The following is a 72,089-nucleotide window of genomic DNA, read 5'->3' as shown; positions in this document are numbered from 1 at the left end:
GTCACAAAGGGCGGGGGAGGTGGTGCCCAAGGTCCCCACGGGTGATGTTATTTGTTGGAGGTGCCACAAGCCAGGACATATAGCTGCCCGTTGTTCCCAAGCCACTGAGCAGATGGACTGCAGGATGGGACGCCGTTGTTCATACTATGCGTATCCAGTCTGTAGTGTGAACTCTCCATCCAACGAGGGACCTCAAGCGTGTCCCGTAAAGGTGAACGGTCGAGCAGTAACGGCACTGTTAGACTCGGGGAGCCTAGTGACCCTGGTGAGGGCCACTTTTCCTCTCCACCTGCTCCCAGGAAAGAAGGTCGGAGTGCGGTGCATACATGGTGATGCAAAGGACTACCCTATGGCCAGGGTGGACATTGAAACGGCATGTGGCACTGAATCCCACATAGTCGGCGTAGTTCAGGACTTGTTGCACCCTATAATTATTGGCCGGGATTTCTGTTTGTTTTGGGATTTGTGGGGAAAGGGTTCTGAGCTCCCTGGCAGGGAACCAGTGAACCCTGGAACGGTATCGCCACACCCAGAGGCAGACAGCTTTCCTTTTTGTGTTCTGGTTGGGGATGAGGAGGAAGTATCCCCTACATCTGACATTCTGGAGTTAGAGGTTACCGGTGAAAATTTTGGGACTGCCCAACATAGGGACCCCACTCTGAGGGAAGCCTTTAATAATGTCACAGTTATTGACGGGGTGGTACAGGAGCCGGGGGCAGACACAAGATTTCCCCATTTTCTGTTGAGGGGGGAATTGTTGTACCGGGTCACGAAAATAAGGGAGGAGTTGGTAGAGCAGTTGATAGTGCCGGGTCCGTATAGACGGAAAGTGTTGGACATGGCCCATTCACACATCTTGGGTGGACACCTAGGGGTGGAAAAAACGCAGGAACGGGTTGTGCAGAGGTTCTATTGGCCTGGGTGTCACCGGGAAATAGTGAACTATTGCAGGTCCTGCCCTACATGTCAGCTAACTGCTCCTACTCCTCATTTCCGGAACCCCCTTGTGCCACTGCCCATTATTGAGGTACCGTTCGAGAGAATTGCCATGGACTTGGTCGGTCCCTTAGTTAAATCAGCTCGGGGCCATCAGTATATATTAGTCATCCTGGACTATGCCACACGCTATCCTGAGGCAATTCCCTTGAGGAATTCTTCCTCAAAGAGCATAGCCCGCGAGTTGGTCCATGTCTTTTCCCGGACAGGTCTGCCAAAGGAGATCCTGACTGACCAGGGTACACCTTTCATGAGCAAGGTGATGAGGGAGTTATGCAAAGCCCTGAAGATCTCCCAGTTGAGGACCTCGGTGTACCATCCCCAGTCAGATGGTCTTGTTGAGAGGTTTAACAAGACTCTAAAGAGCATGCTGAGAAAAGCTATAGAGAAAGACGGTAGAGACTGGGATTGTCTCTTACCCTATCTGATGTTTTCCATTCGTGAACTTCCACAGGCCTCCACAGGGTTCTCACCGTTTGAGCTTCTATATGGCCGACATCCACGAGGACTCCTGGATATAGCCAAGGAAACCTGGGAAGCCGAAGTCACGCCCCACAGAAGCGTCATTGAGCATGTGGCCCTGATGCAGCAGAGGATTGCAAAGGTGATGCCTATCGTGAAAGAACACCTTCTCCAAGCACAAGAAGCTCAAGCCAGGGTCTACAACCGGTCTGCAAGAGTGAGGCAGTTCAATTCGGGAGACCGAGTTCTGGTGTTAGTTCCAACGGTGGAAAGCAAGTTCTTGGCCAAATGGCAAGGGCCATATGAGGTTGTCGAGAAACTTGGTGAGGTAAATTATAAAATTCACCAACCAGGAAGACGGAAACCATTCCAAGTTTACCATGTCAACCTCATCAAGCCATGGCAAGATAGAGAGCCGACAGTTACTCCGTCATTGTTAAGCAACCCAGAAGGTGAGGTTGGAGCGGTTACTATAGCAGAGACGCTATCGAAAACCCAGAAACAGCAGTGCCGGGAGTTACTCCAGAAAAACAGGGACCTGTTTTCAGAATTGCCAGGATACACGAAGGTCATAGAGCACGAGGTCCTAACAGAGCCCCATGTGCGGGTGAATGTGAAACCTTATCGTATTCCTGAGGCTCGTCGAGAAGTTATCTCCAAGGAAGTGGAGCGTATGTTGAGGCTTGGAGTCATTGAGGAATCCAAGAGCGGTTGGTCAAGCCCAATTGTCCTGGTCCCAAAACCTGATGGAGAGTGGAGGTTTTGCAACGACTATCGGAAGTTGAATGAGGTCTCCAAGTTCGACGCTTATCCCATGCCCCGTATTGATGAGCTCATCGAAAGGCTTGGGCACGCCAGATATATATCCACCTTGGATCTGACAAAGGGGTATTGGCAGATCCCCATGGCGCAGGAAGCCAAGGAGAAGACAGCCTTTTCGACACCTGATGGATGCTTCCAGTATGCCCGGATGCCGTTTGGCCTACAGGGAGCTCCGGCGACCTTCCAGAGGGCTATGGATAGAGTTCTTGCACCCCATAAGGCCTACGCTGCTGCGTACCTAGATGATATCGTCATCTTTAGCCCGGACTGGGAGAGTCATCTGGAGAAAGTCCAAGCGGTGTTGGATGCTATAAGAGAGGCCGGATTTACTATAAACCCAAAGAAGTGTGCCTTGGGTAAAGAAGAAGCTAAGTACCTTGGATACATAGTGGGTCACGGAGAAATAAAACCCCAAATCAGTAAAGTGGAGGCAATTCAAACGTGGCCAAAACCAGTTTCCAAGAAGCAAGTTAAAGCCTTCCTGGGAATCGTGGGATATTACAGGAGGTTCATCCCAAACTTCGCCACGATGGCTGCGCCTCTGACTGACCTGCTAAAAGGGACAAAACCAGTAATGGTTAAGTGGTCCGAAGAAACAGAGTCAGCCTTCCAAGAAATTAAAAACGCTTTGTGTAAGCAACCCGTTCTGATGGCCCCAAACTTCAAGAAAGAGTTTATTCTTCAGACAGATGCCTCAGATGTTGGGGTGGGAGCAGTCCTTTCCCAAGAACTACATGGGGAGGAGCATCCTGTTCTCTATCTGAGTAGGAAGCTGTCCTCATCTGAAAAGAACTACTCAGTCGTTGAGAAGGAGTGCTTGGCCATAAAATGGGCAGTGGACACATTACGGTACTATCTGCTGGGACGTAAATTTAGACTGATATCCGACCATGCCCCACTTAGGTGGATGAGGGAAACGAAGGGTAGAAATGCTAGAGTCACCCGTTGGTTCTTATCCCTGCAGGACTTCAGTTTCCATGTGGAACATCGGGCCGGAAAGCTGCACGGTAATGCGGATGCCCTATCAAGAATCCCTTGTTTAGTGGGAGAAAGTGCCAAGCCCCACGGCTTTAGGCAGAGGGGGGAGGTATGTAGCATGGCTAAAGGGTGTGTAGTCGATGGGAGGTATGTGCCACATAAGTGCCTTGTTGCTGTAATGTAGCCCGGAATATTGCGTTGTTTTATATAACCATATGTTTGTGTTTCAGGACCTGTGGTGATGTCAGACCACATGGCTAATCATGTGATAGATTACTGGGTGTGGTTAGTCCTATATAAGACTGGCTAATCCTTTACACAGCAGATATGTGTGGAGGTGAAACCCTCCTGGGTGTGTTCGGTTTCAGGACTGAGCCGGATGAACTGGACACTTGTTTTCCTTTGCCTGAACCAAAGGCTATTTTGCTTTCTGTTGTTTTGCCACATGGTTTATGGAGCAATAAACCCAGTGAACTTTAAAGGAACACGTCTCCTGAGTGTCAGCCGTCGCAGCTGAGTGAGTGAAATTGCTACAGCACTTAGACCCCTTCACAAACAAAGCGTTATCACGAAGGATCTGGAACACCATCCTGACCTGCTTCACATGAGACTCCCAATCATCGGAAAAAAATCAAAATATCATCCAAATATACGACCATGAATTTATCAAGATAATTGCGGAAAATATCATGCATGAAAGACTGGAACACAGATGGAGCATTAGAGAGCCCAAATGGCATCACAAGATATTCAAAATGGCCTTCGGGCGTATTAAATGCAGTTTTCCATTCGTCACCCTGTTTAATACGAACAAGATTATATGCCCCTCGGAGGTCAATCTTAGTAAACCAACTAGCCCCCTTAATCTGAGCAAACAAATCAGTAAGCAAAGGCAAGGGGTATTGGAATTTGACCGTGATCTTATTAAGAAGACGACAATCAATACAGGGTCTCAAGGAGCCATCCTTCTTAGCAACAAAAAAGAAACCCGCTCCCAATGGTGACGAAGAGGGCCGAATATGCCCCTTCTCCAAAGACTCCTTAACATAACTCCGCATGGCGGCATGCTCTGGCACAGACAGATTGAAAAGTCGGCCCTTAGGGAACTTGCAACCAGGAATCAAGTTAATAGCACAATCACAGTCCCTGTGCGGAGGAAGGGAACTGGACTTGGGCTCATCAAATACATCCTGGAAATCCGACAAAAACTCAGGGACCTCAGAAGAGGGGGAAGAGGAAATTGACATCAAAGTAACGTCACTATGTACCCCTTGACAACCCCAACTAGTCACCGACATAGTTTTCCAATCCAGCACCGGATTATGTTCCTGTAACCATGGAAAACCCAGTACAACAACATCATGCAGGTTATGCAACACCAGAAAACGGCAATCTTCCTGATGTGCAGGAGCCATGTACATAGTCATCTGTGTCCAGTACTGAGGTTTATCCTTGGCCAATGGTGTAGCATCAATACCCCTCAAAGGAATAGGGCTCTGCAAAGGCTGCAAGGAAAAACCACAGAGCCTGGCGAATTCTAAGTCCATTAAGTTCAGGGCAGCGCCTGAATCCACAAATGCCATGACAGAAAAGGACGACAATGAGCAAATCAGGGTCACAGATAAGAGAAATTTAGGCTGTATATTACTAATGGTAACAGACCTAGCGACTCTCTTAGTACGCTTAGGGCAATCAGAGATAACATGAGCAGAATCACCACAGTAAAAACAGAGCCTATTCTGACGTCTGAATTCCTGCCGTTCTGTTCTAGTCAAAATCCTATCACATTGCATAGGTTCTGGACTCTGCTCAGAGGATACTGCCATATGGTGCACAGCTTTGCGCTCGCGCAGACGCCGATCAATCTGAATGGCTAGAGACATAGATTCGCTCAAACCGGCAGGTGTAGGAAAGCCCACCATAACATCTTTAAGGGCTTCAGAAAGACCTTTTCTGAAAATAGCAGCCAGAGCCTCTTCATTCCATTTAGTGAGCACAGACCATTTTCTAAATTTCTGGCAGTATAACTCTGCCGCTTCCTGACCTTGACACAAGGCCAACAGGGTTTTTTCTGCATGATCCACAGAATTAGGTTCGTCATACAATAATCCGAGCGTTTGAAAAAATGCATCAACATTCAATAATGCCGGATCCCCTGTTTCAAGAGAAAAAGCCCAGTCTTGAGGGTCACTACGCAGCAAGGATATGATGATTTTTACTTGCTGAATGGGATCACCAGAAGAATGGGGTTTCAAAGCCAAAAACATTCTGCAGTTATTTTTAAAGTTCAAAAACTTGGATCTGTCCCCAAAAAACAAATCAGGAGTAGGAATTCTAGGCTCTAAAGCCGGAGTCTGGACAACATAGTCCTGGATACTCTGTACTCTTGCAGCAAGTTGATCCACACGAGAAAACAAACCCTGAACATCCATGCCAAAGCATATATCCTGAACCACCCAGATATCAAGAGGAAAAAAAGACACACCAGAGCACAGAAAAAAAAAGGTTCAGAACTTTCTTTTCCTTCTTTTGAGATGCATTTAATTCATTTTTGGCCACTTGTACTGTTATGATGCGGTGGTCTAGGAGCAACATGGAACGAGCTCTGAAGGAAGTGGTAACTGTACTGACCGCAGTCCCTAAGCTAAACACAACATTAGAAGTAGCCGTGGAATGCTCCTAACTCTCCCTAGGCATCTCGTCACAGCCTAAGAGCTAACTACCCCTAAAGACAGAAGCAGGAAAACTATCTTGCCTCAGAGAAAATCCCCAAAGGATAGATTAGCCCCCCACAAATAATGACTGTGAGTGGAGAGGAAAAAGACATACACAGAATGAAACCAGGATGAGCACAGGAGGCCAGTCTAGCTTGATAGATAGGACAGGATGGAATACTGTGCGGTCAGTATAAAACACTACAAAAATCCACGCAGAGTTTTACAAAACAATCTCCACACCTGACTAAAGGTGTGGAGGGTAAATCTGCTTCCCAGAGCTTCCAGCAAGACAGAATTAATTCATACTGATAACGATGGACAAACATAGAAAGCACTGAACGGATAAGTCCACAATCTGTGAACAGAAAAGCGCAAGCAAAAACTTAGCTTTGCTGAACTGGTCAGGATAAGAGGGAAATCCAAAGAGATGTGAATCCAACCAGGAACCATTTACAAGTGGCACTGGCTGAAGGAACAGCCAGGCCTAAATAGCCGAGCAGAAGAGACGATAAGTGGAGGCAGCTGATGACAGCTAACTCCAAGGAGCAGCCATACCACTTGAAACCACAAGAGGGAGCCCAAGAGCAGAACTCACAAAAGTGCCACTTACAACCACCGGAGGGAGCCCAAGAGCGGAATTTACAACAGTGGTGTAAAGCTGTGCGCCACTAGAGAACTTGATGGATCAGCATTGGGCTGAAAAAATAGGATTATTGGAAAAGAGTTAATTGAATCAGAAGACGAATACTTAACCCAATGGTTAATAAATAATAAGAATGAATGTCATCTTGGGGTGTTACATGGTGAGAAATGGAAGTGCTGACAAAACAAGAATGTGATTGAATCTTGTATGTGACGGCTGTCTATTCGAAGAGCGCGTGTTGGTTACTGATCGCGGCTGTTCTGGTAACAGGAGACATAAACCTAGTGAGCATGTATCAGGGTCAAGATACTATGGTGGAAAGTGATAGAAGGTGTAGTGAATGGGAGTGAGGGAAAATGAGGGAGGTAGATAAGGTGAATAAGGCGATACAAGGAGCGTCGGCTGATCACTCAGGCTACAGAACGGAGGATCCATTGGAACGAACTACACAGACAGGAATTGGTGACAGCTGTGTAGTATATAATATAGTATATATTGGGATATGAAAAGAATAATTACCCAATCTCGTATTAACAAACTGTGGTATTATAGTACAAATATCAACATATCAACCAACATACACGGTTATTAAACCGTGCGCTGGAAAAAAGTGTTAATGCTCTTTTTTGTAAAAAGTTATAACTTTATTGAAAACACATAAATACACATATATTTAAAATCCAACAATACCTCTGAACCGAATAACTGACAGGTAAGCGTTATAAACAACAATTGTTCAAGCGGGATAACCAATACACAAATTTTTAGATATATTGTAATAGTTCTGGAGAAACGTGTTCTCTCAGACAAGGCACTATATCATAAACAAATACAGTTCCTATACGGCAAAAAGTAAGCAGAATACAAACAGATGTGAATTAAACTACACCAAAAATTGGTCCAGATCAATATCAAACCCGCTTATATACCCTCCTACAATGAATCAGTGTTGCTGTTACCGAGAATACCATTTGTAAGGCAATGCAAAGATCCTTGCTAGCAGCCGCGTGGCACGCTATTCCTTGTCAGAACCCCGACGCGCGTTTCGCGACAGCTTCCTCCTGGGGGCTGCTAGCAAGGATCACCAATCTTTAGGGTAATATGCATTTGACTGAGATAGTTTTTGACTCTATGTGCACTCTCTATTATGGTTAGCAATATGTGCCTTTAGTGAGGATTAGGTGTTAGAGGATATGGCATGCATTTGTTGGTGAGTACGTACACATTGGATTATTTGTTTAATTGATTCGTACGGCTCAGTGTCCGGCTCACCATTCATAGTTACATTTGGTCTTTGCATTGCCTTACAAATGGTATTCTCGGTAACAGCAACACTGATTCATTGTAGGAGGGTATATAAGCGGGTTTGATATTGATCTGGACCAATTTTTGGTCTAGTTTAATTCACATCTGTTTGTATTCTGCTTACTTTTTGCCGTATAGGAACTGTATTTGTTTATGATATAGTGCCTTGTCTGAGAGAACACGTTTCTCCAGAACTATTACAATATATCTAAAAATTTGTGTATTGGTTATCCCGCTTGAACAATTGTTGTTTATAACGCTTACCTGTCAGTTATTCGGTTCAGAGGTATTGTTGGATTTTAAATATATGTGTATTTATGTGTTTTCAATAAAGTTATAACTTTTTACAAAAAAGAGCATTAACACTTTTTTCCAGCGCACGGTTTAATAACCGTGTATGTTGGTTGATATGTTGATATGTTTAGAAGAGTGTTGCCCCCCCCCGAGTTTGAGGGTATGGGTTCGGGTAATATGTTTACATATTATAGTACAAATGTATTAAAACTGTATTATAAATAAAGGTGATAAAAAATGACAAATGTTTGAATGTATTAGAAGTATGTTAAAAATATTAAAATAATTAAGATCCCCAATGAATAAATCAATAAAATATATGATGAATATGACAATAAAATGTTATAATAAATAATAAAATTTATGAAGTAAAATAGGTGGTGACAAAACTACGTCTGTGATTTTGCTGAGTCCATTTGGAGTAAGGGTGTTTAGTTTATAAATCCAAAAGATTTCTTTCCGATTTAGTTGTCCAATGCGATTCTGACCCTGTGGGGGAATCTCCTCTATGGGGAATATTTTCAGTTGTTAGTAATCTTTATTGTGTTTGATGGTGCAGTGGAGTGAAGGCCCATGTTTGAGAAAACCCTATTGAATATTGGAACGGTGTGAGTTCTGCCTTTTGTGGAGGGGTTGGGTCGTCCTTCCCACCTGTAAATTCTGAGATGAGCATATAATCACATATATAACATAACTGGTGGAACATGACATGGGACTTTTGATAGGGAAAATTTCACCTGTACAGTAGAATTAAGACCATGGCAGATCGTGTGACAACATAGACAATTTTTCAGATTGCATGTAATGATTTGATTTGGAAGACAGGCCACTTTTGGCGAATCTTCCATCTTCTTTTTTATCTTTCTTGGTGCTAGAACATTTTTTAATGATGGAGCTCTATTTGAAATGTCAAAAAGAAGGATTGCTGGGTAATGTTTTTCCCACTCCAGCTGTCTGACATGCTCATGATGCTCCTGCAGAGTACGTGAGTAACTCTATATATCATCCAGGTAAATTACCGCAAATCTACCAACCAGTGAGAAAAACATATAATTTATGAAAAGTTCAAAGACTGATGGAGCATTGCTTAATCTGAATGGCATCAGCAAATGTTCAATCTGCCCCTCAGGTGTATTGAAGGCGGTCTTCCATTCGTCACCATGGCGTATACGTATAAGGTTATATGCCTCTCTCACGTTGAGTTTATAAAATCATTTATCTCCAGATAATTGGTTAAACAGCTCAGGTATAAGGGGTAAAGGATAGGGATTGGGCACCGTGATTTTACTAATCTCTCTAAAATCCAAGCATGGGCGTAGCCCTCCATCCTTTTAACAAAAAATACCTACAGTGACTGGAGAGGTGCATGGCCGTATATGAGCCTTAGCCCGCCGGACTCAGGAAGGGTTAAATAAGGGAGATTTCGGCCTTTTAGCTCCTGGTGTGGAGGCGATAGCACAATCATATAGTAGATGTCCGGTAACTGGTGATAATTCCCTCATGTGTGGGGTCTATTTGTCTCCAGAGAAATCACACGTTACATTCCACACATAACACTGTGTAGAAAAGGCGGCGCGGGGTAATTGTGCCAGTAGTGAGGGGAAATAATGGCGGAAATGTCACTGACTGAGAAGTTTCCATGTAGCGTCTGCACTCAAGACATCATTCACTGATCCCCTTGAGGAAGCGGCACTGTGCTGTCACATAACACGCGTTGGGTCCATCATCCGGCTGTCCCCCATCACGCCCCTTTACCGGCAAGCCTTGCTCATTCACAGCAGACTTCTTGCACTTGCTATGATATTTAGTGACACTTTACTTTTTTCGGAAGTCTGTGGCCATGATACTTTGCTGAGCTGCCTCATCTGGTATAGACCATGAGTTATTTTGACACACACTGGACCATGGGGGTCCCTTTTTGGGGTGTTTTGGGTGGTCTCTCTGCATTTTGACCGGCGTCGTCTTGTTATTGTGTTATTTTGTGGTACAGTATTTTTAACTTTTATATGGATTATTAAAAATAAAATGTGTTATCTAATTTTCATTGGCGCTCCGCATTCTCCTCCTTATTCATATCATTCACTGAGGCCCCTGATCATGTGACCCCTGACTCCTCCCCTCCTGTGACCTCATCACAGGTCCTGTGCACACAGAACAGCCATATATGTGAAGTGGAGGTAAGTGGTGGAGATTCCCCATTACTGAGCGCGGGGGGGGGGGAAGGGGGACATTAACCCCTTCTGCACTGAGACTCTTTGGGGGTTTTGTTGCCACTTTATAAGAATCATTGTGTTTTGGTTCTGTTTCCTGTAATAGATACATACGACCCAACTATGGAAGACAGGAAGTGAGGTAGCGGATTGTTCTCACAGTACAGGGCCCCTTTCTTGGCCCCACACAGTGTAATGCCCCCAATATGCCCCTTATGCAGTTTATATGATGCCCCCCCATCATGCCCCTGTAATCAGGTGACCGGATACAACACACCGACAAACACAATGTGGAAGTAACCAATATAATTATTTATTTCCTGATAATGGGAATTGTGATCACTATGGCAACTGTGAATAATGCAAAACAGGGTGATTACGAGGTGAAATATACAATATCAGATATACAAGGAATTCTCCGCCTCACTCTCACTGTAATAGCAGCCTCTAACCAAATGTTATTTTAGCTACTGACAAGGATGATTTTCCTGACACATATAGTCAACAACACTCTGCGAACACAGGCCATAGCGGGGTCTCCGCCTTCTCCTGTTAGGCCATAAGACGCGTAATGGCAGCGTCTTTTCAATGACATGGTCATACTGGCCCCATGGTATACCCTGATGAGCACAACGAAACACGTCAGGAGAAAGAAGGAAAGTATCCACCGCTGAACCTGGATAAAGGGTCGAGTGATTGACTCCATACACGCTGGTGAGATCTTTCTGAGTTACAAAGTATGCCAGTTATTCATGTCGCAGAAATCCCCTCCTGATAAGGAGAGAGGTGAGGTTCACCCTTGAGAATATGCACTGACTGAGTACGATGCTGTATCAATAGGTGACACCACCCCGGGACTGTTTTCTGCTGGTATAGTTGACCCCGATATCCTGCAAATTGTCAGCCTGTTTGGATACATGGCTATACGAGAGGGTCTTCTTCGTGGCAAGTAGACGGCCCCGATGATCTTTCACAGGGGCCCGTCTGATATATTAGTCATACTCACTGATATTGGTACAGGAGCTCCAGGTGAATTATATATTTATTCATGGACTATATAGCCTGCCAACTGAGTTTTCTTTTTTAGACTAATTATATCATGTGGAGGTCGCAATATGTGGGCGAGACTACACGTGTAAGACTGTCGGCCTAAGTCCGATCCTTCAAGGATAGAGTCTAAAAATCTGTATATGTTTTCTGACTCTAATATAAAGAACGGATCGTTAGACAAAAATAGGGGCTTCTTGGATGGAAAACTACCATATTCTTTGATTTGCACTCCACAACGATTTAGTGTTGTTTGTGGCAGGCATAGTCTGGACTCCGGGTCTTGACCAGCGCAGGTCTGGTTCTCGGGCCTTTGCTGGCATAGAATGGAGTCTGGGACTCGTCTGGTGCCGCCTGGGTTCTGCGCCACAACCAGCTGCCTCGGGCACTTTACCGTGGCCTGGTACCTCAGATTCTTCCCTGGCACCCCATTGTTTTGTTTGGCGTCAAATCTGTTCTGACTTTGGGGCTATGGTCTTCATAGTAACAGGAAACTACATCATCAAGGTCACCTGACCTTGTGTACCTTCTAGATTCTTTCTTCCTGAAACTCTCCCTCTTCCCATTGATTCCGCAGGGTCCCTTCCTGATGACAGATGGCAGTCTTTTTGTACAAATGCCACACAGCCCTGAGGAATTGTTCTTATGACACACCTTTTTACACCCCTTATGCAGTATATATTATGCCCCTTACACAGTATAAATTTTCCACAGTACTAACATCTCTCACACAAAAGATATTTCCACAGTTCCGCCATACCCCCATACATAGTATAATCTTCTCATAGTACCACCATCCCACCACACACAGTATAATCTCACAGTCCCACCATTCTCTCCACACAGTATGATGTTCCATAGTACCATCATCCCACCACACACAGTATAATGTTCCCACAGTACCGCCATCCCCCTACACAGTAAAATGTTCCCACAATATCGGGTTGCCATACACAGAGGATAATGTTTCCCCAGGACTGGTATCCCCCTCACACACAGTATAATGTTCCCACAGTACCGCCATCCCCCTACATAGCAAAATGTTCCCACAATAGCGGGTTCCCATACACAGAGGATAATGTTTCCTCAGGACTGGTATCCCCCTCACACACAGATAATCAGCCACAGCTTAGAATAACCAACTGTTGCACAACTCTCAGGGTAAACAGTATATAGCAGCTAGAAGAGTTTTTCCCATTTGTTAAAACATAACCTTTACTAGTTACATTTAAAATGGACAAACTAAACACATACAATTAAAAAAAAGTGCTCATGACAAAAACTGTGCTCTAATAAAAAACTGGCTTGATCTCACCAATTATGGACGAAAGGGTCCCCACACTGGTTATGTGGCGTCCAGGGAGGGTCCACTGTGGCAGGATGGGGTAGAGGAGATGGGGACCTTCTCCCTAAACCCCTGTCATGCCCCAGCAGTAACTCCTGTCCTCACAAGGACAGGCCCCGAGTGAGCCCCACTATGGACACCCCCAACAGGAATAGAAAATACAGACGCCTCCCTAGCACAGTTTTCGTCATGAGCACTTTTTTTTGGTATTGTATGTGTTTAGTTTGTCCATGTTAAATTTAACTAGTAAAGGTTATGTTTTAACAATTGGGAAAAACTCTTCTAGCTGCTATATACCCCCTCACACAAAGTATAATGTTCTCACAGTACTGCCTCCCCCACTTTCTAACATTCCCACACTACTGCCCCGTACATGCACAATATGGTACCATCCACCCCACCAACAGCCTCACAGCTAATTAAGAAATACTCACTTAAGGTACCTTCACACTCAGCAACTTTACAACGAGAACAACAACGATCCGTGACGTTGCAGCGTCCTGGATAGCGATCTCGTTGTGTTTGACACGCAGCAGCGATCTGGATCCCGCTGTGACATCGCTGGTCGGAACTAGAAGTCCAGAACTTTATTTGGTCGTCAGGTCGGCGTGTATCGTCGTGTTTGACAGCAAAAGCAACGATGCCTGCAATGTTTTACATGGAGCTAACAACCAGCGAGAACGATAAGTGAGTCGCCGTTACGTCACTGGATCGCTCCTGCATCGTTCTGGTGTTGCTGTGTTTGACGTCTCTACAGCGACCTAAATAGTGACGCTACAGTGATTGGCTCGTTGTCTATATCGCTGCAGCGTCGCTGAGTGTGACGATACCTTTAGCCTCTTTCATGGTGCAGATACTAATGAACCCAGGATCTATGAGATGTTTACCATATAATAGTTGGATAGGCAGGAGTGTCTCATCCATAACGGTAGCCCACTCGATCGCTATTACAGTGGGTACGGAAAGCATTCAAACCCCATTAAATTTTTCACTCTTTGTTTCATTGCAGCCATTCCGTAAATTTAAAAATGTTCATTTTTTTCTCATTAATGTACACTCTGCACCCCATCTTGACTGATAACAAAACAGAAATGTAGAAACTTTTGAAAATGTATTAAAAAAGAAAAACTGAAATATCACATGGTCATAAGTATTCAGACCCTTTGCTCAGTATTGAGTAGAAGCACCCTTTTGAGATAGTACAAACCATGATTCTTCTTGGGAATGATGCAATAAGTTTTTCACACCTGGATTTGGGGATCCTCGGCCATTCTTCCTTGCAGATCCTCTCCAGTTCCGTCAGGTTGGATGGTGAATGTTGGTGGACAGCCATTTTCAGGTCTCTCCAGATATGCTCAATTGGGTTTAGGTCAGGGCTCTGGCTGGGCCAGTCAAGAATTGTCAGAGTTGTTCTGAAGCCACTCCTTTGTTATTTTAGCTGTGTACTTGGGGTCATTGTCTTGTTGGAAGGTGAACCATCGGCCAAGTCTTAGGTTGTTAGTTTCATTCAACTTTAGTCTACTGTGTATGGGGGTGTAAGATGGCCACTGGATGAGTCCTTGAGGAGAGATATCTGTCATTGCGGCTATTAGATGTGGTGATGTGAGCTCGGAAGCACGCTCCAACACATATAGTGCTGAGAGAGTTATTAAGCCATTCCATGGCCGGGTTTTACGAGCAGTCATAAGAGATGGGTGGCAATGACTGATCACATGTCCCAGCTCCAGGGGCGCAGTTTGGCAGATAAAATGGAGGCCGAGCCTCTCATTCAGTGTCTGGAGCTGAATGTGTGGATCTCCTGTGTGTTGGTCTGTGCTAAAGAATCGGACACTATCCTGAGCGGGCGGACCCGCTGTATGTTGTATGGACTTTTTACTTTACGTTTTCACTTTGTGCCAGAAAAGGCTGTTCTTTTGTTTTGCTATCCTGAGCGGTTTACGAAGTTTAAATAAACTTGCCTGGACATTGCAGCAATGCCACTGTCTGTACCGACCTCAACCGCAGCCGAGTGAGTACAAACCTCTACAATTGGTGCTAGAAGAACGGGCACGAATACCGAGGGGCAGATACCGCATGTCCTGGGTGAAACCAACGGCAGGAGCAAAAGCCGACAACATGGAGGAGTCAATAAATTAACTGGTGCAGGCTAATCTTCAGTAGCAACAGATGCGGCAGCAGCCTCCGGAGCAGGGGGCGGAGGTCCTGGCACCATATTTAACTTGGGAACCACAGAAGGTTTATTATGACTTGGTGTTGTAGGATGAAAAGAGTACAACAGGTTAAAAGCTGAGATCTTGGCACGCTTAGGAGTGACTCTGACTGTCAGGGCGCAACGGGTGGATCAGTGGGCCTATCGCAGTGACAAACCTACCCGGTCCCAAACGTTTGACCACCTATACCTGGTCCAAAAATGGTTGCAACCTGAATCCTTCTTCATCAGCACAGATGGTGGAAAAGGTTGTCATGGACAGGTAAATACACTCCCTACCAAGACCGCTGCAATCCTGCGTTGCCCAGGGAGATCCCCGTAATGCCGATGACCTAGTGAGTCTGGTGCAGAGATACCAGGCAGTCAAGAGTTACTTGGGGATGGTTATGACACTATTGAGCTGCCTGATCATACACACTGTTGTTACCCGTGATGTTAGCTCCAAACAGGATGTATTCATCATACTAGTAATATGTACTTGTCATTTTGGCTCAAACTGCTTGAATTTTTACATCATTTTAACAATACAAATTAAAATGTATTTGTTTTAAAATATACTTTCTGCAATGTAGCCACTTTTCCCTACAAAATGCTATATGTAGGGCTGTGATATTGCAGTATCACCTACCTATTTAACATATATACAGCAATATCTCATATATATTGTAGTTATAGCAGTCACAATATCACTTATATCATGTATAGAGACTGGTGTATCTATATACATGTTATAGGGGATACTGTGACTGCTATAACTACAATATATATGTGATACAGCTGTATATATGTTACATAGGTGATACTGCGAATATACACACCAGTCACAGTATCACCTATATTATATATATACATTATATAGGTGGTACTGCGAGTGCTGTATATACAGTAACAATACATAAAACAAAGTTTCCATATTGGAACTCACCCAGGTCCCTGAGATGGGGGAGGATGTAATGTTGAAGTGGGGCATGCAGAGGAGCGGATCCCTGGCTGGGATTGGTGGTGAGTACAGCAGTAACCAAAAAAGATGCTCTGACGCTGGTACTGGCCAGCGTCAGAAGAGCCCTGCGCGCGCTGAGGCGGCCCTTTCAAACTTGTACTGAAGGCCCTGTGTGCACACTCTGACAGAGGCGGCCGCCATGCGTGCATGTGCTGACAAGCGCCGCCGCAACCCTTGTCAGCGAGTGCAAGCGACAGAGCACGTGCACACAGGGCCTTTATTAAGGCATTTTAAAGGGCCGGCAGCTCACTTTGTATTACAGATCTGCCTGCAAATCGGGCATCTACTTGGCTAGGCAGATTAGCAATCCAGGCCTGGGCCCGATGCCCTTATGGCGGCCCTGTCTACAGTGCATGTTGGGAAGGGGTTAACTTTTTTAATTCTATTAAATAATTAATTTTAAAAAGTGACAAGGGGTCCCCGCTATTTTTAAATGCCAGCCAAGGTAAAGAAGACAGCTGGGGCTGATATTATCAGGCTTGGAAGGTCGATTAATATTAGCCCCTTTCCAGCCTGTTATGATTTGGTGGCCTTGGAGCAGCATGAGACGTACTCTGGAGAAGGTGGTCCCTGTACTGACCGCAAACCCTGAACCTAGCAGCGCAACTAAAAGTAGCCGTGGGGGGTACCTAACCCCCTAGACCCCTCGGCACATCCTAAGATCTAACTACCCCTAAAGACAGAAACAGGAAACCTGTTGTGAATTCTGTGGCTGAATTCACTCCCATGGTCACAAGTGGTACTGCAGCTTCTGAGCTTCCTCCCTCAGGTGTTCTGGTGAGCTCGTTAGCTGCTTTGTTATTTAACTCCACCTGATTCTGTTTTCCTTGCTCCTTGTCAATGTTCCAGTGTTGGATCTGAGCTTCTGGATCTTTCCTGTGGCCTGCTGCTCTGCTTAGATAAGTGCTTCTTTGCTTTTTGTTGCTATATTTTCTGTCCAGCTTGTCTATTGTTTTTGCTGGAAGCTCTGAGACGCAAAGGGTGTACCGCCGTGCCGTTAGTTCGGCACGGTGGGTCTTTTTGCCCCCTTTGCGTGGTTTTTGCTTTAGGGTTTTTTGTAGACTGCAAAGTTCTCTTTGCTATCCTCGCTCTATCTAGAATATCGGGCCTCACTTTGCTGAATCTATTTCATCCCTACGTTTTGTCTTTTCATCTTACTCACCGTCATTATATGTGGGGGGCTGCCTTTTCCTTTGGGGTATTTCTCTGAGGCAAGCCAGGCTTGTTTTTCTATCTTCAGGCTAGTCAGTTTCTCAGGCTGTGCCGAGTTGCATAGGTAGCGTCAGGCGCAATCCACAGCCACCTTTAGTTGTGTTTAGGATAGGTTCAGGTTTGCAGTCTACAGAGGTTCCACGTCTCAGAGCTCGTTCTATTGTTTTTGGGTTATTATCAGATCACTGTATGTGCTCTGATCGCTGGTACACTGTGTCACTGGATTGCACTCATAACAGAAACCTATCTTGCCTCAGAGAAAATCCCCAAAGGATAGATAGCCCCCCACAAATATTGACTGTGAGAGGAGAGGGAAATAACATACGTAGATATGAAATCAGATTTTAGCATAGGAGGCCATACTAGCTAAAAAGAAAGAATAGAACAGAGTACTATACAGTCATGGACAAAAATTTTGAGAATGAGACAAATATTAATTTTTCCAAAGTCTACTGCTTCATTTTTTCTAATGGCAATTTGCATATACTCCTGAATGTCAGATTGATCAACTTAACAGCAATTACTGTGTTATGGCCGGCAATCAGGCAACACAGCGTGCAGTAATCAGCGCACATACAGAGATCTGGCAATAACCAAAAACAATAGGACGAGCTCTGAGACGTGGAATCTCTGTAGACTGCAGTACCTGATCTATCCTCACACAACTATAAGCAGCAGTGGATTGCGCCTATCACTACCTATGCAACTCGGCACTGCCTGAGGAGCTGACTAGCCTGAAGATAGAAATACAAGCCTGACTTACCTCAGAGAAATACCCCAAAGGAATAGGCAGCCCCCCACATATATTGACTGTTAGCAAGATGAAAAGACAAACGTAGGAATGAAATAGATTCAGCAAAGTGAGGCCCGATATTCTAGACAGAGCGAGGATAGCAAAGAGAACTATGCAGTCTACAAAAAACCCTAAAACGAAAACCACGCAAAGGGGCAAAAAGACCCACCGTGCCGAACTAACAGCACGGCGGTGCACCCCTTTGCTTCTCAGAGCTTCCAGCAAAAGTTAAATAGCAAGCTGGACAGAAAAAACAGAAAACAAACTAGAAGCACTTATCTAGCAGAGCAGCAGGCCCAAGGAAAGATGCAGTAGCTCAGATCCAACACTGGAACATTGACAAGGAGCAAGGAAGACAGACTCAGGTGGAGCTAAATAGCAAGGCAGCCAACGAGCTCACCAAAACACCTGAGGGAGGAAGCCCAGAGACTGCAATACCACTTGTGACCACAGAAATGAACTCAGCCACAGAATTCACAACAGTACCCCCCCCTTGAGGAGGGGTCACCGAACCCTCACCAGAACCCCCAGGCCGACCAGGATGAGCCACATGAAAGGCACGAACAAGATCTGGGGCATGGACATCAGAGGCAAAAACCCAGGAATTATCTTCCTGAGCATAACCCTTCCATTTGACCAGATACTGGAGTTTCCGTCTAGAGACACGAGAATCCAAAATCTTCTCCACAATATACTCCAATTCCCCCTCCACCAAAACAGGGGCAGGAGGCTCCACAGATGGAACCATAGGTGCCACGTATCTCCTCAACAACGACCTATGGAATACATTATGTATGGAAAAGGAGTCTGGGAGGGTCAGACGAAAAGACACCGGATTGAGAATCTCAGAAATCCTATACGGACCAATAAAACGAGGTTTAAATTTAGGAGAGGAAACCTTCATAGGAATATGACGAGAAGATAACCAAACCAGATCCCCAACACGAAGTCGGGGTCCCACACGGCGTCTGCGATTAGCGAAAAGCTGAGCCTTCTCCTGGGACAAGGTCAAATTGTCCACTACCTGAGTCCAGATCTGCTGCAACCTGTCCACCACAGAATCCACACCAGGACAGTCCGAAGACTCAACCTGTCCTGAAGAGAAACGAGGATGGAACCCAGAATTGCAGAAAAATGGAGAGACCAAGGTAGCCGAGCTGGCCCGATTATTAAGGGCGAACTCAGCCAACGGCAAAAATGACACCCAATCATCCTGGTCAGCGGAAACAAAACATCTCAGATATGTTTCCAAGGTCTGATTGGTTCGTTCGGTCTGGCCATTAGTCTGAGGATGGAAGGCCGAGGAGAAAGATAGGTCAATGCCCATCCTACCACAAAAGGCTCGCCAGAACCTCGAGACAAACTGGGAACCTCTGTCAGAAACAATATTCTCAGGAATGCCATGTAAACGAACCACATGCTGGAAGAACAAAGGCACCAAATCAGAGGAGGAAGGCAATTTAACCAAGGGCACCAGATGGACCATTTTAGAAAAGCGATCACAGACCACCCAAATGACCGACATTTTTTGAGAAACGGGAAGGTCAGAAATGAAATCCATCGAAATATGTGTCCAAGGCCTCTTCGGGACCGGCAAGGGCAAAAGCAACCCACTGGCACGTGAACAGCAGGGCTTAGCCCTAGCACAAATTCCACAGGACTGCACAAAAGCACGCACATCCCGTGACAGAGATGGCCACCAGAAGGATCTAGCAACCAACTCCCTGGTACCAAAGATTCCTGGATGACCGGCCAGCACCGAACAATGAAGTTCAGAGATAACTTTACTAGTCCACCTATCAGGGACGAACAGTTTCTCGGCCGGACAACGATCAGGTTTATTAGCCTGAAATTTCTGCAACACTCTCCGCAAATCAGGGGAGATGGCAGACACAATGACTCCTTCCTTGAGGATACTCGCCGGCTCAGATAACCCCGGAGAGTCGGGCACAAAACTCCTAGACAGAGCATCCGCCTTCACATTTTTAGAGCCCGGAAGGTATGAAATCACAAAATCAAAACGAGCAAAAAATAACGACCAACGGGCCTGTCTAGGATTCAAGCGCTTGGCAGACTCAAGATAAGTAAGGTTCTTATGATCAGTCAATACCACCACGCGATGCTTAGCACCCTCAAGCCAATGACGCCACTCCTCGAATGCCCACTTCATGGCCAGCAACTCTCGGTTGCCCACATCATAATTACGCTCAGCAGCAGAAAATTTCCTGGAAAAGAAAGCACATGGTTTGAACACTGAGCAACCAGAACCTCTCTGTGACAAAACCACCCCTGCACCAATCTCAGAAGCATCAACCTCGACCTGGAACGGAAGAGAAACATCAGGTTGACACAACACAGGGGCACAGCAAAAACGACGCTTCAACTCCTGAAAAGCTTCCACGGCAGCAGAAGACCAATTAACCAAATCAGCACCCTTCTTGGTCAAATCGGTCAATGGTCTGGCAATGCTAGAAAAATTACAGATGAAGCGACGATAAAAATTAGCAAAGCCCAGGAATTTCTGCAGACTTTTTAGAGATGTCGGCTGAGTCCAATCCTGGATGGCCTGAACCTTAACCGGATCCATCTCGATAGTAGAAGGGGAAAAGATGAACCCCAAAAATGAAACTTTCTGCACACCGAAGAGACACTTTGATCCCTTCACGAACAAGGAATTAGCACGCAGTACCTGGAAAACCATTCTGACTTGCTTCACATGAGACTCCCAATCATCTGAGAAGATCAAAATGTCATCCAAGTAAACAATCAAGAATTTATCCAGATACTCACGGAAAATGTCATGCATAAAAGACTGAAAAACAGATGGAGCATTGGCAAGTCCGAACGGCATCACCAGATACTCAAAATGACCCTCGGGCGTATTAAATGCCGTTTTCCATTCATCTCCCTGCCTGATTCTCACCAGATTATACGCACCACGAAGATCAATCTTAGTAAACCAACTAGCCCCCTTAATCCGAGCAAACAAGTCAGAAATCAATGGCAAGGGATACTGAAACTTAACAGTGATCTTATTAAGAAGGCGGTAATCAATACACGGTCTTAGCGAACCATCCTTCTTGGCTACAAAAAAGAACCCTGCTCCCAATGGTGACGACGATGGGCGAATATGTCCCTTCTCCAGGGACTCCTTCACATAACTGCGCATAGCGGTGTGTTCAGGTACGGACAAATTAAATAAACGGCCCTTAGGGAATTTACTACCAGGAATCAAATCGATAGCACAATCACAATTCCTATGCGGAGGTAGGGCATCAGACTTGGACTCTTCAAATACATCCTGAAAGTCCGACAAGAACTCTGGGATGTCAGAAGGAATGGATGACGAAATAGACAAAAATGGAACATCACCATGTACTCCCTGACAACCCCAGCTGGTTACCGACATAGAGTTCCAATCCAATACTGGATTATGGGTTTGTAGCCATGGCAACCCCAACACGACCACATCATGCAAATTATGCAGTACCAGAAAGCGAATAACTTCCTGATGTGCAGGAGCCATGCACATGGTCAGCTGGGCCCAGTACTGAGGCTTATTCTTGGCCAAAGGTGTAGCATCAATTCCTCTCAACGGAATAAGACACCGCAAAGGCTCCAAGAAAAATCCACAACGTTTAGCATAATCCAAATCCATCAGATTCAGGGCAGCGCCTGAATCCACAAACGCCATGACAGAATACGATGACAAAGAGCACATTAAGGTAATGGACAAAAGGAATTTGGACTGTACAGTACCAATAACGGCAGAGCTATCGAACCGCCTAGTGCGTTTAGGACAATTAGAAATAGCATGAGTAGAATCACCACAATAGAAACACAGTCTGTTCAGACGTCTGTGTTCTTGCCGTTCTACTTTAGTCATAGTCCTGTCGCACTGCATAGGCTCAGGTTTACTCTCAGACAATACCGCCAGATGGTGCACAGATTTACGCTCGCGCAAGCGACGATCGATCTGAATGGCCAAGGACATAGACTCATTCAAACCAGCAGGCATAGGAAATCCCACCATTACATCCTTAAGAGCTTCAGAGAGACCCTTTCTGAACAAAGCCGCTAGTGCAGATTCATTCCACAGAGTGAGTACTGACCACTTCCTAAATTTCTGACAATATACTTCTACATCATCCTGACCCTGGCATAAAGCCAGCAGATTTTTCTCAGCCTGATCCACTGAATTAGGCTCATCGTAAAGCAATCCCAGCGCCTGGAAAAATGCATCAACATTACTCAATGCAGAATCTCCTGGTGCAAGAGAAAACGCCCAGTCCTGTGGGTCGCCGCGCAAAAAAGAAATAATAATCAAAACCTGTTGAATAGGATTACCAGAAGAATGAGGTTTCAAGGCCAAAAATAGCTTACAATTATTTCTGAAGCTCAGGAACTTAGTTCTATCACCAAAAAACAAATCAGGAATCGGAATTCTTGGTTCTAGCATCGATTTCTGATCAATAGTATCTTGAATCTTTTGTACATTTACAACGAGATTATCCATTGAGGAGCACAGAGCCTGAATATCCATGTCCACAGCTGTGTCCTGAAGCACTCTAATGTCTAGGGGAAAAAAAAAACTGAAGACAGAGCTAAGAAAAAAAAATGATGTCAGGATTTCTTTTTTCCCTCTATTGGGAATCATTGGTGTGGCTCCTTGTACTGTTATGGCCGGCAATCAGGCAACACAGCGTGCAGTAATCAGCGCACATACAGAGATCTGGCAATAACCAAAAACAATAGGACGAGCTCTGAGACGTGGAATCTCTGTAGACTGCAGTACCTGATCTATCCTCACACAACTATAAGCAGCAGTGGATTGCGCCTATCACTACCTATGCAACTCGGCACTGCCTGAGGAGCTGACTAGCCTGAAGATAGAAATACAAGCCTGACTTACCTCAGAGAAATACCCCAAAGGAATAGGCAGCCCCCCACATATAATGACTGTTAGCAAGATGAAAAGACAAACGTAGGAATGAAATAGATTCAGCAAAGTGAGGCCCGATATTCTAGACAGAGCGAGGATAGCAAAGAGAACTATGCAGTCTACAAAAAACCCTAAAACGAAAACCACGCAAAGGGGCAAAAAGACCCACCGTGCCGAACTAACAGCACGGCGGTGCACCCCTTTGCTTCTCAGAGCTTCCAGCAAAAGTTAAATAGCAAGCTGGACAGAAAAAACAGAAAACAAACTAGAAGCACTTATCTAGCAGAGCAGCAGGCCCAAGGAAAGATGCAGTAGCTCAGATCCAACACTGGAACATTGACAAGGAGCAAGGAAGACAGACTCAGGTGGAGCTAAATAGCAAGGCAGCCAACGAGCTCACCAAAACACCTGAGGGAGGAAGCCCAGAGACTGCAATACCACTTGTGACCACAGAAATGAACTCAGCCACAGAATTCACAACATTACTGTACTTGCAAAGTCAATATTTGCCCAGAAAATGAACTTTAACCCCCAAAACACATTTCAACATCATTGCGGTCCTGCCTTAAAAGGAGCAGCTAACATCGTTTTAGTGATTGATCCATTAACACAGGTGTGGCTGTTGATGAAGACAGGGCTGGCGATCAATCAGTCATGAATAAGCAAGAATGACATCACTGGACACTTTAAAAGGAGGCTGGTGCTTGGTATCATTGTTTCTCTTCAGTTAACCATAGTTATCTCTAAAGAAACACGTGCAGCCATCATTGCACTGCACAAAAATGGCCTAACAGGGAAGCGTATCGCAGCTACAAAGATTGCACCTCAGTCAACAATCTATCGCATCATCAACAACTTCAAGGAGAGAGCTTCCATTGTTGTCAAAAAGGCTCCAGGGCGCCCAAGAAAGACCAGCAAGCGCCAGGACCGTATCTTAAAACTTTCAGCTGCGGGATCGGACTACCAGCAGTGCCGAGCTTGCTCAGCAATGGCAGCAGGCTGGTGTGAGTGCTTCAGCACGCACTGTGAGGCGGAGACTCTTTGAGCAAGACCTGGTTTCAAGGAGGGCAGCAAAGAAGCCAATTCTCTCCAGAAAAAACATCAGGAACCGACTGATATTCTGCAAAAGGTACAGGGAGTGGACTGCTGAGGACTGGGGCAAAGTCATTTTCTCTGATGAATCCCCTTTTCGATTGTTTGGGACATCTGGAAAACAGCTTATTCGGAGAAGAAGAGGTGAGCGCTACCACCAGGCTTGTCTCATGCCAACTGTAAAGCATCCTGAAACCATTCATGTGTGGGGTTGCTTCTCAGCCAAGGGAATCGGCTCACTCACAGTCTTGCCTAAAAACACAGCCATGAATAAAGAATGGTACCAGAATGTCCTCCAAGAGCAAGTTATCCCAACCGTCCAAGAGCAGTTTGGCGCCCAACAATGCCTTTTCCAGCATAATGGAGCACCTTGCCATAAAGCAAAAGTGATAACTACATGGCTCATGGAACAAAACATAGAGATTTTGGGTCCATGGTCTGGAAACTCCCCAGATCTTAATCCCATTGAGAATTTGTGGTCAATCATCAACAGACGGGTAGACAAACAAAAACCAACAAATTCTGGCAAAATGCAAGCATTTATTATGCAAGAATGGACTGCTATCAGTCAGGATTTGGTCCAGAAGTTGATTGAGAGCATGCCAGGGAGGTCTTGAAGAAGAAGGGTCAACACTGCAAATATTGACTTGCTGCATTAACTCATTCTAACTGTCAATATAACCTATTGGTACTCATAATATGATTGCAATTATATTTCTGTATGTGATATAAACATCAGACAAACACTAATAAAAACCAGAGGGCAGCAGATCATGTGAAAATATAATTTTGGTGTCATTCTCAAAAATTTTGGCCATGACTGTACGGTCAGTATAAAAACACTAGAAAATATCCACCGCAGAAAATACGGATCACCACATCTGACTAAACACATGCGGGGTATATCTGCATCTCCAGAGAAATAGCTAGGCTGCAAAAAATCCTTCACAGACCAAGCTGGACAAGACAAAAACATGAAAATGCACAGAACTATAAGGTCCACTGCAGGTGGACAGCAAAAACAAAACCAGAACTTATCGTTGTAGAAAAACACAGCAAACTGGAGAGACCAGCAGGGAAGTGAATCCTTCAAGAACAATGGACAACTGGCACTGACTAAAGGATCCAGCAAAGCTATATACCCCAGTCAGTCCTGCAATTAGTAGATACACATGTCCACTCCTGCAATCCAGGCACAACTGCATTACCCTCTACAACCACCGGAGGGAGCCCAAAAGCTGAATTCACAACACCAGCCTAAAAATACCAGCTTGCAGCAGTACCAGAATTGGTGCATCACATTAAATGTACCAATTCTGGCATTTTGCCTGGCTCGTTAGGGGTGCATGTGCAATCGGGGTAACATGTTTGAGGGTTGATGTTAGCTATGTAGTGTAGTTAACAAAAATGGAAGGGACACCACATAATTTTTTAAATTATTTATTTATTTAAAACCAGCAGTGACCTTGGAGTCTGATATGCATCCAGGCGTCTTCACCATTCCATTTGAGCACTGATTCCATCCATTTTGGTGATTTTCCTGCCCCCCACATCCCTCGTGTTAGGGTCTACTGGTAAAATGCTTCCCATTGATTTCCATTATACTTGGTACTCAAGTCTGAACTTACAACCTGCTTGATTCGATTAATGAGCACTCAAGCATTTTAGAGCTCGCTAATCACTAGTGGATACAATTAATAACGCTTCAGGGAAATTGCAGGAATATGTGGCGAATACTTGATTGATCTTCGGCTTTCTGGATCGGTTTCTTCTGTAGGTCCTAGTAAACACTCCAAGAGAAGATCCTGTCAGAACCATGATTTAAGATTCATCAGCTTTCGGCACAAGCAGAGTTTCATGGAGACAGCATGGAAAGGGAGTAGAAGTGTGAAAACGCACCTGTTGCCACGTTCTGGGGTCGGACGCCTTTTTTAAGCATCTGTCATATCTCTTGGGTGTTCCTTATATAGTGATTATAACATGACAAGAAGATCCCGAATGTCAGATCCACTACACATATGTGACATAAAGATAATAAATGACACAAGAAACAACAAGGAAAAGGGACAGAAACAAACAACCACTGCACCTCCATAGAGTGACAGGATCATAATTTATTAATACTAAAAATATATTGCACAGGGGATATCGCAGCCAATTCACACAAGAAGAATCCTGGAAACACAGAATTAGAAATTATTCTTTCTCTGCAACTTCTATAGGACTTAATACATTCCTGAGTCCGGAGAGTAATAGAAATACGGGAGAAAACAGAGGAAGAAAGTTCAGAGAAGAAGCTTCATAGAAAGACATTGAAGTTACAGACGCCATTTAACCCTTTGGGAGAAAGTGATTCCAGCACTTTACCAAGTAAATCGCACCAGAACTGTAGCAGGTAAAGACCCCAATATCCACAGTTGTCCCTTCTAATTGGGGGAAACTATCACCTCTAATAATCCTCGGACAGTTCTGACAAACACAGTAAAGTGCCCCTTTATGGAGGTGACAGAAAGTCTGTTTAGTCCCTTTAGCTTCATAGTATCGGCTCTAATCCAATGGAGAGAGAGCGATTTACCCTGAAGAGTCACAGATTGTGGGGTTGTTATAAAATGTTATATTTGGGGGGGCTTTGTGTTGTCTCCTTATAAGAATCACAATGGTTTTGTTCCTTTTCCACTGATAGATACAAACGAGTCAACTATGAAAGACGGGAACAAGAAACATATTTTCTCCTTCGCCACATTGGGGGTCACAGGACCATGGGTGTTATGCTGCTATCACTAGGAGGCTGACACTAAGTTGAGACAAAAAGAGTTGCTCCTCCCCTGCAGTATACACCCTCATGCTGGCTTCCAGAGACCCAGTTCAAGCTTAGTGTCCATAGGAGGCACACTGGATTTAACCTTTTTTACCGGACGAAGGGACAGCGGAACCTTTCAAGGCTCCGATCTCCCCGAACAAACAACAGGCGAGCACGGGAGTTTTACCTCTCCGTATCCTTTCCTGTGACGTGGGATGCCACTGCCTGAGCTGATTTTTTGGGGGCGACGGGCCCCTTCAAGGGCACCGATCTCCCCCCCCACCCCCTTACAGATGAGCACATGGAATGTGCTCCATGTATCCGCTTCTGCAGCCAGGCCTATTGCCGGACATTCTGCCCTGCCCACCAGGTTTTACCCTCGGCTGTTCAGAGGCTCTCTACTTTGTGGCATCCGTGCAGCCCCCACTGCATCACCACTGAGAAAGCGGATGATGGAAGGAGGCGGACGGTTCCTCTCCACCCCCCTCTTATGGGGATGGTGGATAGAGGCTTCCCCAACCCTGCACCGTCCTAACCACCCTGGGCACAGCTAACCTGCTGCAAGCTGCTCCAAATTCCCCTCCATACCGTGCCACATGGGGGGGGTCGGTCTTTCTGGCGGTTCCGGAGGGCTCATCTGTCAGGATCCCCGCAGGGCTGCTAGGCGCGTTTTCCGGCGGTACGCGGCCGCGCACTGGGCCGAGGCCATAAATTTAGTCCCCGGCTTCGGCCTAGCGCGGGCCGCATCCTTATAGGCCCCGCCCACCACTCGCATCATCTTGCGGCTCCGCCCCCAGACCTGGCGCTTCTCGCTCTCTGCGAGATTACCCTCACAACCTTCGGCGGCCATCTTTTTTCCTCTGCATGCCACAGCTTCATCAGGCCTGCATGTGCCAGCGCTTTTTCTTCTGGACGCCGGTCTTCTCTTCTATCAGCGCCACCTCATCTCTTTGCGGGACACAGGACCCAGGTAATGAGACCGCGTTAGGTGCTTCCCTGCAGCGTTACCCTCGCTTTCAATCCAGCAGCGTTTCCTGTTACTTATATTAGGGTACATCAGGTCGCAGTCAAGGGCCAAAAAGACCAACAAGGTGCATACTACCTTTTTTACTGCATGTACCACCTGCCAGGCTCCACTCCCTGCCTCAAAGCTCCCCTCTCTGCTCAGCCTGCGATGCCCAATGTACCCAGGAGCCCTCCGCCGCCACAGACCCCAGTGTATCTAGCCCTCCTGAGTGGGCCGCATCACTGTCACAGTCCATGGATTCTTTAGCCAGAGCGATTAAATCCCTTCATGACCCCTCTGGGGAGCGGGGCACTCTTTTTCCTGGGTTAAGAGATCCCTCCATAACAAGGGAATCGTCGGCCAGCAGGGGCTGCTCTCACCGGAAGGAGGAACGGTCATCCAAAAAATGAATTCGAACTACCTCTCCTGAGCATTTACCACGCCATTCAGCCTCTGGTAGCTCCACTTCTCGCTCACCCTCTCCAGGGGCTTGTAGCGATCACGACTCTGAGTATGAGTCTGATGCATCCTTAGATCCGGATTCTCCGGAGTTTAGATCTACTGTTGACTCCCTCATCGAGGCAGTCAATCATGCGCTAAAAGTGGATGGTGACCCTTATTCGGCTCCAGACCATTTGGTTTCCTTTACGAGAACCAAGCGTTCCCATAAGGTGTTCACCTCTCATCCAGATTTCCTGGATATAGTCCGGCAACAAAGGGAGCGACGGATAAGCGCTTTACGGGCAAAAGGGCCCTGGTATCGAAGTATCCCTTTTCCGCAGATCTTGTTAAAGATTGGACCGAACCTCCACTAGTAGATCCTCCGGTATTGTGCTTGGCTACCAAAGCGCTCTTATCCATACCTGATGGGGCTTCAATTAGAAATCCCACAGAACGCCAGTTAGATTCCCTGGCTCGCTCAGTGTATGAAGCCTCAGGTTCCTCTCTATATCTCCTTCCTTCGCTGCGGCTTGGGTCGCCAAAGCAATGGTTTTCTGGGCAGATGCCCTTGCAAAATCTATTCAGGAACAGGATCTTCCGTCTGAGGCGGCAGATCTTGCCAAACAAATTGCCATGACTGGAGATTATGTGTGTACCCGCCTTTAGACGCAGCGGACTGTGCGGCAACTGCGGCTTCAAACTCCATCACCATTAGGAGAGCTATTTGGCTTAGAGAGTGGCGCGCAGATTCCTCCTCAAAAAAGTCTCTGATTTCCCTTCCCTTTCAGAGCGGACGTCTCTTTGGAGAAAAATTAGACCAGCTTATTTCCGATGCTACAGGGGGGAAGAGCAAGTTCCTCCCGCAGCACAGGCCTAAAGCTGCCTTTTAGCTCCAACAATATTTTCATTTTCGGCCCTTTCGCAGTAGCCCATTCTGGTCCAACTCCACAACCTCGTCCAGATCAGAACGCTCTCCACGCACAGACAGACACTCTCGACCTTCATACAGGCCGAATCGGTGCGCCCTATATTGGACCTGAAGCTCCTAAATAAGTACGTAAAGGTTCGGCACTTCAGGATGGAGTCCCTCCGGTCAGTCATTTCCTCAATGGAGACAGGGGAGTTCCTAGCATCAATAGACATCATCAAAGATGCTTATCTTCATATCCCAATCTTCCCACCACATCAAAGGTTTCTCCGTTTCGCCATCCAAGACTACCATTTGCAATTCACAGCCTTACCCTTCGGCCTTGCCACTGCGCCCAGGGTATTCACAAAGGTCATGGCGGCTGTCATGGCCATTCTTCACTCCCGAGGAGTGGTCGCGTTGCCATACTTAGACGCCCTAATGATAAAAGGTCCGTCTTATCAGGTCTGTGAGGCAAGCGTCCGCATTACCTTGGAATCTCTTTCGCGCCTCGGCTGGTTAATCAACTTGGACAAGTCCTCCCCTGTTCCTGCCCAATAGATCTCTTTCCTAGGCATCATCCTGGATACGTCAAAGGGGCTGGTCTTGCTCCCTCGGTCCAAGGCCCAAGAGCTTCAGCAGGGAGCTCGGACGCTCTGTCGTCCTCGTCCGCAGTCCATTCGGTTTGCCATGAAGATCCTGGGGAAAATGGTGGCCGCAATAGAAGCGGTTCCCTTCGCTCAACTCCATCTTCACCCCTTACAACAGGCTCTGCTGGACAATTGGGACAGGAGTCCCTTATCCCTCGATCGGCCATGTCCTCTGTCTCCACGGATCAGGCAAGCCCTCAAATGGTGAACTCTGGGATCATCTCTCTTCCAGGGGAGGTCTTTTCTCCCGATCCGCTGGCTGGTGGTAACTACCGACGCCAGTCTCCTTGGTTGGGGAGCGGTGTTTCGACACCACACTGCCCAGGGGCGTTGGACAATTCGGGAGTCAAGACTTCCCATAAACATCTTGGAGATTCGAGCGATCAGACTTGCCCTGAGACGTTTTCACTTCCTGCTCGCGGGTCACCCAATTCAAATTCAATTGGACAACGTCACAGCGGTGGCGTACATAAACCATCAGGAGATACACACAGCAGGGTGCCGTTGCAGGAGGTCTCCCACATTCTCCGTTGGGCCGAGGCCAACCACTCCACCATTTCCGCAATGCACATTCCAGGCATCGAGAACTGGGCGGCGGATTTTCTCAGCCATCAGGGTCTTACCTCGGGGGAGTGGGAACTCCATCCAGAGGTTTTCCGGCAAATCTGCCTTCACTTGGGAACTCCGGACGTGGATCTGATGGCGTCCAGACTGAACGCCAAAGTTCCCAACTTCATAGCACATTCTCGGGATCCCCAGGCCATCGGGGTGGACGCACTGATATCCCCATGGCATCGGTTCCAACTTCTGTATGTGTTTCCTCCGCTTCCCTTACTGCCGAAAGTGATCCGAAAAATCAAGACGGAGGGAGTTCCGGTGATTCTTGTTGCCCCGGACTGGCCATGGTGCGCGGAGCTCGTTCAACTCGTATCCGACGTCCCCTGGCGGTTACCAGACCGCCCAGATCTGCTTCGCCAAGCGCCGATCTACCACCAGAGTTTAGGGGCCTTACGTTTAACGGCGTGGCTGTTGACACCTGGTTTCTCCCAGCAGGTCATTCCCACCATGATAAGGGCTTGCAAAGCGTCTTCTGCTTGCATTTATCACCGCACCTGGAAAACCTTCTTCTCATGGTGCAGGCTCCGCAGTCGCCCTCCGCTTGTTTTCTCAATTCCTTCCATCTTGGATTTTCTCCAGTCCGGCTTGGATTCCAGCCTGGGGCTCAGTTCCCTCAAGAGTCAGATCTCAGCGTTATCTGTGTTGCTCCAACGTAAGATTGCCGCCAACTTGCAAGTCAGGACCTTCATTAAAGGGGTCTCCCACGTGGTACCCCCCTACAGAATGCCGTTAGAGATCTGGGATCTCAATTTGGTTTTGAGTGTTCTTCAGGAATCTCCATTTGAACCTCTGCAGGATATCCCGGTCACTGTCCTCTACTGGAAGGTGGCCTTCCTTGTGGCAGTAACATCTATCAGGCGGGTTTCAGAGTTGGCCGCACTATCCTGCCGGGCGCCTTTCCTTTCCTTCCACCAGGACAAAGTAGTCCTATGCCCATCACCGTCCTTTCTCCCTAAGGTGGTTTCATCTTTCCACCTTAATGAAGATATCATTCTTCCCTTCTTCTGCCCACAGCCAAAACATAGGGTCAAAAAGGCCCTTCACACCCTGGACGTTGTATGGGCCCTTAGGAGGTACATTTCTAAAACTGCTCCTTTCCGCAAATCGGACTCCCTCTTTGTGCTCCCGGAGGGTCACAGAAAGGGTTTAGCCGCGTCTAAGGCCACGATAGCCAGATGGATCCGTTCAGCTATTCAAGAATCCTATCGGGTCAGGGGCAGTCCTATCCCGGCAGGGATTAGAGCACACTCTACTCGGTCGATGGGTGCTTCCTGGGCCATCCGACACCAGGCAATAGCGGAGCAGGTTTGCAAGGCTGCAACATGGTCTAGCCTGCATACTTTCACAAGGCACTACAATGTCCACATTCAATCTTCTGCGTATGCGGCCCTTGGCAGACGTATTCTGCAGGCGGCCGTCGCGCATTTATAGTCAGATGGTACACAGAGTTATTTGGTTGTATTGTTTCCCACCCAGGGACTGCTTTGGGACGTCCCATGGTCCTGTGTCCCCCAATGTGGCGAAGGAGAAATAGGGATTTTTGTGTACTCACCATAAAATCCTTTTCTCCGAGCCACTCATTGGGGACACAGCACCCACCCTGTTAGCCTTACGGCTTGTTACCTTTTTGGTTCTTGACTTTCTCTGACATGTTATACTCTAATGTTATGTAATATATTGTTATTAATCTCCTACTGCTTTTGCACTGAACTGGGTCTCTGGAAGCCAGCATGAGGGTGTATACAGCAGGGGAGGAGCTAACTCTTTTTGTCTCAACTTAGTGTCAGCCTCCTAGTGACAGCAGCACACACCCATGGTCCTGTGTTCCCCAATGAGTGGCTCGGAGAAAAGGATTTTACGGTGAATACACAAAAATCCCTATACTTTCACAGTACAGGGCCCTTTCTTGGCCTGCACGCTGTATTATGTTCCCGCAGCATCAATATCCTCCATACCTCATGATAGTACAAGATGCCCCAAACAATATGCTACCACTAGATAATAAATCCTCACTTATCCCCATTGTTGATGCCATATGTTGGCCCTTTCTTGAATCCCATGCACAGAATTATGTTCCCACAGTACATCAATTCACATTTGGGTGTTTTCAAGTAATAGATGAAAGTCTATGAGAAATTACTAAAAAACTATAATATCCAGAAAAAAACCACGTTACTTGGTGACATTGACTTCAAATATCTCCTGTCTTGTTCTTACAAACAAAAAATCATTTCTAAAAGTATAAAAGCCTCAAACTTCTGTGTGTGAATCTAAAGTGATAGAAGATTACAGTGCGGGGAAGACGGGAAACCTTCATATAGACGGCCGGTGGTGATGGAGTCAGTGACGGACTCTGGACAAATATGTTTCTAGAGCCGTAGTAGAAGATGAAGATGTCGTGCTGATCATGAAGTAGTTATTTCTCCTGTCGCGTGTAATGAATATCTCCTGCAGTATTGGTAATGCCGATTCCAGTGTCGGTAAATGAGACGAGAATTAGCGTTATGGAAGATGAGTCTATGAGGAACGTATTCAGCTGCCGACTCCGAGGAAGAAACTTCTTGTTGTCTGTGGTCTAAATATATAGGTTTTATTAGTAGATGTAAAGACAAAAACTAAATAGCATTGCTGCTTGGGTCCCCGCCAGTCTCTGTATTTCCTTCTATTTCCTTCTCAGTCCCAACTATCTTGTGATTCCTACAGCCAATCATAATAAGTCCATCATAATAAGTCAAATGACAGTGCCTCAAATAATGGTGAAAAGCAAGTCTTACATTTTATTCTGCCTCCTTTTCACCATTGTTTGAGGCGCTGTCATTTGACTTATGGTGGAATGTACTCTGGGATGGGCTCACTGGTTATGACGTGCGCCTCTTTGTCTTAATAGACTTGGAAATTTTTTCGGGGTGCGGTTTAACCCTTCATATTTTGATATTCTACAGCCAATCCGTCGCCGAAGCAGTGAGTAACATAGCCAGTGATTGGGAGCATGGAGAAAATGTTATTCAACTTATGTTCCAGTCCATACAAGACTAGAGAATACAACATCTACACGTTCTATCTCCGGATATGTTTCCCTTATTATCTCCATTTATTGTATTATTACACAGGATTTTTATGATGTTACATCGGCTCATCATCTTCTCATTCAGGTCTCTACAATATCGGATCCTCTCAGTGAAGATCTTCTATAGAAGAGAATTTTCCTGATTTCCTCATCAAGGATGAATATGGACAGAGACAACATGGCGGAGAGGATATTACACCTCACCCAAGAAATCCTCTTCCGGCTAACTGGAGAGGTGAGAGATTTTGATGACGTCACATTACATCATTCTTATCTATGGGAATAACAGATGGACAGAACTGGAGAGGTGAGGACTCTGGAAATGTGTGTAGTGAGATTTATTAATGTGTCTCTCCATAACCAGGATTACACAGTAGTGAAGAAGACCTCTAGTGATCGCTGTCAGGACCCTGTGTCTGAGGGATGGGGAAGACCCCTGAGCCCAATCACAGAGCCTCCACCTCACCCCCTGATACATGAGGACATCAATGACAAGAAGATCCTAGAACTCACCTACAAGATGATTGAGCTGCTGACTGGAGAGGTGACACTGCTGGGAATGCTGGGACATTATACAGTAATGCTATGAAGCGATCGAGGAGATGACGGTATCATTGTATGTGTCAGGTTCCTATAAGGTGTCAGGATGTCGCTGTCTATTTCTCCATGGAGGAGTGGAAGTATTTAGAAGAACACAGAGATATGTACAAGGATGTCATAATGGAGGGTCCCCAGCCCCTCATATCACCAGGTAATAGAAAAGACTAAATACAAACAACCTATAAATATCTGTATGAATTAATTCCCAGTATGTATTTCATCTAGCTCTATCCAATAAGAGGACAAAACCAGAGAGATGTCCCCGTCCTCTTCTTCCACAGGACTGTAAACAAGAAGATCCCAATGTTCCTCAGGATCATCAGGTAGATGGAGAGAAGGTGTCATGAGATCTCCCCTATGATGTGTAGACGGCGGTGAAGGTCTTGTGCTCAGTCTTGTTTTATCCACCAGTATTATATGTTTTATACTTGTGTAATGAGAACGGTGGAGATGGCAGGATTAGAGCTGATCATAGATGTGACTTCTCCATCTGTCTGTGACTTTTACAATATTTGTTTCAGGGTGAAGATCTGACCCATATTAATACTACAGAGACATATGTGAGGGGTGATGAGCGGTGTAAAGAGGAGATTCCTACATATGGCTACCCAGGTGAGTAGTGACCACTAAATACAGAGAAGTCACAGATTCTTCTCAGTCATCGGCTGTGGCTGCTTTATCGGTCGTGTAGTCCGGCCTTATCACAATCATGTGATCACCATTTTGCCGCTAGACCACAACATTCTCCTCCATCCAAAACTGTTCAAATGACTTTGGGCATTAAAAGCCCTTTTCCATAGAAGGTATAGCCTGGAGGATCCATCTACCCCCTGAGATTAGGAGACACTGACCGTAACCTGCCCAGATCTGTAAAACGACAAAGCCAAATGACAGCGTATGTAGAATGTGCTGACAAGTTAGAAAATCACTAGAAGAAAATATTATGATGGGCCTGTAAGAGAAAGTGGAGGGTAATGATAATCATGGCTTCTTAGATTCCTGATATCTTATTGGATAAATCCCCTTCTCTCCCTCCTGTGCTGCTGAATGTGCTCATATGGTCCCTACAAGACCAGGTCCAGTCTTTCTGGTCAAACTTCACTTTTATAATCAACAACATTAAATGTGCAGTGAGACCAAGCAAAAAGCTAGACCGTAGTCCTCTGTTCTGTCCTGATGCTGATGCACACTGTCCTGAAAAAGTAGATCACTATGAACAACGCAGTTCCAACCACAAGCGCTATATAATAATAATAATAATAATCTTTATTTTTTATATAGCGCTAACATATTCCGCAGCGCTTTACAGTTTGCACACATTATCATCACTGTCCCCGATGGGGCTCACAATCTAGAATATATACTCCTCATACATCTGGATCCGGGTCCTCACTAGACTCTGAATATGCAAGGTCTATTCCTGAATCCACTCCGGGTTTAATAAGATAATATTCGTGCGTGACATTATCTTTCCACCTATATTCGTGCGTGACATTATCTTTCCACCTTGGCATATACCATCGAGCAGGGGCTGGCTGGCAAATTTTAGCCTGGGGGGCAAGCACACAGCAGTGGCCCATGAGTAGCGGCCGATCCTTAAAGGGGTTGTCGGATCTTATGCTACATGTCAACAGTCACTATGTATGAATCCTCATATCGTGCGCACTGTGCGCTGTGAAGATTCTCTGGTGCCGGTGCCGGGAACCGGTGGTCTTGTGACAACAAGCATGCAATATATATATTCCCAGCCACAGTCCGACTAGACTCTTTCTGGCCTTGTTCAATACAGTTGCATTAGATATAGGTAAATGGTGCACTCTAGCTGTAAAAGAAGAATAATAAACCGGGTGCAATGCCTAGTCCACTAATATATTATGACCAAGAAAAAAAGAAGAAAATAGAATGGACTAAAGTAGGCCTGCACAACCATGTAATGTAGAAAAATAGCAAAAGCGTTTTATTAGACACCACAAAATCAACATAAAAACACTTAAAAATACAACAATGTATACTACACCCCTGTACATCCTAATGAATATGCAGCAAATATACATAGAATATACATATTCTGGCCAATAAGAAAACACAACACCACATACTAACTATAATATACGTGCCAGGGACAATAAAGAGATCGGCGTAATACGTAAGTTATGCAATATAAAGCATGCAAAGCGAAAATTCAAAGCAGCATAAATGCAATACTGGATCCCCTAATGAAAATACACCAAAAAATAGGCACATGAAATATAAATATATTAGCTATGACACATGGGTGTCCAAGCAATGCTAACTAGGTGTTGCATAGATGGGGTTTGACCTAAATGTAACGATCAACAAATCCCCCATGGATAATGAAGACTGCATCACGCCAGAAAAATACTCAGCTAAGTCTGAAGTAAGTACTTTAGCATGTGTCATAGCTAATATGTTTATATTTCATGTGCCTATTTTTTGGTGTATTTTCATTAGGGGATCCAGTATTGCATTTATGCTGCTTTGAATTTTCGCTTTGCATGCTTTATATTGCATAACTTACGTATTACGCCGATCTCTTTATTGTCCCTGGCACGTATATTATAGTTAGTATGTGGTGTTGTGTTTTCATTAAGGCTATGTGCACACGTAAGAAAAGAGGTGCAGAATTTTCTGCACAAAATCCGCATCTCCTGGCAGAATCTGCAGCCGCGGACTTGCTGCAGTTTTTATGCGGATTTAGTGCGGTTTTTGTGCGGAATTGATGCGGATTTTGTGCGGATTTTCTGCAGTTTTTCCCAATGTGGATTTCTATCATGGAGGGGTGAAGAAACGCTGCAGATCCGCACAAAAGAAGTAACATGTACTTCTTTGAAATCCGCAGCAATTCCGCACTGATTTTTCCGCACCATCTGCACAGCTTTTTTTTTTTACATTGATTTACATTGTACTGTAAATCACAGTGCGGATTTGCAGCGTTTCTGCGCGGAAAAAAACGCTGCGGATCCGCATTGTGTGCACACAGCCTAACAGTTCCCATCACCAGATCACACATATTGCCAGCAGCTTTTCTTTTGGCCAAAAGATTGCCACTACGACAAGGTTGACTCGTTTGGCCAGGCCTTACTCTATTGTAACCTATTAAACATTTGTTAAAATATGCAATATTATTTAGGCATATTTTTATTTATTTTTCAATTTTTTAAATGACCAATATGTCACATCCAAAGTGACAAATACCACCGTACCATGACCAGACACCATATTACCACCACAGTGACCCAACAATATCACATACAAGGGACAAATACAACCGCACCATGTCCAGACCACATATTACCACCAAATGGTGACCAATAATACCACATACAAGGAACAAATACCAACACAACATGACCAGACCACATATTACCACCACAGTGACCGACTAATATCACATACAAGGGACAAACACCATCGCAACATATCAAGATCACATATTACCACCACATGTGACCAATAATACCACATACAGGGAACAAATACCGCCACACCATGACCAGTCCACATATTACCACCACAGTTACCGAATAATAGCACATACAAGAGACAAATACTGCAACACCATGACCGGACCACATATTACCACCACATAGTGACTGAATACTACAATACTGATCATTAATTAAAAAAAGCAACACAATACTATCACCAAAAGTGCCACTATGCACAGGAGATCTGTACTTAGTATGCAGTGTCTGTGTACAGGTAATACAGTGATCACAGGTGACATTATACACAGGAGCTCTGTATACAGTGTTAGCGTATACAGTGTCAGTGTACAGGTAATACAGGGATCACCAGTGACAATATACACAGGAGCTCTGTATATAGTGTCAGTGTAAATGTGATACAGTGATCACTGGTGATATTGTACACAGGACCTCTGTATATAGTGCCAGTGTACAGGTAATACAGTGATCATTGGTGACATTGATTGTACACAGGAACTCTGTATTTAGTGTATAGTGTCAGTGTACAAGTAACACACTGACTCACCAGTGATGTCTCTAGGTGAAGTCCTTCAGCTTTGCTTTTCATCCTCAACCAGCACAGACCGCCATCACATCTTCCAGCCAGGATGGGTCTCTGCAGGAAATAACACAGTTATCTAGAGCTCTGCTTGCAGAACACATTACTTAATTTTTTCCCAACTTTTACACTGCACCAGATGAAGAAAAAAGGGCGACATAATGTCGCTCTGCACAGCAACAGGACCGCCCCCTCATTTAAAACAGTATCCTCAAAAATAAAATAAAATCACTGCAGTAATAATATCCCTTAATTAGCCCCTATGGTAATAATATCCCCCATCCTGGCCCCGTGTATCTCATTCTGGCTCCAGCCATATGTTCTCCCATTCTGCCCTCATTAGTGTAACAACCCTGTCGGCATCACTGCATGGCCTTCCATTCCCCACCTGCCTGCTACATCTACTCACTCACCCAGTGCCATGCTGTGAGATCTGTCTGCTGCTAGTTCCATGCCATGTGCTTCATGGCGGCCTGCTCTGTGTACACTTCGTGGCCGTGTGCATAGGGGGGTGGCGCCAGCTACTCCAGATTCTTATTGAGACTGTGTGCACCTCCCTAAGGTGCTTCTGGCCAATTGCCTAGAGGCCTCCTGTATATAGTGCAGATCCACCCTGTGGTCTGGGCCTGTGCAATGTGTTTGCTCAGTTAGTGTTTTGCTTCTGAGTTTGCCAGGTCTAGCTCTATGTTACTCCCTCTCTGAAGGCTTTTCTCTGTGCTTTTGCCTTGATCTTTGTCCGCCCTCCAGGAGGCAGAATATCCTGGTCCCTGTGTCTTTGTCCCTGTGTCTTTGTCCTTGTGTCTTGTTCCATTGCCTTGTCTGTACTTAGTCTTTTCTCGGTCTCCTTGTGTGTGGCTTCCTTCCCTGCTGTGTCTTTCCTTGTGTTCTCGGTCTGCTTACACTCCGCACTCTTGCGGCTCTGCCTGCTCTGCATCTTGGTGGCTTTGCCGCTGCTCCGCACTTCTGCGGTTCTGCTCCGTCTTGCTCTGCTCCGCTCCCGTTGCTGCAGAAACCTCTTGCTGCAGTTCCTCTCTGCAATCCCTGCGGTTCCACTTTGCTTAGCTTCTGCAGTATCTCTTGCTTCAGCTTCTCTCCACATTCTTTGTGGCTCTGCTCAGCTTTTGTCGCTACGCTACCGCTTGCTGCTTCTCCATTCCTATCTGCAGTCTTTCACTCCTCTCCTGTGTGAACAGGTCCCTACGTGTTCCTCCAAACTATATATCCCTACCTGTTCCTTCATCTCACTCACAATTGGACTGCACTCGGGTGTCATCTGAGTGCAGCCTGATTCTAATATCTCATCAGCTAGTCCTGTGTTTCCTGCCGTCCTAGCCAGTCCTGTCTCCTGCCGTCCTAAGTCAGTCCTGTGTCTCCTGCCGTCCTAGCAAGCCATGTGTTCTCTGCCGTGTCTCTGCCAGCCCTATGTTCCAAACTACATATCTGTACCTGCACGTCCAGTGTGAACAGGCCCTTACCTGTTCCTTCATATACCACATCAACCAGTCCTGTGTTCTCTGCCGTGCCTCCCAATCCTGTGTTCCTGCCAGTCCTGCCGTTCCTGCCGTGCCTCCCAATCCTGTGTTCCTGCCGTCTCTGCCCTGCCTTCCAGTCCTGTGTTCCTGCCGTCCTAGCCAGTCCTGTTTCCTGCCGTGTCTCTGCCAGCCCTGAGTTCTCTGCCGTGTCTCCGCCAGCCCTGTCTCAGCCGTGCCAGCCTACTTGTCTGTGTTCCAGCCGTGCTCTTCTGCCAGTCCTGCCTAATGCCCGCTCCAATCCTGGTGTTCCTGTGTCCCAAGTGGGATCAGCAGCCACAGCCAGACACCACCCTGGAGTAGCAACTGGCAGCTGCCTGCTGCACAAGCCTGTCCTCACCATCAGAGGCTCCAGTGAAAACCCAGACAGCTGTCATAGTCACGCCCCTTCCAGGGTAGTCTGGTTTGTGGCACAGTGGGGCCACAAACCCCCCGAGCTCACGCCCACCAGTCAGGGCGTGAGCATAACAATTAGGATCCATTCTGCCCCCATATGATCTCCAGATCCTGCCCCATCTGTCCCATGATCCTGCCCCCTCTGTCCCATAATCCTGCCCCATCTGTCCCATCCTACTACCCCATCTGGCTCCATCGTATCCATCCTACCCCATGATCCTGCACCATGTGTCTCCATCCTGCACCATGATCCTGCCCAATCTGCCTCCATCCTGTCCCATCTGTCTCCATATTCCTGCACTATTTGTCTCCATCCTGCCCTCATGTCTCCCATGCCCCCGTGTCTCACATTCTGCCCCCTGTGTCTCCATCCTGCCCCGTGTTGTTTCCATTCCTGCCCCGTGTTGTTTCCATTCCTGCCCCCTGTGTTGTTTCCATTCCTGCCCCCTGTGTTGTTTCCATTCCTGCCCCCTGTGTTGTTTCCATTCCTGCCCCGTGTTGTTTCCATTCTTGCCCCCTGTGTTGTTTCCATTCCTGCCCCCTGTGTTGTTTCCATTCCTGCCCCCTGTGTTGTTTCCATTCCTGCTCCCTGTGTTGTTTCCATTCCTGCCCCCTGTGTTGTTTCCATTCCTGCCCCCTGTGTTGTTTCCATTCCTGCCCCCTGTGTTGTTTCCATTCCTGCCCCCTGTGTTGTTTCCATTCCTGCCCCGTGTTGTTTCCATTCTTGCCCCCTGTGTTGTTTCCATTCTTGCCCCCTGTGTTGTTTCCATTCCTGCCCCCTGTGTTGTTTCCATTCCTGCCCCCTGTGTTGTTTCCATTCCTGCCCCCTGTGTTGTTTCCATTCCTGCTCCCTGTGTTTTTTCCATTCCTGCCCCCTGTGTTGTTTCCATTCCTGCTCCCTGTGTTGTTTCCATTCCTGCCCCCTGTGTTGTTTCCATTCCTGCTCCCTGTGTTGTTTCCATTCCTGCCCCCTGTGTTGTTTCCATTCCTGCCCCGTGTTGTTTCCATTCCTGCCCCGTGTTGTTTCCATTCTTGCCCCCTGTGTTGTTTCCTGTTATGAAAGGCAATTCAGTACTACAATGGACATAGCGGTCAGAGCACATACAGTGATCTGACAATAACCCAAAATCATAGAACGAGCTCTGAGATGTGGGAACTCTGCAGACCGCAATCCCTAATCCTCTCCAAACAACACTAGAGGCAGCCGTGGATTGCGCCTAACTCTGCCTATGCAACTCGGCACAGCCTGAGAAACTAACTAGCCTGAAGATAGAAAATAAGCCTACCTTGCCTCAGAGAAATCCCCCAAAGGAAAAGGCAGCCCCCCACATATAATGACTGTGAGTTAAGATGAAAAGACAAACGTAGAGATGAAATAGATTCAGCAAAGTGAGGCCCGACTTTCTTAAAAGATCGAGGATAGAAAAGGTAACTTTGCAGTCTACACAAAACCCTAAAGAACACCACGCAAAGGGGGCAAAAAGACCCTCCGTACCGAACTAACGGCACTGAGGTACACCCTTTGCGTCCCAGAGCTTCCAGCAACAAATTAGACAAGCTGGACAAAAAAATAGCAAACAAAGAGCAAAGAAGAACTTAGCTATGCAGAGCAGCAGGCCACAGGAATGATCCAGGGAAAAGCAAGTCCAACACTGAAACATTGACAGGAAGCCAGGATCAAAGCATTAGGTGGAGTTAAGTAGAGAAGCACCTAACGACCTCACCAGATCACCTGAGGGAGGAAACTCAGAAGCCGCAGTACCACTTCCCTCCACCAACAGAAGCTCACAGAGAGAATCAGCCGAAGTACCACTTGTGACCACAGGAGGGAGCTCTGCCACAGAATTCACAACAGTACCCCCCCCTTGAGGAGGGGTCACCGAACCCTCACCAGAGCCCCCAGGCCGACCAGGATGAGCCACATGAAAGGCACGAACAAGATCGGGAGCATAGACATCAGAAGCAAAAACCCAGGAATTATCTTCCTGAGCATAACCCTTCCATTTAACCAGATACTGGAGTTTCCGTCTAGAAACACGAGAATCCAAAATCTTCTCCACAATATACTCCAATTCCCCCTCCACCAAAACCGGGGCAGGATGATCAACAGATGGAACCATAGGTGCCACGTATCTCCGCAACAATGACCTATGGAATACGTTATGTATGGAAAAAGAATCTGGAAGGGTCAGACGAAAAGACACAGGATTAAGAACCTCAGAAATCCTATACGGACCAATGAAACGAGGTTTAAACTTAGGAGAGGAAACCTTCATAGGAATATGACGAGAAGATAACCAAACCAGATCCCCAACACGAAGTCGGGGACCCACACGGCGTCTGCGATTAGCGAAACGTTGAGCCTTCTCCTGGGACAAGGTCAAATTGTCCACTACATGAGTCCAAATCTGCTGCAACCTGTCCACCACAGTATCCACACCAGGACAGTCCGAAGACTCAACCTGTCCTGAAGAGAAACGAGGATGGAACCCAGAATTGAAGAAAAATGGTGAAACCAAGGTAGCCGAGCTGGCCCGATTATTAAGAACGAACTCAGCCAAAGGCAAAAAGGACACCCAGTCATCCTGATCGGCAGAAACAAAGCATCTCAGATATGTTTCCAAAGTCTGATTGGTTCGTTCGGTCTGGCCATTAGTCTGAGGATGGAAAGCCGAGGAAAAAGACAAGTCAATGCCCATCCTACCACAAAAGGCTCGCCAAAACCTTGAAACAAACTGGGAACCTCTGTCAGAAACGGTATTCTCTGGAATGCCATGTAAACGAACCACATGCTGGAAGAACAATGGCACCAAATCAGAGGAGGACGGCAATTTAGACAAGGGTACCAGATGGACCATCTTAGAAAAGCGATCACAGACCACCCAAATGACTGACATCTTTTGAGAAACGGGAAGATCAGAAATAAAATCCATAGAGATATGTGTCCAAGGCCTCTTCGGGACCGGCAAGGGCAAAAGCAACCCACTGGCACGAGAACAGCAGGGCTTAGCCCGAGCACAAATCCCACAGGACTGCACAAAAACACGCACATCCCGCGACAGAGACGGCCACCAAAAGGATCTAGCCACCAACTCTCTGGTACCAAAGATTCCAGGATGACCAGCCAACACCGAACAATGAACCTCAGAGATAACTTTATTGGTCCACCTATCAGGGACAAACAGTCTCTCCGCTGGACAACGATCAGGTTTATTAGCCTGAAATTTTTGCAGCACCCGCCGCAAATCAGGGGAGATGGCAGACACAATTACTCCTTCCTTGAGGATACCCGCCGGCTCAGACAAACCCGGAGAGTCGGGCACAAAACTCCTAGACAGAGCATCCGCCTTCACATTTTTAGAGCCTGGAAGGTACGAAATCACAAAGTCAAAACGGGCAAAAAACAGCGACCAACGAGCCTGTCTAGGATTCAACCGCTTAGCAGACTCAAGATAAGTCAAGTTCTTATGATCAGTCAATACCACCACGCGATGCTTAGCTCCTTCAAGCCAATGACGCCACTCCTCGAATGCCCACTTCATGGCCAGCAACTCTCGGTTGCCCACATCATAATTTCGCTCAGCAGGCGAAAACTTCCTGGAAAAAAAAGCGCATGGTTTCATCACTGAGCAATCAGAACCTCTCTGCGACAAAACAGTCCCTGCTCCAATCTCAGAAGCATCAACCTCGACCTGGAACGGAAGAGAAACATCTGGTTGACACAACACAGGGGCAGAAGAAAAACGACGCTTCAACTCTTGAAAAGCTTCCACAGCAGCAGAAGACCAATTGACCAAATCAGCACCCTTCTTGGTCAAATCGGTCAATCGTTTGGCAATACTAGAAAAATTGCAGATGAAGCGACGATAAAAATTAGCAAAGCCCAGGAACTTTTGCAGACTTTTCAGAGATGTCGGCTGAGTCCAATTATGGATGGCTTGGACCTTAACAGGATCCATCTTGATAGTAGAAGGGGAAAAGATGAACCCCAAAAATGAAACCTTCTGCACACCAAAGAGACACTTTGATCCCTTCACAAACAAAGAATTAGCACGCAGGACCTGAAAAACTGTTCTGACCTGCTTCACATGAGACTCCCAATCATCCGAGAAGATCAAAATGTCATCCAAGTACACAATCAGGAATTTATCCAGGTACTCTCGGAAGATGTCATGCATAAAGGACTGAAACACTGATGGAGCATTGGCAAGTCCGAATGGCATCACTAGATACTCAAAATGACCCTCGGGCGTATTAAATGCAGTTTTCCATTCATCTCTGAATTGCGATGAAGCAATAATCAGAGAGACACACGCTTGTTGTCTGTCCAAATAGTCTCTGTTTATTGGGGGGATGGGTGTTCTTTTATAGTACAAGATCAAAGGGAAATGAGGCATTACACAATAATCTGGCAGAAATATGAGTTATTCAATGGGTTGTCAAACACATCCTGGGATATGAGATAAATTACATAAGAAAATGTGGGAGTACTTCCCAGAACTTTCCATATGTCAGTGTGACCTAGTCCAAAAGTTGAAGTTCTCAGGAAGAATTGGGCTGAAAACAGAATTATGGAAACAATATGTCCTTGACCAATTTCTGGGAATTGTAAGAAAACCATCAGGCCATAAAAATATCGGCAAGTAGACAGATGATAACTAAAACATAGGCCAGTCTATCTATAGAATCGTCTAAGGTCCACTTCCGTCTGTTTGTCTGTCACGGAAATCCCACGTCACTGATTGGTCACGGGCGGCTGCCCGTGACCAATCAGCGACAGGCCTAGCCGGCCGCGAATTGGCCCCTCCCTACTCTCCTCCAGTCAGTGCCCCCTCCCTACTCCCCTCCAGTCAGTGTCAGTGTGTCGCCCCATCCCGGACCAACTTTTTACTATTGATGCTGCCTATGCAGCATTAATAGTAAAAATATATAATGTTAAAAATAATAATAAAAAAAAATCATGCTATTCTCACTTTCCGGCGGCCACCGAAGCTGTCCAGCTCTTCGCGATGCGGCCAGCAAATTCCGTTCCCAGTGAAGCATTGCGAAATTACCCAGATGACTTAGCGGAAGCTGCCGGCCGCATCGCGAGGAGTGAGACAGCTTCGGTGGACGCCGGAAGGTGAGTATATAACTATTTTTTATTTTAATTATTTTTTTTAAGAGGGATATGGTGCCCACTGTTGTGGATTCTGTTTTTGGGCTCCCTCTGGTGGTTACAGATGGTACTGGGTGACTTGTGTTTTCTGCGGTCTCTGGTGTCCACCTGTTCTATCAGGATATGGGAGTTTCCTATTTAACCTGGCTTTCTTGTCATTTCCTCGCCGGCTATCAATGTAATCAGTGTGTCTTGTTACCTCTGCTTCCCGCTTCTGTAATCTTCAGGACAAGCTAAGTTTTTGATTTTCCTGTTCCACGTTTTGCTTAATTGTTGTCTTAGTCCAGCTTGCAGATATGTGATTCCTTTTTGGTGGTTGCTCTAGTGGGCTGATATTACTCCTCATGTTCCATGAGTTGGCACATGAGTTCAAGTAATTTCAGGATGGTTTTTTGTAGGGTTTTTCGCTGACCGCGCAGTTCACTTTTGTATCCTCTGCTATCTAGCTTTAGCGGGCCTCATTTTGCTGAATCTGTTTTCATAACTACGTATGTGCTTTCCTCTCATTTCACCGTCATTACATGTGGGGGGCTGCTATTTCTGTGGGGTGTTTCTCTGGAGGCAAGAGAGGTCTGTGTTTCTTCTAATAGGGGAAGTTAGTCCTTCGGCTGGTGCGAGACGTCTAGGAATCATCGTAGGCACGTTCCCCGGCTACAGCTAGTTGTGTGTTTAGGTTCAGGATCGCGGTCAGCTCAGTTTCCATCACCCTAGAGCTTGTTTTGTTTTTTGTGCTTGTCCTTTTGTGATCCCCTGCCATTGGGATCATGACAGCCCACACTGCTATATACTACGTGGGCTGTTTTATAGACTACGTGGGCTGTGTTACATACTGCGTGGGCTGTGCTATATACTACGTGGGCTGTGCTATATACTACGTGGGCTGTGTTATATACTACGTGGCTGCTATATACAACGTGGCTGCTATATACTACGTGGCTGTGCTATATACTACTTGGCTGTGCTATATACTATGTGGGCTGTGTTATATACTACGTGGCTGCTATATACTACGTGGCTGTGTGATATACTATGTGGCTGTGTTATATACTACATGGGCTGTGCTATATACTATGAGGCTGTGTTATATACTACGTGGCTGTGCTATATACTACGTGACTGTGCTATATACTACATGGCTGCTATATACTACATGGCTGTGCTATATACTACGTGGCCTGTGTTATATACTACATGGCTGTCTGTGTTATATACTATTTGGCTGTGCTATATACTACGTGGGCTGTGATATACTATGTGGCTGTGCTAAATACTATGTGGCTGCTATATACTACGTGGCTGTGCTATATACTACGTGACCTGTATTACATACTACGTGGCTGCTTTATACTACGTGGCTGCTGTATACTATTTGGCTGTGCTATATACTACGTGGCTGTGCTATATACTACGTGGCCTGTGTTACATACTACGTGGCTACTTTATACTATGTGGCTGCTGTATACTATTTGGCTGTGCTATATACTACGTGGCTGTGCTATATACTACGTGGCCTGTGTTACATACTATGTGGCTGCTTTATACTAGTGGCTGCTGTATACTATTTGGCTGTGCTATATACTATGTGGCTGTGCTATATACTACGTGGCCTGTGTTACATACTACGTGGCTGCTTTATACTACGTGGCTGCTGTATTCTATTTGGCTGTGCTATATACTACGTGGCTGTGCTATATACTACGTGGCTGTGTTATATGCTTTGTGACTGTGCTATATACTACGTGGCTGTGCTATATACTAGCGTGGGCTGTGTTATATGCTACGTGGCTGTGCTATATACTACGTGGCTGTGCTATATACTATGTGGGCTGTGTTATATGCTACGTGACTGTGTTATATGCTACGTGGCTGTGTTATATACTACGTGGCTGTGCTATATACTACGTGGGCTGTGTTATATACTACGTGGCTGTGCTATATATTACGTAGCTATACTATATCCTGCGCCCCGAACCCCGACATCCTGCGCCCTGAACCCCTGACATCCAGCACCCCAACCCCCACATCCAGTAACCAATCAGTGACAGATGCAGTCCAGCCGCGAATTGATGCGGGATTTGAACCACACTTCTCTGATTGGTCGCGCCCAGCCGCGACCAATGAGCGATATTGGCGTGGGATTTAAACACCACTTCGGTGATTGGTCGCGGCCGGCCGGACATGACCAATCAGCGACAGGCACAGTCTGGCTGCGAATTGGCGTGGGATTTGAACCACGCTTCGCTGATCAGCCAGCCGGGCGCGACCAATCAGCGATATTGGTGCGGAATTTAACCCCTACTCACAGCGCGATGTACATACATACATACATATTCTAGAATACCCGGGCCACCATCTAGTATTGCATAATAATTTTTCTTCTGTTTTATTCAGAACAGAAATTAACCACTTCTTTCACAGTATGAATCTCTGTACATTAACAACAGAGTTTCCCTTTATCCTGATTTTTCAATTTCTTTTAAAACCGACTAATTTCAAGAAGGATTGTGATAAAATACATATAAAGCATTACACCTGTGCCATGATATATCGCTAATCTGTGTGGGGCTGATGGCTGTAATATACATTTATTCACTCCTGCAGGAGATGTGTTGGCATGGTTCAAGCCCTGGTTTCATGGATTCACCCCACGTCATAAATTACATTATGCTTTCAATCCTCAAGAATTCTGATTACTGCACAATCTCTCCTGAAATGGAGAGCACTTATACTTTCTCTACTCTTCTGGCCAGGACTCCTATGGTCCACTACAAATGAGTGCAACTCTGGTTTAGTGTTGTTGCTTTCCCCTCATACATAAGCTGTTGTTGGGGATGTATCATAGACTAAAAAAAGGTTTTTTTTTATCTGTTCATTTGTATGATAGTTTGATTGTGGTGGGATCGGCCTGCCTCAGTTATCTGAGTCTGTAACTCCATGGTAGTCCTTAAAAAGAGGTCTCCATTGTCTCTTCCAAATGCTTGAGATCTAAATTTATCACACATCAGCTCTGCATTATTATTAATAGTTCTATTTAAGAGTATATTTCTTGTTGAAACTCTGATAGAAAATATTACTCTTTACGATAGTTTATATTGCCAAGAGACAGCAAGCCCCATAGTCTAACTACCCCAAAGAGTTTTTACCATTAGTTACTAATTTTTTCTATACTTAAAAAGACTGTCCAGCTTGATCATTTCAGTAGATGTGCTATTGTCTATAGTGATTAGAGGGAAAAGGCGTGCACTCTGTGGAATGGAGCTGGTGCCGGCTGAACCTGGACTGGATCCAGTTCAATCATAAATTTGGGCAAACAACCGCACTCAGACAATTTTTTGCATCAGAGATGTGAAGTATTTATTTGAGTAACACCACAGTGGTCAACAGAGTTCTGAGGTAACGTTTCGACCCGGAAGGTCTTTCTCAAACCTCACTGAAAAAACATGAAATAGACTATATTAGAGATGGTGAAACCAAAAAAAGGTTCAGACAAAATACAGCACAGTCAAAATAATAGAATATCATAGGAGGTAATCAACACAGTGGATGCAATTAACATAAATTAGAGGGGGCCAATACATGCATAGTATGGTAAACATGATAAATGTAACCGTGTTGCCAGATATATAGAGGGATGCTGTATATGCCTAAAGAAAAAGGGGGGACAAAAAAAAGGGGGGGTGGGGGAAGCCTAATACCAAACACAACAAAATGAAGTAAAATAAATAACCATATAGTGTGAGAAAAAAAATATATACATATGTACAAATATTACAAAAAACGTGAACGAGGCCCAGAGGAGTATAAATGTAATATGAATATTAGATCAGCGTTCAGGCGGGCAGGCAAACGGAGGGCGGTAGGCTTCATAGACAACTGAAAGCATATAGATATATATAAAAACATTGCACATTGTAAATAGGGGGTAGAGCAAAACTGACCTTAGTGAATAGTGATGGAGAAAAGAGGAGAAGGACGATACTTGTCCGGGAAATGGAGACAGAGGCTCCTATAGGGAGTAACAGAGAATGAGGCAAGGCAAAAATACTATAGTGGGGGCCAGAAGCAGAGCCTAATAGACACATACCACAAAAGGTCCAGAGAACAGGAGTACGTAGGTCCGGAACGGCACGGACAGGGCGCAGTGTCCCTAAAAGCACTGTGGATGAGAGACCAGGAGTGAGGATGCTAATAATGTGAAAGGAAAGCAGGGAGCTAAACCAGAGGGAGAGAGTACCTGTGGGTCCTGTAAGGAGGAAGGAGGCGGTAGTGTCCGGCATGGTGAATTGTCTGGGGATAAATACCAGCCAGACAGGAAGTGTGGTGGCGTGGAGGTGCGAAAGAGAGGCTAGGAACGCACGCTGAGGTGCTGAAACAAGCGCGCACGGGGAGGAGCGAGAGAGAGGCCCGGAACGCACGCTGGAGCGCAGAGAACAGAGCGCACGCGCAGGAAGAAGGAGGCGTCTGGCATAAAGGGCCGGCGAAGGACGAGCAGCGGCGCACAGAGGGCAAAGCGCTATGTCAGCGCGTGCGCAGAGTGGACATCATAGGAGCGTGTCAGCACTAAGGGCTCTGTGCTGATGGAAAGGGGAGGGGAAAGGGGATAAGAGACAACAGGCATACCGAGCTGAGAGATAGAGAGTGAAAGTAGAGATGGCGGTATAGAGCCAGAGGATACTATATGGATTAAATGCAATAATGTATAGAGAAAAAGAGAGAAATAAGGAAAAAAGAAGGAGATAAGTAAAGAATAAGTGGAGAAATAAAGAATAAGTGGAGAAATAAAGTCAGAAATAACAAAATCAATAAAGATAAAATAATGTAATGAAAAAAGGTCAAAGTGTGGAATATGGAAAAGAGAACAATACGTAAAATAAAAATAAAAAAATAAAAATAAAAACAAAAATAAAATAAAAATGAAAAAATAAATGAAAAAAATGAAAAAAATAAATGAAAAAAATGAAAAAAGGAAAAATATAAAAAAATAATAATAGAAAAAAATAGAAAAAAGGAAAGACATTAAAAACTAATGAAATAATAAAAAGAAATAAAAAGATAATAAAAAATCAATAAAAAATCAAAAGTAAAAAATGGAATAAAATACAAAAATAAAACAATAAAACATAAATGGGAGGGGGGGTGGTCGGGCGAGTACTTACCCCCAATGGAAGTAACAGTGTATGGAAATCAGACCGCCTGAAAGTAGGAGATAGGTTAGTGATTATGGAAAGAAAACGAGAGGTCAGCATGCTCTACGAACATAAAAATGGGAGAAATGGTACATATGATGGTTAATACAGTTTCACTGATCTTAAATTTGTTGGTATATGTAGCAGCGTTAAAGTTCTGTCATAACAACAATGCAAAATCAAGAGAACCCAGAGCAAGCAGGACAGCACGCGGTTCCATGACGAACAGATATCCAACTAAATTAAATCAGGTCAAGTTCCCTATTCAAACCCTTGGGTGTGAGGGTTTGTAAAGTATAAATCCAATAGGACTCACGTTGCCTAAGCAGTTTAGTGTGATCACCACCCCTCCTAGGGCGCTCTACCTGTTCTAGAACCTGGAAGCGAAGCTGAGAGACTGAGTGGTTGGCGGACACAAAATGATGGGGAAGAGGGAGCCATGTTTTTTTACATCTTATGGTAGACTTGTGGCTGGAGATGCGGTCACGGATGTGTTGTGTAGTCTCACCGACATAAAGTAAAACGCAGGGGCATTTAATAACGTAAACTACGTTATTGGATTCACAAGTAAAGAATCCCTTGATTTGGTATTGTCTACCCGAGTGCGGATGAGTGATTGTGTTGGACTTAATGACGTTAGAGCAGCATGCACAGGCTAAACATGGGAACGTGCCGCGTTTTACAGTACCTAGAAAGGTTTGTCTGGGTATTCTGGAAGAGCTGCCCATGTCTGCCTTAACGACTCGATCTCTGATGTTGGTAGGTCTCCGTTTACACATGAGAGGAGGTGTCGTGAAAGCCTCGATCTGTGGATATGAATCCGAATCGGTGAATCCGAAGATAAACTCTCTGCCATCGAAGAGCAATTGTCCACTTCACTTTCTGCAACTGATTGGAATACCCTGAAGGCCAAAACCGACAAAGTCATAGAAGAACACCGTAAATACCTACAGGACAAGAAGCGATCCAAATTCCAACGGGACTCTGAAGATTACGCCTCTAATCGTATATACAGATGGAACGACTCAGCATCCACAAATTCCAGACAAGGAAATACTGGACCTCGACGTTACAGACCCTACAGCTCAGACAGCGACAGCTCCACAAACAGTTCCTTCCAGAACCGTTTTTTAGGACGACCCCACTCGAGACCCAATACTCGCCCAGGAGGAGACCGACAAGGAGGTCCGCCCGGAAGTCGAGATCGCATGACTACAAGGTCCCAGGTAAGGCCCCAAACCCTGTCATCAACATCTCCTCCTACACCTTGAGTCCGTCTGAACTTTCGGTCCTCCAAAAGGGCTTATCCTTTTGCCCTACCCCACCATGGGACAAGTTCAAATTGTCCCAGGACCTACAACACTTTTACCGCAACCTTCGCCTCAAGACTCACTTTGGACTACAGAAGGACTCGCCAAGGAATAGGATCCCCGCAACCATGGAGAATCCTATCCCTGAACTGAGCATAGTAAGATTAGGCTTACGCATATCCAGTAGCTTCAACCCCCCACACAACTACCATGCAACTGAGGCCTACATTAATCTGATTCAGAGGGACATTGACATCATGCTGGAACAACATCGCCTAGGTAATTTTCCTACCCACAGCAACATATCCGCTGTTGACAGACAAGCTATCGAGTCACTCAAAACCAATAAAAATATTACAATTAAACCTGCTGATAAGGGCGGATCAATTGTTGTACAGAACACAGCCGACTACTCTGCTGAGATTCTGAGACAATTGTCTGATACGACCACCTACAAAAAGATCCACTCGGATCCAACCCGCAACATCAGACTCCAAATCAGTACTATTCTTCAAAAATACCAATCCCTCAACACAATTGACTCTAAGACAGCTACTTTTCTCACTAATCCACATCCTGTGACCCCAGTCATCTATACCTTACCTAAGGTACACAAATCCCTCAATAATCCACCAGGGCGACCGATAGTCGCATCCACAGATTCCATTCTGGCCCCTATTTCAGTTTACTTAGAAAAAATCTTTACCCCATTGACCAAAAACATGAAGTCTTACATACTTGACACAGGTCATTTTCTCCAGACCCTTAGGGCACTCCCCACAGTTCCACCAGAATGCATCCTTGCCACATTTGACGTTAAAAGTCTTTATACATCTATTAGACATGACTTGGGCATACAAGCGGCTGGGGAACTCCTCGAACAATCAACTCTTACACATCACTCCAAAAACCTGTGCCTTGATTTACTTTCTTTAATTTTGCATAATAATTTCTTTCTTTTTGGTGATCAATACTACCTACAGACCCAAGGCACCGCCATGGGTGCGAATGTAGCCCCAGCTTACGCCAATAGTTACATGGATTCCTTTGAGCGCAATTATGTATATCCCAATCCCCTGTTCCAATCCTACAACCTATGTTGGCTTCGCTACATAGATGACGTTTTTTGTCTATGGACAGGGCCCCAAGATTCTTTGGATACGTTCACCAACTACCTGAACACCGTTCGAGATGAACTGCAGTTTACATTGAACCACGATAACACCCAAATTTCATTTTTGGACACGCTGGTCATAAGGAGTCCCAATGGGACTCTCAACACCGACCTATTTGTTAAACCTACTGATTCCAACAGTCTTCTCCATTATCACAGCTGTCATCCCACCTCTACCAAACAAAGCCTACCTCGGTCACAATTCAAACGTGTGGCTCGTATAGTCTCAGATCCCGGACTACTACCCGCTCGTCTCGATGACATGTCCCGTAAATTTGAAGTATGGCATTACCCTAGGAATCTACTGGACAGGGAAAAAGTGTTGGCCTTGAATCCATCCCCACGCCCTATTGCTTCTACAAAACCAGAACGCGTTCCCTTCATTCACACTCACCACCCTGTCATGCCTATAGTTTATAATATTATCCGCAAACACTGGCCCCTCCTGAGACGTTCATATCCACAGATCGAGGCTTTCACGACACCTCCTCTCATGTGTAAACGGAGACCTACCAACATCAGAGATCGAGTCGTTAAGGCAGACATGGGCAGCTCTTCCAGAATACCCAGACAAACCTTTCTAGGTACTGTAAAACGCGGCACGTTCCCATGTTTAGCCTGTGCATGCTGCTCTAACGTCATTAAGTCCAACACAATCACTCATCCGCACTCGGGTAGACAATACCAAATCAAGGGATTCTTTACTTGTGAATCCAATAACGTAGTTTACGTTATTAAATGCCCCTGCGGGTTACTTTATGTCGGTGAGACTACACAACACATCCGTGACCGCATCTCCAGCCACAAGTCTACCATAAGATGTAAAAAAACATGGCTCCCTCTTCCCCATCATTTTGTGTCCGCCAACCACTCAGTCTCTCAGCTTCGCTTCCAGGTTCTAGAACAGGTAGAGCGCCCTAGGAGGGGTGGTGATCACACTAAACTGCTTAGGCAACGTGAGTCCTATTGGATTTATACTTTACAAACCCTCACACCCAAGGGTTTGAATAGGGAACTTGACCTGATTTAATTTAGTCGGATATCTGTTCGTCATGGAACCGCGTGCTGTCCTGCTTGCTCTGGGTTCTCTTGATTTTGCATTGTTGTTATGACAGAACTTTAACGCTGCTACATATACCAACAAATTTAAGATCAGTGAAACTGTATTAACCATCATATGTACCATTTCTCCCATTTTTATGTTCGTAGAGCATGCTGACCTCTCGTTTTCTTTCCATAATCACTAACCTATCTCCTACTTTCAGGCGGTCTGATTTCCATACACTGTTACTTCCATTGGGGGTAAGTACTCGCCCGACCACCCCCCCTCCCATTTATGTTTTATTGTTTTATTTTTGTATTTTATTCCATTTTTTACTTTTGATTTTTTATTGATTTTTTATTATCTTTTTATTTCTTTTTATTATTTAATTAGTTTTTAATGTCTTTCCTTTTTTCTATTTTTTTCTATTATTATTTTTTATATTTTTCCTTTTTTCATTTTTTCATTTTTTTCATTTATTTTTTTCATTTATTTTTTCATTTTTATTTTATTTTTGTTTTTATTTTTATTTTTATTTTACGTATTGTTCTCTTTTCCATATTCCACACTTTGACCTTTTTTCATTACATTATTTTATCTTTGTTGATTTTGTTATTTCTGACTTTATTTCTCCACTTATTCTTTATTTCTCCACTTATTCTTTACTTATCTCCTTCTTTTTTCCTTATTTCTCTCTTTTTCTCTATACATCATTGCATTTAATCCATATAGTATCCTCTGGCTCTATACCGCCATCTCTACTTTCACTCTCTATCTCTCAGCTCGGTACGCCTGTTGTCTCTTATCCCCTTTCCCCTCCCCTTTCCATCAGCACAGAGCCCTTAGTGCTGACACGCTCCTATGATGTCCACTCTGCGCACGCGCCGACATAGCGCTTTGCCCTCTGTGTGCCGCTGCTCGTCCTTCGCCGGCCCTTTATGCCAGACGCCTCCTTCTTCCTGCGCGTGCGCTCTGTTCTCTGCGCTCCAGCGTGCGTTCCGGGCCTCTCTCTCGCTCCTCCCCGTGCGCGCTTGTTTCAGCGCCTCAGCGTGCGTTCCTAGCCTCTCTTTCGCACCTCCACGCCACCACACTTCCTGTCTGGCTGGTATTTATCCCCAGACAATTCACCATGCCGGACACTACCGCCTCCTTCCTCCTTACAGGACCCACAGGTACTCTCTCCCTCTGGTTTAGCTCCCTGCTTTCCTTTCACATTATTAGCATCCTCACTCCTGGTCTCTCATCCACAGTGCTTTTAGGGACACTGCGCCCTGTCCGTGCCGTTCCGGACCTACGTACTCCTGTTCTCTGGACCTTTTGTGGTATGTGTCTATTAGGCTCTGCTTCTGGCCCCCACTATAGTATTTTTGCCTTGCCTCATTCTCTGTTACTCCCTATAGGAGCCTCTGTCTCCATTTACCAGACAAGTATCGTCCTTCTCCTCTTTTCTCCATCACTATTCACTAAGGTCAGTTTTGCTCTACCCCCTATTTACAATGTGCAATGTTTTTATATATATCTATATGCTTTCAGTTGTCTATGAAGCCTACCGCCCTCCGTTTGCCTGCCCGCCTGAACGCTGATCTAATATTCATATTACATTTATACTCCTCTGGGCCTCGTTCACGTTTTTTGTAATATTTGTACATATGTATATATTTTTTTTCTCACACTATATGGTTATTTATTTTACTTCATTTTGTTGTGTTTGGTATTAGGCCTCCCCCACCCCCCCTTTTTTTTGTCCCCCCTTTTTCTTTAGGCATATACAGCATCCCTCTATATATCTGGCAACACGGTTACATTTATCATGTTTACCATACTATGCATGTATTGGCCCCCTCTAATTTATGTTAATTGCATCCACTGCGTTGATTACCTCCTATGATATTCTATTATTTTGACTGTGCTGTATTTTGTCTGAACCTTTTTTTGGTTTCACCATCTCTAATATAGTCTATTTCATGTTTTTTCAGTGAGGTTTGAGAAAGACCTTCCGGGTCGAAACGTTACCTCAGAACTCTGTTGACCACTGTGGTGTTACTCAAATAAATACTTCACATCTCTGATGCAAAAAATTGTCTGAGTGCGGTTGTTTGCCCAAATTTACTATTGTCTATAGTCACAGTTTTGCCTATCATCCTTTAACTTCTTTAACCCCTCTACATCTGGAGTTACACACATACTCCTTGGTTTGGGCTATGTTCTTACTTGCTTTTCTATAGTATGAGATGGCAAGAATAATAGTCAGGTAGTCTGGCTACACCTGGGAGGGCAGTGAAAATACAAAGTCAGTAAACAGGCCGGGTGTCAGAACCAGCTACCAGACGGGCACTCACTGGCAACAGCGCAGGAGGCTAGCCTGGACGTCTGGTGCCAGGGACAGCCTGGGGCACCGATGAGCTGTGAACGAGAGCGGTAGCAGCAGTGCTGCAGAGGCTAGCCGTTCTCCAGAGCAGGCAGACAGGACCTGAGATCATGTGACCGCGTGTCAGAGGGGGTAGGCGGAGCTTAGCATTGCTGTTTGAGCCTGCAGCAGCTCTGGGAGAAAGTGTAAGAAGGAGAGGAAACTTCCAAGGATGTTAAAAGGGATGACAGGAAAAAACGTAGTCACACAAGCCAAGGTCATACACAGAGAGGTCGGCGTAGTACACAGGGGCAGTCAGAAGAATAGTCAGGACGTAGCAAGAGATCACAAAACCAGAACGGGCAATAGACGGCGCAGAAATAGCAGGCAGGAATCACAACAGGGAAGGGACCAGATCAGAAACCAAACAGACAAACAATAGTACATGCACAAAGCAGAGGCACACCAGGGTCAGACACACTCAGCCAAGGGTCAGAGTATAAACGACAAGGATTGACCTCACAGTGAGGCTATAAAAAGCCTCCTAGGAGCCAGAAAGAGGCCATCCGAGTTAACCCTGCAACTACCTGACCCGAGAGCACAGTAAACCATGACACTAGGGTCACAAGCTGGGAGCTGAATACAGAGGACTGAACCTGAGAAGAACAAACTTGTATCTCGTAGCTTCCGGTAATATGATTCGAGCTTTAGTAGGGTGCTGTGCTTTCCAATTGGTTGAAGTAGGGAGCAGATTATTTTAACTGGAAAGCGTACACAACCAAACTGCCAGAATACATGGTGCTACAGGTCGCAGGCACCTTAATCTTAGTGGCTGCACAGACTATGCACCCCTCAGAGTAACTAGTTCTGATGTCTCCTCCATTACCAGTGCCGCCTGCAGAATGAATAAGCAGACGACATAGAAGCAGATGGGACACAGCATTTGTAAAAGGCCTAATATGACAAAGCATCAGAAAACCAAAGCAGTAGAAATTCCCATAAAGTGACTCCATTGTGGACAATCTAACCCTCAGTGACTTAATCTTTAGGAGTAGTGACAATTTTGACTCAAAAGCCACTTTCTGTTAATTAGCACGCAGTGGACGTTGGGTAATAAAATGGTATATTTTTAATTTTTACTCTCCAACACACAGTGCCCAGATTGCACTCCAGAAAACACACCATAAATTACCATATATATTCGAGTATAAGCCGAGATTTTCAGCCCAAATTTTTGGGCTGAAAGTGCCCCTCTCGGCTTATACTCGAATCATGATCGGTGGCAGGGTCGGCGGGTGAGGGGAAGAGAGGATTGTCGCATACTCACCTAGTCTCGGCTCTCCTGACGCTGCCCTTGCCTGTCACACTGTCTTCGGGTGCCGCAGCTCTTCCCCTGTACAGCGGTCACGTGGGACCGCTCATTAAACTTATGAATATGGACTCCACTCCCATATGGGTGGAGCCGCATATTCATTCCTCTAATGAGCGGTGCCAGTGACCGCTGACAGAGGAAGAGCTGCGGCACCCGAAGACAGTGTGACAGGCAGGGGCAGCGTCAGGAGCTCCGGGACTAGGTGAGTACTACATATTTACCTGTCCACGTTCCACCCGCCGGGCGCTGCTCCGTCTTCCCGTCCTCTTGCACTGACTGTTCAGGTCAGAGGGCGCGATGACGTATAATCTGCGCGCCGCCCTCTGCCTGAACAGTCAGTGCAGAGAGACGCCGAGACGAGACGCTGAGGAGCTGCAAGCAAGAGAGGTGATTATGTGTTTGTTTTTTTTATTGCAGCAGCAGCGTTATATATGGCACAGCTTTATACGGAGCATCTCTGGGGCAATAATGAACGGTACAGAGCATTGTATATGGGGCACAGCTATATAAGCAGCATCTATGGGGCCATAATGAATGGTGCAGAGCATTATATATGGCACAGCTTTATAAGGAGCATCTATGGGGCCATAATGAACGGTGCAGAGCATTATATATGGCACAGCTTTATAAGGAGCATCTATGGGGCAGTAATGAACGGTGCAGAGCATTCTATATGGCACAGCTTTATAAGGAGCATCTATGGGGCAGTAATGAACGGTGCAGAGCATTCTATATGGCACAGCTATATAAGGAGCATCTATGGGGCCATAATGAACGGTGCAGAGCATTCTATATGGGGCACAGCTTTATAAGGAGCATCTATGGGGCCATAATGAACGGTGCAGAGCATTCTATATGGCAAAGCTTTATAAGGAGCATCTATGGGGCAAGCATCTATGGGGCAAAAATGAACGGTGCAGAGCATACTATATGGCACAGCTTTATAAGGAGCATCTATGGGGCAATAATCAACGGTATGGAGCATTATATGTGGCACAGCTTTTATATGGAACCTCCTTTGGGGCAATAATGAACCGTATGGAGCATCTATTTTTATTTTTCAAATTCACCGGTAGCTGCTGCATTTCCCACCCTAGGCTTATACTCGAGTCAATAAGTTTTCCCAGTTTTTTGTGGCAAAATTAGGGGGGTCGGCTTATAATCGGGTCATCTTATACTCGAGTATATACGGTAAGTGGGTTCTTCTCACTATAGTAATGTCAACTGCATTAAAATGGTAAAACTCCGGCACACGATAGATACATTTTTAACGTTTTATTGTGCTGAAACAAGAAAATCCACAATTTCGGATAATAGACCCATATGAATACAGATGTGTTTAAATCAAACGTTTCGGCGTGAATCTGCCTTTCTCAAGATGTATCTGTTTTTACAGGTTCAGGGTCCCCGGGTGATGGAGTAAGGTGTCCATGTGCCATGTGAACACCAATGCACATGGACACCTTACTCCACCACTCGGGGAACACGAACCTGTAAAAACAGAGGTATCTTGAGAAAGGCAGATTTGCGCTGAAATGTTGATGATTTGAACACATCTGTATTCATATAGGTCTATTTTCCGAAATTGTGGATTTTCTTGTTTTAGCACAATAAAATGTTTGATAAATTTTTATCGTGTGCCGGAGTTCTGCCATTTTGATCTATTGACATTTTACTCCAGAGCAGCCATTCAACTGTGAGCACCCCATTTCTTGACTGTAAATGCCAAATACATTGATTCTAAATGTGGTTTGGGCACACTGCAAGACTCAGAAGAGAGGGGGAATTTGACTTTGGGAGAGCGGATTTTTCTGGGTTGGTGTCATGATCCATTTTTGGATTTGTGACAGATCTGGCTTCCCTCAGATTAAAATTTTTTCCTTTCAGGTCATTGGGGGTTAATGCAGTTTCCCTGGTGGCCTGCTGGTGTAATTGCATTGCTGCTGGGTCAGCTGATGTGGGTGGTGACCACTCCCACCATCCTTGAAGAGGTCACCTGATGCATCAGCTGACTGTCGGTGTTAGTTCATTCTGCAGAGACCTTGCTGGGAGAAGGGGCTTTCTGGGAGCAGTGATTCTACAGCTATGTTCGGCTTATCTGTGTCGTTTTCTTGCTGTGCGGTGTTTTGCAGCAGAAAGCTAAGTGTGGTATTTTTAGTACCCTGTAGCTTTCAGTGTCTGTCTTGTCTTACCTTTTGTTGCCTTAGTGCAGCGGTGGTTCTCACTTGCCAGTGTTCTCAGTTGCCAATTCCCTACTTAGGGATAGGAGCAGGGCAAGTGAGGGATTAGTTATCCTGCTGGGCGACAGGGTGTCACACCACTTCGGTTGCTTCGTGACATTTGGTTTATGGAAGCCATGTTGCTTTTCAAGAGCATTTAAGCCAGTAATAATGTAGAAACCTCTGTTTTTCCATTGACAGATGATGGACCTTGTTTTTTTGTAAGATGAGTAGAACTCTTTATTGGTAGTATTTTTTTTCTACATAACATTGTTTGGTGGCTTTTTATTCCATATTTCGGAGGCAGAATGAACAAACAGTTGAACATCACGCTCTACTTGTTCATCCTATGTGATTTTCTATTAGACTGAGAACTGTGATTTTCTTGGTGAATAATTCAAATTTTTTACATAACTTGCCATTTTTACTGACAGTTTAAATATAAATGTTCAAAAATATTAAGTTTGGGGATATTTAACTGAAAAATAATTGGTTTTATTCTTAGCAGATGACTGTACCAGGAGATCAGAGGGACAGATGAAATCTTCAATTTTTAAATCAGATGATCTTGAGATCACACTAGATACAATTGAAGTGAATGCCATTACTCCAGATATACCATCATCCTTTCACAGAAAAGATCTGTTATCTGATCCTTTGAAACAGGTTCTGTCTTGTGATTCCTTACCGACTACTAAGGAAAATCAAATTCGCAAAATAAGCATTAAACGAAATGCTCCTAAATCAAAGAAGCCGTTTTCACCTTCAGAGTATGGAAATAGCTTTCCCCTTGAAAAGTCTCTTTTTAAACATCGAACAATTCACACAGCAGACAACAGATTTTCTTGTTCCAAATGTGGGAAATGTTTTAACCAGAAATCAGATTTTGTCATACACCAGAGAAGTCACACATGGGAGAAGCCTTTTTCATGTTCAGAATGTGGGAAATGTTTTAACAAGAAATCACATCTTGATATACATCACAGAACTCACACAGGAGAGAAGCCTTTTTCCTGTTCAGAATGTGGGAAATTTTTTAACAAAAAATCACATCTTGTTATACACCACAGAACTCACACAGGGGAGAAGCCTTTTTCCTGTTCAGAATGTGGGAAATGTTTTAACCAGAAATCAGATTTGCTTAAGCACCAGAGAATTCACACAGGGGAAAAGCCTTTTTTCTGTTCAGAATGTGGAAAATGTTTTAAGCAGAAATCAGATGTTGTTATACACCACAGAACTCACACGGGGGAGAAACCTTTTTCCTGTTCAGAATGTGGGAAATGTTTTAACCGGAAAGCGCATCTTGATTACCACCAGAGAACCCACACAGGGGAGAAGCCTTTTTCCTGTTCAGAATGTGGAAAATGTTTTAACCAGAAATCAGAATTTGTTACACACCAGAGAATTCACACAGGGGAGAAGCCTTTTTCATGTTCAGAATGTGGGAAATGTTTTAACCGGAAAGCGCATCTTGAAAACCACCGGAGAACTCACACAGGGGAGAAGCCTTTTTCCTGTTCAGAATGTGGGAAATGTTTTAACCAGAAATCAGAATGTGTTACACACCAGAGAATTCACACAGGGGAGAAGCCTTTTTCATGTTCAGAATGTGGGAAATGTTTTAACCGGAAAGCGCATCTTGAAAACCATCAGAGAACTCACACAGGGGAGAAGCCTTTTTCCTGTTCAGAATGTGGGAAATGTTTTAACCAGAAATCAGATTTTGTTATACACCACAGAACTCACACAGGGGAGAAGCCTTTTTCCTGTTCAGAATGTGGGAAATGTTTTAACCATAAATCAGATTTGCTTAAGCACCAGAGAATTCACACAGGGGAGAAGCCTTTTTCATGTTCAGAATGTGGGAAATGTTTTAACCGGAAAGCGCATCTTGAAAACCACCGGAGAACTCACACAGGGGAAAAGCCTTTTTCCTGTTCAGAATGTGAGAAATGTTTTAACCAGAAATCAGAATTTGTTACACACCAGAGAATTCACACAGGGGAGAAGCCTTTTTCATGTTCAGAATGTGGGAAATGTTTTAACCGGAAAGCGCATCTTGAAAACCACCAGAGAACCCACACAGGGGTGAAGCCTTTTTCCTGTTCAGAATGTGGGAAATGTTTTAATCAGAAATCAGATTTTGTTATACACCACAGAACTCACACAGGGGAGAAGCCTTTTTCCTGTTCAGAATGTGGGAAATGTTTTAACCGTAAAACGCATCTGGCTAGCCACCAGAGAACTCACACAGGGGAGAAGCCTTTTTCATGTTCAGAATGTGGGAAATGTTTTAACCGGAAAGCGCATCTTGATTACCACCAGAGAACCCACACAGGGGAGAAGCCTTTTTCCTGTTCAGAATGTGGAAAATGTTTTAACCATAAATCAGATTTGCTTAAGCACCAGAGAATTCACACAGGGCAGAAGCCTTTTTCATATTCTTAATGTGGGAAATCTTTTAAACTGAAATGATATTTTCTTAAAGGGGTTGTTATTATGTTTGGCTTTGTTAAAATAAAAAAAAAACATATTCTCCTTCGGTGCCAGTGCTGTTCCAGCGGTATCCTCAATCGCGTTCCTGGGGCTCATATGAGGTTGTTACATCACACGAGCCCTAATCAGCCCCAGCTTCACTGTCCCCGCCCTCAGACATTTTGAACATCAACAGGAAGCTGCAGCTTCTCTTTGACTTCCTCTTATTGTTCGATTTGTGTGAAGGTGAGAACAGTGAAGCTAGTGCGAACTGGACGCAGGGCTCACTTGACATAATAACCTGAGCCCCCAAAACGCAAGTGCTGACACCGCTGGATCTGCGCCAGCATGGGAGGTTTATAGAATTTTTTTTATTTTAACAGGACCAAACATGAGGAATTAGAAGTCAAAATCCCACACAGTGTAGAAGACATTATCATACCTAGAGTGTGAAAAATGAATTACTGGAAAATAGTATTGTGTTGACCATCAAAAATAACTCAGAGAAACAATATACGCTATTGACAAATTGTGCAAACACATAGAACAGCCAGACGTATTATTGAATGAGAAAGGGAAATTATTTTAGCACTTAACATATTTCTTGGACTATAAGACACACTTTTCCATTACGTCCATCCAGACAGCACGATAGAGGTAGTCCTTCCTTGACCTCTAGCGGAACAGGATTGCAGAAAGGTTAAAAGGCCCCCTCCCTCCTCTACCCTCCAGTATTTTCCTGTCCCTACAGGTGATGGTTGTATGGGAGGTTGCTCCTAGAGTGAAAATAGTCCATACAACATCCACAGGCTAAGGGCTCCTTTTCACTTGCGAGACATACGGCCATGTCTCACAGGTTAAAACCCTCCTCTGGCGCCGGCAATTGGGAGCGGAGCATGCGGCTGCATAGCAACACATGGAGCTGCACGCTCTGCTCCCAAGTGCCGGCGCCAGAGGAGGGTTGTAACCTGCGAGACACAGCCGTATGTCTCGCAAGTGAAAAGGAGCCCTTAGGGGGATCTCTGTTACGTGTTACGGAACCACTCAGCACCCACAATATGTTGTGCAGTTATATGTATGTATAATAGGTTCCATGGGAGATGCATGTCCCTAATGCATCAGCCCACAGGCTGCGCCCCTGGGCAGAGGGGACATGATATTTCCCTTTTATCTGCCCCCCCCCCCCACACCTTTATAATTCCCACAGTAAATATCGGCAGGCTCCGGCCACCTGCGCGCTATTGTAATGTATGTCTGGCCTGCCGCTTAAATTCGTGCAGAAAGCCATCAATGTCTTCCTCTGCCTCCCCCAACTGTCGGAAGGCATTATACTGGATCTTTTTGTGGCTTACTGTTGAAGGTACCTGGTTGAAGGCCAGAGCTCCCCCTGCTCGCTGACTCTCCTCTCTCCGCTTTGCCATCTCCATCTTGGCCAGCTCCACTTTGGTCCGCTCTGCCATCTACATCTTGGCTAGCTCTATCCCCTGGTCTGCTCGGCCATCTTTTTCTTCAGATCAGTACGCGCATCAGCCATCACCTATTGTATGATCTCTACTGCAGGCTTTGGGCCATAGAACGCCAGTCTGTTCTTTACCTCCCTCTGGAATTCCGTCTCCTCCACGTTCACATTGGGGGGCGCTGCACTGTCGTGTTCCATGATGGCTGCTATCAAATCCGCTTTTGGTTTGTTGCTGGTGATCAACCCTCGGGCTTCCACCAGATCTTTTAATGTAGTCCTCTTTAACTTCTGGTAGTTGTTTTCCATTCATTCCTTTCCTCCTTTAGAAGGGGTATCATATCCCGCTGTCTGCCACCAGTGTAACGGGGTCTACCAAGCTGGGGTACCTCTTTCGGTACCACCCCATGTTTCAGGAGGTTCACTCTGCTTTGGCTGGAGTCTGAATGAAGGACGCTGACTGGAATTCCTTAGTTACATGGGCGCATATAAAAGATCACTGCTTCTCCACGTATTTCCAGTCTGACAACACTTTACTCACTGGACACAGAATATATCACACAGATACAGAGGGCAGGCTAATAGAAAAGCGGCAGGCCAGACATACATTACAATAGCCGCAGGTGGCCGGAGCCTGCCGATATTTACTGTGGGAATTACAAAGGAGGGGGGCGGACAAAAGGGGAATATCGTGTCCCCTCTGACCAGGGGCGCAGCCTGTGGGCTGATGCATTAGGGACATGCATCTCCCATGGAACCTATTATACATACATATAACTGCACAACATATTCTGGGTGCTGAGTGGTTCCGTAACACGTAACAGCCGTGTCTCGCAGGTTAAAACCCTCCTCTGGCGCCGGCACTTGGGAGCGGAGCGTGCGGCTGCATAGCAACACATGGAGCTGCACCCTCCGCTCCCAAGTGCCGGCGCCAGAGGAGGGTTTTAACCTGCGAGACACGGCTGTTTGTCTCGCAAGTGAAAAGGAGCCCTTAGGGGGATCTCGGCCTTCCCTTCTCCCGTCAAGCAGTCTGTGGCCGACACCTCTTTGAGTGGAGGTCCCTCAGCCATCAGTCGCTGTGCCAGTACGGACTCAGGGGGATTGGAAGGTCTCGGCCCTCTCTTCCCCCTGTCAAGTGGTCCATGGCTGACACCTTTCTGAGAGAGGTCCCTCAGCCAGCAGTCAGCCTGTGCATCATTGGCAGTAATGCAGCATTCCTGATGTGACACAGCTTCCCTCCATGGTGGGCTCTCGGCATTACCAGCTCCCCCTGTTTTTCTATCGGGTGTGGAGCCAGCATACGTCTGGCTGATGCTGGTCTCATGCATCTGTGCCGAAGCTGGGCCTAGACCCTCATGTGCTGAGGTTTGATTTCACATATATGCAGCTAAGCCTTGGACCTCTAGGCTATAGTACGGCTATATGTCCAGGCTACATCGCATGATTTGACTTCAGTTAGTTGCATGTCATGTCTGCACAGAGCCTTATGATAGGGCTTCAGAGTGACTTTTGTGAAGCAAGTTTTCCATTTTTTTGTTTAATAAACAAGTGCTTCACTGTTCTTTGCAACTTAACTACTCCTTCCATAGGAGAACACATGGTGTTAATGCAGCACATTATCTCCATGAAGACTGAACTCCAGCTGCGGCTCATTAATTAGCTTCTTCAGGTGCTAAACCACAAGGGACTTTAGTACAAAATGTGTTTTTGCTTTTTTGTCATTAATCTGTCTTTAATGTTTAATTCATTGTTTTGATTTCTAAAACTCTTTATTATTCATTTGTATGTATGCATACTTATATATTTCTTTTTTATTTCTAACTATTTGACTTGTAATAAACGTGTTTGACAGCTATGAGTTGAATTTTCATTTCTATAATTCTTAAGCGCGGGGTGACATTAGTGGAGAGTAACTGCAGTTGGATCTGTATCAGGCTGAGTTTACACATTGCAGGATATTGGGGAAACTATCTGTAGGGACGTCCTCACCAGTAGACCGGACCCCATACAGTCGGATTAGCTGTATGTTTTTTTTGTTGTTTTTTTTTTAAAGGGAACCTGTCACCCCGAAAATCGCGGGTGAGGTAAGCCCACCGGCATCAGGGGCTTATCTGCAGCATTCTGCAATGCTGTAGATAAGCCCCCGATGTAACCTGAAAGAGGAGAAAAAGACGTTATATTATACTCACCCAGGGGCGTTCCCGCTGCTGGTCAGGTCGGATGGGTGTCTCCGGTCCGCTGCGGCGCCTCCCATCTTCATTACAAAACGTCCTCTTCTTGTCTTCACGCCGCGGCTCCGGCGCAGGCGTACTTTGCTCTGCCCTGTTGAGGGCAGACAAAGTACTGCAGTGCGCAGGCGCCCCGGGCCTCTGACCTTTCCGGCGCCGCAGTACTATCCTCTGCCCTCAAGAGGGCTGAGCAAAGTACGCCTGCGCCGGAGCCGTGGCTGAAGATCAGAAGAGGACGTCTTGTAATGAAGATGGGAGGCGCCGCAGCGAACCAGAGACACCCATCCAACCTGACCAGCAGCGGGACCGCCCCTGGGTGAGTATAATATAACATCTTTTTCTCCTCTTTCAGGTAACATCGGGGACTTATCTACAGCATTACAGAATGCTGCAGATAAGCCCCTGATGCCGGTGGGCTTACCTCACCCGCGATTTTTGGGGTGACAGGTTCCCTTTAAATCCATAATTGTTTTTTCTTAAAAAGGCATAAGCTACTTTTCGCTGAGGGTTTGACTGCTGCTGCCACCACTGATGGGACAGGCTATGACATATTTTCCAGAGGAAAAATGTATCTCTGTAATGCTAGGCAATATTCACATTTTTTTTTTTGTACTAATGGTTTACAAAATTCTGACGACCTATGACGGAGCTGGAATGAATGTGTCACATGTATTTGTCTTGCTCCATCAATTAAGGAATGTTCCCCTCAGATCTCCTGGAGACTTCACAACCCTGGATCAGACCTAAATCACAGGACAATAAAACCTCACACTCCTCATCTATGAACTGCTGCAATATTTATGGCCACAACTGTTTCCCCCTCCCATATTGATAGTTCTGCATCACTTGTCTTATTTACGGCCAGTTCTGTATAATATGTGACTCTTCACATTTTATCTCGCTTTTGTTAGCCTAAAAATCAGATGAGGGCAAGCCTGTAAATGTCGGCTGCCCTCGGAGCAATTTTCTTCTATCAGGCCGGGCAGATCTGTATTCAGCTGCAATTTGACTGAAATCAGATGGGTGTGAGCAGGTATGGACTGGGGCTGAAATTCAGTCCTGGCATTTGAAATCACACAGGCCCATGTTGTCCCCGTCCCCATACACCAGATGGAATATATTACCCTGGATGGAGGAAAGGAAGATTTTCTACAAGACCAATATTTCTTATGATACCCGTGGCCTGAGGGGGTAAGTGACCCATCACAACTCCTAACAGTATGGTTGTCTTGAGAACACAGATTCTGTTAACAACGTGGCAGACAAGGCAGCCCATGACCAGACAGGCCTTTCTGGCATTTGCCAGATGGCCAGTCCGGCCCTGGGTGTGAGCAGAAAACATTGGATGCCATACGACCCCTCAGTGCGACATTTATAAAGATACAATTCTGTACTATGGAAAACTGAAAATGGTCCTGTAAGATGAATTAACCTGGGCGAGCACAGCAATGAGTAGTGAGAACAAATCATCCCTTTCTGCTGGATGAGAGTGAGAGTGCTTTCTGTATCCACTGCTGTAAGCGTCCTCCTATACTGAGCCTAATAAAGACCAGAGAAGACGCCCAAGATGCCGGCTACAATCATTGTTACACTTCTCCTTTAAAAGGGTGTCAACCACTGATGATTCCCAAATTTTAATATTTTACTAATTATTTTTTTATTTTAAAGAAAAATTTAGACAATTACCGTATACTTTTTATTTACCACCCTTGTGCAGCATGCCGTAACAACCTGAGGCACGCTGCCAGTAATGAAGGATGGTTCAGTGTGCCCTAATTCAGCCTCTTCTCTACTGGGAATTATTGTTGGGGGGGTGACATGAGGAGAGCATCAAATGAAGGATGTGGTGGTGTGCCTGCTTCAAGGAGATGACATAGTTGATCTGTGCCCGTTACGTGTCTACATGAAACACGTTCCTCTGGTGCATGCAGTCCATGGGATGTTGTGCACCATATCCTAGGCACGAGCACTGCTGGATGGATAGTGAGGCAAGAACATGTGCAGACGGTGTTTGATTGGATGGCCTCCAGTTCCTTCCACTGGGTCCACTGCTGAAAGTGCAGAGTTTTCAACTGAGGACCTTGGGCATCTTTCTACCACCTCACCCCCTTGCAAATCGGCCAAGAAGTATCAGCCCAAAGTCATGAAGCATTCTCTTCTGATTTTTTTTTTTTAACATTTTATTAACCTGAGCACCACCTGCATCTGAGTTCTAAATACGAGCTGCCTACCCACAAAGACAGGATGTGACAGCACCACCACCAGCAGTGTCACCAAGCATCTCCACCCTGTCCCATGGAAGTGTTCATCTCTCCATCACCCAAACCCCATAGAGAAAGAGGAAATACCCCTCTACCCGCCCACAGACCCAGGTCCTGAATAACAGCATTTACTAATTCCTGGCCTTTGAAACGCTGCCATTCCAGCTGATGGAGAAATACCCATTTTAAAAAAATGATGGTGCTGGCTGTTGCAAAGTGTGTGGTTCCCATCCACCACTAATGTTTCAAGTTGGCCATCCCTGCCCAGCACACACGTTGCAACCAAAATCAGGTGTGCAATGTGCAACGCCATCAGTGGCAAGGTGCAGATAATTACTGATACTTAGACCAGTAAGCATGGGCAGGGACGTTACATCTTCCTATCTGCACTCTGGGTAAATGGCAGCTGGGACAGAGGAGGAAGGCGTTCTAGCACATGTCCTACATCTATTGTTGGACATTGCTCTGCCCATGTGGCCTCCTACTCCGCTTACTCCATCACCTAGCAGTAAGACTTGCACCAGCAACTTCAACACAGCCAGGGGGAAAAGACAGTAGGCTGTTCTCAAACTCATCATTTTGGGGGACAAGTTCCATACTGCGTAAGAGCTGTGGACAGTGATGAAACAAGAGACTGATGAGTGGTTGGTGCCGCTGGACATAAATCCAGGCCTGGTGGTGTGCGAAAAAAGGGTGAAATCTGATAGCAGCTCTAGGCCTACACATTCCTTGCCTGGCACATGTGCTAAGTTTAGTGGTGCAAATCTTTCTTAAAAATTACCCATATGTGAGAGGTCATCTGTGCACGATTATGGCGTTCACACCCTGCAGCTGCTCGACGGTCTGCACTGCGTCACTTCTGCCTTCTCGATCAGCGCCTCATATGTGACATATCAACAAGGTGGAACTCAAAAGTTGAATACGCTGTAGAGGCTGTGTGAGCAGAAGCAATACTGGAGTTTCAGCTGCAGCACGCGCGGGCAAGCCGCTCTATGGAACAACACTTCACCATGTCGTGAACACAACAGGGTGGCACTCAAAGTAGCTCACGGGCATCACTGGAGCATGGAAGGCAGGATATAGGACATAGACCATACACCTCCCACAGAGGACAGTTTGTCTTTGCCTCTGGGCAGCCTGGCATGAATTATTATTATTTATTTATATAGCACCATTAATTCCATGGTGCTGTACATGAGAAAGGGGTTTCATACCGCGTTATAGATATCATTTACAGTGAACAAATTTACAATGACAGACCGGAACAGAGGGGAGAGGACCCTGTCCTTGCAGATTTACATTCTATGGGATAATGGGGAAGAGACAGAAGGTCGGGGGTGCAGCAGCTCTGGTGGTGGTGAGGCAGCAGAATAGTTATTGCAGGCTGTAGGCTTTCCTGAAGAGATGGGTTTTCAGGTTCCATCTGAAGGATCCGAGGGTGGATAATCGGACGTGTTGAGGCGTGGAATTCCAGAGGATGGGGGATATTGAGGAGAAATCTTGGAGGCGGTTGTGTGAGGAATGAATAAGTGTGGAGGAGAGAAGGAAGTCTTGGGAGGATCGAAGATTAAGTGAGGGAAGATATTGGGAGATTAGTTCAGAGATGTAGGGAGGGGACAGGTTGTGGATGGCTTTGTAGATCAGTGTTAGTAGTTTGAACTGGATTCATTGGGGAATTGGGAGCCAGTGGACGGATTTGCAGAGGGGAGAAACGGGAGCAGCAAGAAGAGAGGTGGATTAGCCGGGCGGCAGAATTGAGGACAGACTGGAGTGGTGCAAGAGAGTTAGCAGGGAGGCCACAGAGGAGGCTGTTGCAGTAATCGAGGCGAGAGATGATGAGGGCATGCACAAGCTTTTTAGTAGATTGAGGGCAGAGGAAGGGATGGATTATGGCAATATGTTTGCGTTGGAGGCGACAGGAGGTGGCAAGAGTTTGGACATGCGGTTTGATGGACAGGGTAGAGTCAAGAGTTACTGTGAGGCAGCTGATTTCAGGTGTGGGAGAGAGTGTGATGTCGCTTACCATAATAAATAGATCAGGTAGGGGGGATACGCGAGATCGAGGGAAGATGATGAGTTCAGTATTGTCTACATTGAGTTTTAGGAAGCGAGAGGTGAAGGAGGAGGATATGGCTGATAGACACTTTTGGATTCTGGACAGCAGAGAGGTAACATCTGGGCGAGACAGGTAGATCTGAGTGTCATCAGCATACAGGTGATACTGGAAGCCATGGGACTTTATGAGTTGTCCTAGGCCAAGGGTATAGATGGAAAAAAGTAGGGGCCCCAGGACAGAGCCTTGAGGGACTTCAGCAGAGAGAGGGCGGGATGAGCCAATACAGTCTGCTGTACCTGCGCAATGACCACAGAGTTGCCCAGATCATACCCCTACTGATTACTGGGTGGCCACCCTGCTGGATCCCTGCTGCAAAGACAAAGTACCATCATTACTTCCGTCACTGGAGCAGGATGGCAAAATGTGTGAATACAAGCACATGCTGGTAGGGGCACTACTGACGACATTCCCACCTGACAGAAGAAACACAAGGCAGAGGAGGAGGAAGTCACCAGCGCAGCTGGGGCACCACCACAGAAGGGAGGGTTAGCATGGCTAAAATGTGAAAAAAAATTAATCAGCATGCCAAAGCATCCAGCACCACCATCTGATACGGTCTATACAACCAGGTGTCAGCGTTATAACAACATGGTGGAAGAGTCCATGTCCACACGTCTGCATGCACTAAATGATGGGTCTGCCCATTTAACTTCTTGGTTTCCAAACTGGACACATGGTCAAGGCTTGTACTTTTTGACTTGGAAGTGCTGGCATGCCCTGTGGCAAGTGTAATGTTGGAACGTGTGTTTATCACAGCAGGGGATATAATCACACATAGGCGCATCCACCTGTCCAAAACCAGTGTGGGCACTCTCGCATTCATTAAAACAAACCAGGAGTGGAGTCCACAGGACTTGTCTGTACCTTTGGCTGACCAGACAAATGTACCATCTGCACCCAGGCATTGTTATATTTTATTTGCCATTTGTTTTATTTTGGGGCCTTACCAAAAAGGAAGATAAATAAATTCTACAAAAATAATGTTGACCATCAATCCTGCCTCTTCCACCTACACTGCAATGTCCACCTACTGCTAGTCCACCTACACCACCTCCTCCTCCTCCACTAGGACATCCGACAACTGTATCTACATTGTTCTTTTTTATTTTATTTTATACTATGTTCTTGTAAGTGCTGTCCCTAAAAAAATAAATAAGAAACCCCCCCAAAAAAACTGTTGGTTACCTCATCCCGTCTCTTCCACCTTCATCGCCACATTCGTCTCAAGCTCATCCACCTACTACACCTCCTACATTTGGACCTATGCCTCTTTTTTTCAAGATTATTATTATTACTTTTTATTCTCTGTTATTTTAAGTGCTCTTACTATCCACATTTGTTTTCAGGGCTATTGTCCTGCTTACCCCATTTTTGTTTCCTTTTTTCACCTTTACTGCTTACTACCCCCATTTTACAGCATGAAAGTTCGAGACCACTTTGGCTGCGAGCTGGTCTCATTATGCTGGGAAGGACCCAATAAACATTTACTTTTTCAGCCTATTAATCAGTGAACAGCTGTCTGCTTTTTCTTTGTGGTTATTAAAAAATGGGTGGACTCACTCAAAAAATTAATTGAGGCCCCCTCCATTTTATTAACCAGCTAAGGCAAAACAG

The 72,089-nt window shown here is 45.6% G+C and overlaps 1 pseudogene; it reads left to right on the top strand.

Moving 5' to 3' along the window:
• The first annotated feature begins 26,335 nt into the window (after positions 1-26,335).
• Positions 26,336-63,253, top strand: LOC138663142 (zinc finger protein 271-like; annotated as a pseudogene).
• Positions 63,254-72,089: the final 8,836 nt, after the last annotated feature.

Source organism: Ranitomeya imitator, chromosome 2, assembly GCF_032444005.1.
Source record: "Ranitomeya imitator isolate aRanImi1 chromosome 2, aRanImi1.pri, whole genome shotgun sequence".
Taxonomy (NCBI): Eukaryota; Metazoa; Chordata; class Amphibia; order Anura; family Dendrobatidae; genus Ranitomeya; species Ranitomeya imitator.
This window is presented reverse-complemented; position numbering and strand designations above follow the sequence as displayed.